Below are 72,089 nucleotides of genomic sequence, written 5' to 3' on the forward strand. Positions count from 1 at the left end.
GTAATTATAGACCAGTGAGCCTTACGTCTGTGGTGGGAAAGCTGTTGGAAAAGTTTCTTAGAGATAGGATCAATGGGCATTTAAAGAATCATGGTCTGATCAGGGAGAGTCAGCGTGGCTTTGCGAAGCGCAGATCATGTCTAACAAGCCTGTTAGAGTTCTTTGAGGAGGTGACCAGGCATATAGATGAGGGTAGTGCAGTGCATGTGATCTACATGGATTTTAGTAAGGAATTTCACAAGGTTCCACACGGTAGGCTTATTCAGAAAGTCAGAAGGCATGGGATCCAGGGAAGTTTGGCCAGATGGATTCAGAATTGGCTTGCCTGCAGAAAGCAGAGGGTCGTGGTGGAGGGAGTACATTCGGATTGGAGGGTTGTGACTAGTGGTGTCCCACAAGGATCGGTTCTGGGACCCCTACTTTTTGCGATTTTTATTAACGACCTGGATGTGGGGGTAGAAGGGTGGGTCGGCAAGTTTGCAGATGACACAAAGGTTGATGGTGTTGTGGATAGTGTAGAGGATTGTCAAAGATTGCAGAGAGACATTGACAGGATGCAGAAGTGGGCTGAGAAGTGGCAGATGGAGTTCAACCCGGAGAAGTGTGAGGTGGTACACTTTGGAAGGACAAACTCCAAGGCAGAGTACAAAGTAAACAGTAGGATACTTGGTAATGTGGCAGAAAGGGACTTGGGAGTCCTTGTGCAGGATTCCCTAAAGGTTAATTTGCAGATTGAATCTGTGATGAGGAAAGCAAATGCAATGTTAGCATTCATGTTGAGAGCACTAGAATATAAAAGCAAAGATGTAATGTTGAGACTTTATAAAGCACTGGTGAGGCCTCACTTGGAGTATCGTGTGCATTTTTGGGCCCCTTATCTTAAAACATATGTGCTGAAACTGGAGAGGGTTCGAAGGAATCATGAAAATGATTCCAGGATTGAATGGCTTGTCATATGAAGAGCATTTGATGGCTGTGGGTTTGTACTCACTAGAATTCAGAAGAATGAGGGGTCTAGATTACAATATTTATACCAAACACTACCAATACAATTACCGCAGAAGTTTTTTCAAGAGTTAAATAAATGTGTGAGGAAGTTCCTTTGGAAAGGCAAGATGTCAAGAATATCGTTGGAAAAATTGACATGGAAATTTGACCTAGGAGGGTTACAACTTCCAAACTTTAAGAATTATTATAAAGCAAATCAACTTAGATTTATTGCACCTTTTTTTGATGAAGATAAACTGGCATGGATTAGAATAGAATTAGATAAACTAGGAGAAAATATACCAGAAGATTTTATATATAAGTGGGAATCTAAATGGATACGGGAAAAGAAAGAATCTCCTATATTAAAACATTTGATTGATTTATGGGATAAGATAAATGTTGATGATGAGATAAAGAAATCTTTATTAGCAAATAGACCTTTAATTCAAAATAAACTTATTCCTTTTACAATGGATAACCAACTTTTATACAATTGGTTTCAAAAAGGGATTAGATATATAGGAGATTGTTTTGAAGGAGGTATATTAATGTCATCTGATCAATTAAAGAATAAATACAAAATATCAAACAACACTCTTTTTAGTTATTTCCAATTAAGGGCTTATTTAAGAGATAAATTGGGTCAAACAATGCTATTGCCGAAACCTAATGAAATAGAAACTTTAATTCAAAAAGTAAAAATTTTAAAAAATATTTCTTGTATGTATAGTTTGATTCAAAAACAGGCAAATAAACAAGGAATTCATAAGTCAAGACAAAAATGGGAAACTGATTTGAATATTAAAATTGAAGAAACAAGTTGGTCAAGACTATGTCTTGACAGTATGACAAATACAACAAATGTCCAGTTAAGATTAGTGCAATATAATTTTTTACATCAATTATATATTACACCACAAAAAATAAATAAATTAAACCGAAATTTATCCGATCAATGTTTCCGATGTAATCAAGAAATTGGTACTTTTTTACACTCTACTTGGTCTTATTTTTAAATTCAACCTTTTTGGACAAATTTAAGAGTTTTATTGGAACAAATTATTGGAACACAACTTCCACATTATCCAACATTATTTTTACTAGGCGGTATTGAAGGGATAAAACCGAAATCCAAACTGAATAAATATCAGAAAGAATTCATAAAAATTGCATTGGCAGTAGCCAAAAAGGCTATTGCAGTTACTTGGAAATTGGATTCATACTTAAGTATAGATCGTTGGAAGAATGAAATTTTCAGCTGCATTCCACTTGAAAAAATTACTTAAGAGATAAATATGAAATATTTCTGAAAATTTGGCGCCCTTATTTACAAAAGGTAGGGTCAAATATATAGGTGCTCCGAAGATAAAATTATTGGTTATTTGGGGAAATAAATAAATATATATACTAAAGTTATTACAAACTCCATGGAGCATGTGGGGATCTTCCGACATCCAGGCACTCTTTCTTTCTTTCTTTTTTCTTCTTCCTTTTTTTTCTCTTTCTACAGGAATATGTTGGGGGGAGGGGTTAAGGGGAGGGGGGAAGGGTTGATAATGTTTTTTTCCTTCTGTAACCATTCGAAAATTCAATAAAAAAAATTTATATACAAAAAAAGAACGAGGGGTGACCTCATTGAAACCTATCGAATAGTGAAAAGCCTTGATAGAGTGGATGTGAAGAGGATGTTTCCTATGGTGGGAGAGTCTAATACTGGAGGATATAGATGGGTGTCCTTTTAGATCAGAGATGAGGAGGTTCTTTAGCCAGAGAGTGGTGGATCTGTGGAATTCATTGCCACAGACAGCTGTGGAGGCCAAGTCTCTATGTATATTTAAGCCAGAGGTTGATAGATTCTTGATTGGTCAGGGCAGGAAGGGATCTGGGGGAGAAGACGGAGATTGGGGCTGAGAGAAAAAATGGATCAGCTATGATGAATTGGCAATGCAGACCTAATTCTGCTCCTATATCTTATTGTCTTGTGGTTTTATATGTTGTGCTTTTACTCAATTACTTATACAATGATTATTAGTTTGCTGCCTGGCATTTGTGAACCTGTTGCATAATAAATTCCGCTTTGATATACTGCGTGTAGAGAATCTGTAATGCAAGCTATTTTGATGTGGTGACTGACACAAACTGACATTGTACTGAATTGCACATCCTGACTCAATACCTAGCATGTTCTCTTGGTGAATTAATAACATGTCGAGTCAATAGCAAGCTTATCATTTCCAAGTAAACAACCACTCAGTACCATGAGGAAAGTTTATAATAATTGTATCACTGAAGCCTATTGATAATCACAATGCAACACTGAAGTAGCACACAGGATGACCTCTTTTACCTACCAGAATAGTCACACCCAGAAAAATAAAACACACAACTAATTGCAATCTGTATTATATAGAGAAAAATTAACATCCTGGGGTGGGTTTGAAGTCATAATTAGATGATTTCCCTATAGTTCATCTCCGAGATAGTAAATTGTTTTGATGGCTGCCTTGTGGGTACATCTTCCCTTTGTGCATAGAATTACAGATACAAGCTTTCAGAAAAGCAAACTTTGAAAGCGTACAAATCAAATGTCTGCCCAAAACAGCCAGTCAAAGGATATGGGAATAGAAGGGATTCAGAGTTACAGTGGCAAAGAGAGAATCGTAGGATGTTGCAACACAAAAGATGGAATGGAAGGGAGCAATCAAGCCAAACATAGAGCTTATCCTTTGAAAAGAGACAGCAGATTATCAGAATGAGACTAGCACTCTGCTAAACCAGCAGAGAGATGCTTCATTATATTACTGGTGCTTCAGATACGGAACTGAGTAATTCACTCTGGTTACTCAGCAATGTTTTCACTTGGATTGCGCATGCTAGAGTTGGGACTTTGTTTTGCTGTGCTCACGCTGATAGGTGGGGCCAAGGCCATGGCTTCTGTCATGGGGTGGGCCAAGGTAGAAGAGCATGGGAATACCATCACCTTCAAGATTACTATCCCAGCCCAGTCGTGCGTTGCCTATACTGAGCTTAATTTACTGCGACATAACCATGGTAGCATCAGGAGGTGCAGAGTACTGTACGCCTGGGCCCCAGGTCTGGAGAGATGTGTCGCTGATCAACTGCAAACAGTATGATAATCTAAGAAGAGCACAGTACCTTCCACTAGCAGAGATCTTCTTGCCCTGGAGTTGAAACTGTTGTATATCCCACACCTCCTGATTTTACAGTGCAGTACTATTAACAAACACATCCAGATCCCTCTCATGAGGAAAATTTTGATGCTTAATATTACCTGTTACCCAAAACGATCAGTAGCTAAGGTCAGTAGCAAAGTGCAGATCTTGTGCTTGTGAATAAGAGCTGGTAGTTAGAGGGGAGAATCGTGTTTACGGATGTCACTGTGCTCTATGAGAGTGCCTGTAAGGAGAAATGCAAGCTAGTACTGGCAAAGACACAATTGGGTTTCATCCATAGCAGTGGCAAAACAAGTAGGTAGAGTGGGAAAGAAGGCATATAGAGCTTGCTTGCCTTCAGTAGTCAGGATGTTGAATAGAAAAGTCAGGAAATTATGTTGCAGCTGTACAAAATTTTTGGTTAGACCACTTTTGGACCCTTCTGGACCCCGATTTACAGGTAAGATGGGAAGACTTTGGAGAAGGTGCAGAAGTGGATCACCAGGATGTTGCTTGGATTGGAGAATAAGGAGAGGTTGGATGAACGTGGATTATTTCTGTTGGCATAGCCAGCTGAGGAGAGACCTGAAAGAAGACTGTAAAGATGTGAGAGGCATAGATAGGGTAGCTAGTCAGAGTTTTTTTTTCCAAGGAGGTCTAATACCAAAGGCATAGCTTTAGGGTGAGAGGGGGATAGTTTTCAAAAAGCTGTGTTGTTACACTAGAAGCTATAGAATGTTAAGTGGTAGGAAGATAAAGTGAAATGATACATCATTAGACAGCAGTAGACAGCTTGCCTCCTACTGAAATCTTTTGCTTAATAATGTGACCACTGGGAGTAGTGAATTAACTGTAAATGTGCTTTCAGCCCATATGGAGTAATAAAAATGAAAAACAAATTTAAATACCTAAACGTTCCTTTGACTGAACCACTGCAGTTCTGTCTGTACCCTGCGGTATTGTAAACCCAGTGTCTGACAAGGCTACTCTAACATTGGCCCATCTCTCACCAATTAAAGCATCGAGGAAGATTGAAATCATCGAAGTGAGTGTAGAAGGTGACCAAGTGTTCAGCGCCATCTTCTAGCCTCTCGCCCACTGCTGCCGGAGGAAGGTGTCTGCATACGACGGTCTCTCCGTCTCCATCTTGCTCATTGCTTTTGAAGGGAAATCCTTGCATTTGAATGGTCTCTCTCTTTCCCTCGACACTGTGAGAGAATGGCGCCGAAGCTCTGGGTCTGCAGTTTGTGGATTGGACTGTAGCTTGCACTATGATGTGCTTTTCTGGTTTCTGTTCACTACATTTTCTGTTGCTGTTTTGGGCGACTTGGTACTGGGGTGGCCAGCAGATAACGAACACTGACCTGCACAGAATATGAACTCTTTCAACTTTGTGTTTTTTTATTCTGAGTTTTTTGTTGCCGTATGCTCAATCTGTTTTCATTTGAGAGCTTGTGAGTGGGGTGTTAATGTTTTTCTTTGAATGGGCCTATGGTTTTCTTTGTTTCGTGGCTGGCTGTAGGAAGACAAATCTCAGAATTGTATACTATATACATACTTCGACAAAAAATGTACTCTGAATCTTTGACCAAAAACTATTGCTTCCACTTGTATGGAAACAACCTTCAAAGCTGCAATCTGCTCATCTTTCTGTTGATACAAAGAACTCCTGCACACTTTCTTGCGCATTAATGTAATTTCCTGCGGACTTGGATTGATTCACAAATTTCACCCTGTTGCAAAGCCAAGTTAAACAGGCATCAACTTCTGCTGTGGATTATTCTTCCTTCACTAATCGATATCCAGCTCTAATCCTGCTTTAGGTTGCTAGGCTTGATTTCACAGCCAAACCGTTTCCCAAAGCAAACAAGAACTGTTGACTAGAATTGCAGCTAACATCCCCAGCAGATTCTTTATCGGGTTTATGTTTAAAAGGTGGCTCAATGAATCTTATCACACTAAAAACAAGACTGTTCAGAAAGGTTGCCAAGAGATATACAGATGAAGCGTGAAATGCCATTTTTTGATCAAATACTGAAATCTACTTGAGAGGCCACTGAGGTGACATTTTTGAAACGGAACATGGAATTTTTCCAAGAGTAAATCAAGATCAAGTCCATTGAAATACTTAGCATAAACTGCCTGCATCCCTCATTCGTCAACCACTGGGAGCATGCTGTTTGATGAAGGGCTGAAGCGAACATCCGAAGAGCATGCAGTTTTCACCTGAATGATAGGAACCAGCTTTGTAGTAACACTGATAGGAAGGCTGATGCTTCTCGAATGTGGCTTCACCATGATAGATATGTAATCCCCATCTCCGACCTTTGCATGTTCAGGTGGAAAGTGAACTGTAAGATCAAATCCAGGGGTAATTCCCCATTAGGGTGCAAAAATTGACGAAGTATTGAAAACTCATTGATCTGTCAAATAATGAGTAGCTTTTGGAAAGGTGGAAGAGGTGAGGACTGATTCCATCAGAAAGCATTCTGCTGTCCCTATTTCTCTATGTAATCTCAATTTCTACTCTGTACATGCCTCACTGGACTACAAGTTCTTGTTTCCCCATCTCAATCTGTTTTATAAAGTGAGATTTCAAAAGAAGCCATTTAAGGGCGATGTTTCCAGTCAGTGAAACCATGCATTAAAACTGTACATAAAATAAGATCGCATTTTCATTCACCTGACTGAGCTGATCTGCCAGTAAAGTGCATTTGGAAACAGAGTCACTGCTAAGCAAATCTCTTCAAGGCCAATTGCCTCCTGGTGGAAATGGAGCAGGTTCAGTAAACATCACCATTGTTGACTGATGGAGAAATGGAAAGATAAGACGATTGTCGTCTCTGCCTTAGTAACTGCACAAATAAAGAGCACAATAGGCACCCTGGTGTCTGTTGCAATATAAAACCATGGTGAGGGTAAGAAGCACTGTTACACTGAGAGTGGATTGCACAGTTTAAAGGTGCAGATTTAATTGTCCACGTCATTGTCTCTCTGAATACCTGAATATAGTCATATTAAAAAATAAATCTCTGTGACAAGAATTGACTTTCAAATAGACAGCTACATGCACCATTCTACTCCTTGTATTTTCATCTGTGTAATCTTGGCAGCATGCTAGCCGGCAATCACCTAAAACATAGACAAGAGATTCTAAACATCTCTTTCTGATACTTCAACACAATGTAAAATATATCCCCTGATATATTCAGCTCTGAATACACCCGTTGTGTCGCATTTCCCACTTCCAATGCAATTAGAGGGATCAACATAAATTCCTCTAATTAGTTTTGATTTCAAGTTCATGAAAAAGGACACGAGCTCCCGCATTTTTGTTGCAATGTATTATATCTTAATTTGAATAATACATATTAAGAAATGGATTAAAATAAGTTTAAGAAGTTCAAATCTACTGGCACAAAATAGGGTAATTGGGCTTTCTCAATTATCAGCTCAGATGGAGGTGGGTAAAGGATTAATTGTCACTGATCGTTCTAAATAAATAATGGTCCATCACCAAACAGGAGGAGTACCTCCACATCTTCACTGGTAGATACTGGAGTTCGTAGAATACAAACAGATCATAATCAGCAGATAAGGTCAGAGAATTATAGAATTCTATAACATGGAATCGAGTATCTTGGATCAACTTTTCCATGTTGACTAAAATGCCCATCTGATCTAGTCCCATTTGGCCATATCCCTTGAAACAATGTACTTGTCTAACTGTCTTTTTAAATGTTGTTATTGTACATGCTTCAACCACTTCCTCTGGCTGTAAATTCCATGTACGCATCAACTTTTTGTGGGAAGAAAGGAGTTTTCCTTTGGGTCCCTCTTAAACCTTTCACCTTTCATCTTAAACCTACACCCTGTAGTTTTTGATACCCTTTCCCTGGGAAAAAAGACTATATGCATTCACCCTATCTAAGCTCTTCATGATTTTATACAAATGCATAAAGTCACTTGTTAGTTTCCTACCCTGCCCAATCTCTTCACATAATTCTTAAGTCCTGGTAAGTCCTCATAATCTTCTTTGCACTCTTTCTAGTTTAATGACACCTTTCCTTTAGCAGTATAACCAAAACTGTACGCAATACTCCAGGTGCTTCCCTCTTATATCTCTACAATTCCAAAGCAGAATCAGCATATAGGACAGAGACTGAAAACCTGTCTGAGTGGGGCCATAACAACAACCTTTCACTCAATGGCAGCAAGACCAATGAGCTGATTATTGACTTCAGGAGGAGAAAACCAGAGGTCCATGAGCCATTCCTCATTGGGGGATCAGAGCTGGAGAGCGTCAGCAACTTTAAATTCCTTGGTATTAACATTTCAGAGAATCTGCTCTGGGTCCCGCACAGAAGCGCCATTACGAAGAAAGCACACCTCTACTCCCTCAGAAGTTTATGAAGATGCAGCATGACATCTAAAACTTCAACAGACTTCTATAGATGTGTTGTGGTGAGTATTCTGACTTTTGCTTCATAGCCTGGTATGGAAACACCAATGCTTTGGAATGGGAAATCCCACAACAAGTAGTGAATGTGGCCCAGCACATCACGGGTAAAGCCCTCCCCACCACTGAGCACATCTACATGGAGCACTGTCGCAGGAAAACAGGATCCACCCTCAGGGACTCTCACCACCTAGGACATGCCCTTTTCTCGCTGCTACCACCACAAAGAAGATACAGGAGCCTCAGGACACTCACCACCAGGTTCAGGAACAGTTATTACCCCTCAACCATCAGGCTCTTGAATCCGTGGAGATAACTTCACTTAACTTCACTCTTCCCATCACTGAACTGTTCCCATCATTAATGGACTCACTTTCAAGGACTCTTCAATCTCATGTTCTTGATATTTATTGCTTATTTATTATTATTATTATTATTATTATTATTATTATTATTATTATTCTTTGGTATTTGCACAGCTTGTTGTCTTTTGCACATTGGTTGTTTGACTGACCTGTTGGGTGCAGTCTTTCATTGATTCTGTTATGTTTTTTTGGATTTGCTGAGTATGCCCGCAAGAAAATGAATCTTAGGGCTGTACATTGTGACGTATTCTGTGTGTACTTTGATAATACAATCCAGTGCAAAAGTCTTAGACATATATATGTAGCTAGGGTGCCTAAAAACTTTTGCAGAATACCGTAGTAATTTTATGTATTGCACTGTACTGTTCTGCCAATAAAAACAAATTTCATGACATTTATGAGTGATGATAAGCCTGATTCTGATATGGGTCTCTATCGTGGACTGAGAGTGGGAAGGGGGCAAGGAGAGGGGAATCATGGTTGGGAAAAGGTGAAGGGGTGGGGGAGGGAGTGGGAAGCACCCAAGAGACATTCTGTAATGATCACTGACCAGTTGTTTGGAATCAAGTGACCTTGCCTGGTGTCTCAGGGCTGGGTGTGTCTGCACCCCGTACGGACCCCAGCCTGGCATTCCTTCTGAGCCACCTGTCCCACACCCCCCACCCCATGGTACTCCACCCTCATCATTCTCAACTTCCTTTGCTCCTGGCAGATTTACAAACTGCTCCACTTTGCAAAAGTCTTAGGCACCCGAGCTATATTTGTATGCGCCTTGGACTTTTGCAGAGTACTGTAAATTTACTTTGAACTCTGAAGTAGACCAGGGGGCTGAGCGTGCAGCTTTGTGGGATGCCAGTGATGAGAATAATTGTGGTAGACGTGTTGCTGTCTATCGTACTTGGTTGTGGTTTATTGGTCAGGAAGTCACGGATTCAGTTGCAAAGGGAGGTGTTGAGTCCCAGGATGAGGAGTTGGAGAGAAGTTTGCATGGAATTGGATGTTGTCGCTAAACAACAGTCTTCACAGGTGCTGTTCAGATATTCCAGAGATGAGTCTAGGACCAGGGAGATGCTGTCAGCCATGGACAGTAGGCGGATTGCAGTGGATTGAGGTTATCTGGGAGGCTGGAGGTTATGTGTACTATGACCAGCCTCTCAAAATGCATTCACAATGGTCAATGTCAGAATGACTGGATGGTATTCATTAAGGTATGATATCTTGTTTTCTTTAGGCACCCAGATGACACAAACCTTCTTAAAGCAGTTGGCAACCTCAGAACGTAACATGGAGAGTTCAAAATATCTGACAATGCTCCACCAGCTGATCTGTTTGGGATCGAAGGACACGGCCTGGGACATTATCCAGGCCAGTTGATTTTCTGTGGGTTCACTCTCAAGAGGACTGAACTTGCACCTGCAACGGTGACTACGGGTTCAGGTACATTGGAGGCTGCCGGAGTGGGTGCTGATCCTTTCCCATTCAAAACGTACATTGAATGCACCCTCTCTCGTTGGCAGTGCTGTCTGACACAACTCACTCACACACAGTCCGGCATTCTAATCTGGACTAGTATTGTATCATAACACCCCTGAGAGAGGTCGTAACTTGATTTCTTGTTAAGGTCTGGGTCACCTGATTTGAATGTCGCTGACCTGGAGTGTGGCTCTCTCAGTTCATCTACGGTTTCCAGTTTGGGAATACCCAGATGGTCCTCTTGGGTACAGAGTCCTCCATACACTTTTACCTGTGAACATGAAAGTGAAAGGTTCATGTTGCACTTTGTAAGTGCGAACATGATTCCAAGTGTGGAGGGGATGTAACAAAGGTGATGCCACATGAGATGTTAACCTAGGTAATGTAAATGATTTGGAGTATTGAAGAATCAGAAGAGTTATCCTGCTATTCTGCTCCTATTTATCACATTATCTGATCATTATCTCACCATTCTTGGTGGAAACTGGCAGGGTGACATATTTATATATTAGCACAGACCTTGGCTTTGAAGCATTGTTGAAAGACTTTTCAAGAAAACATATTCCTTCTTGCTTTGGGCAGAGATGGGCAGCTCAATTTTCAATAATAGAATCGTTGTATTGATTCATAGGATCCTGGTGAGAATCACGACAGGATATTTAGTTGATCAATGTACCTGTGGCACTGAGATCATTAAATATACTTCAAGATAGAGATCACAGCCCAACATTTATTTTGTTGCAATTATTTGTGCCCTCTGTATTTTGATTCCAAATATTTGAGTAAATGGAATATTCCACAGCCTGAGTACACAGGTTATTGTTTAACTAATACACCCAGGGCATTGCTTGCACATTCACTGACAAAAGAGGTGTTGTAATAAACATTGATTGAAGTAAAGATGATTGCATCCTCCAGTGACCAATTACTAAAGTGATGCAAAATCTAGAAAACTTTGCACGTGTATGTAGATAAGCTTCCCCAGACTAGAGTTTGAGAACAGGAGGGATCTCTTCCAGTGACAGAGGCCCAAATCTATTGAAGGTTTTCAGGCCTTTACTCCCGCAACTGGCGCTAATGGGTTCTTCTTACCAGGAGATGGGTAAAAGGGCAGGGGAATGCATTTACCCATCTTCCAATCAACCTCATGTCAATCCAGCAAGGCCTCAGTTGCCTGCTAGACTCCCTGGTGCTGAGTCCAAGTGGATCCTCTTTTATCAATGAATAGCATCTGCTACAAGAAATTCTGCCCGCACCAGCATAAGTATCTACAGTACCCGTACTGACAAACGGCAGGAAGCACTGCTGCACCCGCAGGCCAGGGCCAGGGCCAGGGCCAGGACCAGGGCCAGGGAGGGTGGATTTCATCTGTGCAACCGTCTGCTGCCTCTCCCAGGAGGAGCCTAGAGAGAATGAGAATTGCAGCTCACGGCCTGTTCTAGGTAGTGGCAAGAGATGGAGAAATGGCTGCCTGAGGCCAAGGGTTTTCTGACCCAAAAGGGCCAGGCAGGAGCAGTAGATGAACGACCCTCATTCTGGCTGTAAACTCACATTGCTTTGAGCCCAAGCCAACAGGTAGCTGATGTCTCCCAATGCGATGACAGCACATAGGGGAGAGCATAGTACCTGAGGCCTGGCTTCATGTTTTTAATCCTCTTTTCAATTTATATAATCTCCCTCATTCCTTGCCATTTTCCCTCCATGTCCCCTCATTCTCAATGTGTCCCCAGTGTTCTTACATTAGACGTTGTCTATATGTGACGTGTATCTTCCAGTTCCTTTGTGCACTAAAACGAATTCAAGGCATCTTCTTGATGTGTCCCCAGTGTTCTTCCATTAGACATTGTCCATATGTGACGTGTATCTTTCAGTTCCTTTGTGCACTAAAATGAATCCAAGGCATCTTCTTGGATTAGATTCATATTCCCATCTCTTTTGTCAATGTTGTGTTTGTCCCATTTGTATTGGGTGTGCAGCCAGTTCTTTGATGCCTTCCACGGACACAAGATCCAGGTGACAGGCTCCACACTTTTCTAACTGTCTCTGAGTTTCCAGTCAAAGTCTTCCCAGGCGGCCACACTGCAGCTGAGAAAGCTTCCCGCGTTTCAGCTATGTGTCATACGGAGACCGCCCCCGGGACGATGCGGCGGATGTGCGTGTAGGACTTCCTCACAGTGACGCTGCCGTGGTGGGAGACTCCGCGGGGCAAGACACACTCCTCCGTCAGCTTCTGCTTCTCTGTGTCCCAGCAGAGCACGGTGGCAATGACCTCGTTCTTCTCGTCGCGGCCGCCGGTGATGAAGAGCTTGTTGCTGCAGGCTGCAATCCCACAGCTGGCGCGCTCGTGGCCAAACTGCGTGACGAGAGCCCACGAGTCCTCTCTGGGGCTGTAGCAGTAAAGGGCCTTCATTGCACCACCTGAGGAAATAGAGAGAGAGAGAGAGAGATTAACGCACTGAGAGTCATACCTGGCAGAAACCGAGGGCGATGATTTGCTCTAGTGATATTCTAGCACCTGGTCATTTATGACAGCGGCATTAAAACCAAGTTTCTGTTCTGCACATACCATTTGTCTTGATCTCCACCTGTCTGTAAAGCTCCTCATTGCTGTGTCCACCTGCTCCCTCAGCCCCTCCTCCTCCAAATATGCTCCCCTGGTGGGGCCCCTTTTGTTCCAATCCATATAGAATGCTATCTACAGTCTGGCTCAGCCACCCCATACTCCCTACATGCAGCCACACTCACAATTGGTCAAAAATTAATTTACAACAACCAGATAATAACCAACAGTGCCAAAACTGATTGTATTTAAGTTGCTTCGAGCTTGCCCAACAGGTACTTCCATCAGCTACTTAGGTGAGGAATGAGGCTGATTATTTTCCTGTGGATTCATTCAGGGATGACACACCTGCCACCTACATCCACAAGAAGCTGCTTCTAAGAAAACAATATTTACATATGCACCTCTGGCTGGCAGTCATTGGAAAAATGCCGACTGGCACAGGCCAGATGCTCATCTGGGAAGAAACATTATGGAAAAAGAAAATAGTTGGACTGATGAAGGGTCTCAGTTCAAAACATTGACTATTATTCATCTGAGTTCCGATGAAGGGTCTCGGCCTGTTTATTCCCCTCTATAGATGCTGCCCGACCTGCTGAGTCTCTCCAGTATTTTGTTTGTATTGCTCAAGATTTCAGGCATCTGCAGAATCTGATGCATTTAAATTAAATAACCACAAATTGATATTACGTGACTTCTGCCTTAGGTTCTACTCTTCACACGCTAGGACAGATCCTTTAGGCTGGCACTTTATGACAGAGCAGTGACATTCATGAATCCAGCTCTCATGGTATCCTTCACTGGTGTGATTGAACTATTCAAGAAGTCCCTTCAAAGTGTACTGAGATAGAAACTAGACATGGATAATTAATCTCTTCACCCTATTTTGAGTTAAATTGGAAAACTAGCTTATTATTGTCACATTCACCAAAGTGCAGCGAGAAACTTAGCTTTGCATGCCACCCATAAAGATCATTTCGACACATCAGAACAAGGGAACTGAAATAAGAGATTGCAAAATATAGTACTATAGTTATAGAGCAAGTGCAGAATTCTTAGTGTCTTAGAATTTAGATTTCAAAGAGTGGAGCACTTGTAAGTAATGAAAAGTTCTGCAGAGAGCAGTCTGTAATGAAGGGATCTGCAGAGAGCAGTCTGTAATGAAGGGATCTGCAGGGAGCAGTCTGTAATGAAGGGATCTGCAGGAAGCAGTCTGTAATGAAGGGATCTGCAGAGAGCAGTCTGTAATGAAGGGATCTGCAGGATGCAGTCTGTAATGAAGGGATCTGCAGGGAGCAGTCTGTAATGAAGGGATCTGCAGGAAGCAGTCTGTAATGAAGGGATCTGCAGGATGCAGTCTGTAATGAAGGGATCTGCAGGGAGCAGTCTGTAATGAAGGGATCTGCAGGAAGCAGTCTGTAATGAAGGGATCTGCAGGGAGCAGTCCGTAATGAAGGGATCTGCAGGAAGCCGTCTGTAATGAAGGGATCTGCAGAGAGCAGTCTGTAATGAAGGGATCTGCAGGATGCAGTCTGTAATGAAGGGATCTGCAGGAAGCAGTCTGTAATGAAGGGATCTGCAGAGCAGTCTGTAATGAAGGGATCTGCAGAGAGCAGTCTGTAATGAAGGGATCTGCAGGGAGCAGTCCGTAATGAAGGGATCTGCAGGAAGCAGTCTGTAATGAAGGGATCTGCAGGGAGCAGTCTGTAATGAAGGGATCTGCAGGATGCAGTCTGTAATGAAGGGATCTGCAGAGAGCAGTCTGTAATGAAGGGATCTGCAGGAAGCAGTCTGTAATGAAGGGATCTGCAGAGCAGTCTGTAATGAAGGGATCTGCAGAGAGCAGTCTGTAATGAAGGGATCTGCAGAGCAGTTTGCAATGAATTGCCACACTCAGATGACACTTGCTTCATTTTTCTGGTTTTATCTGGCTGTGTGTCACTCATTCTAATAGTCCACATGTATCTTCTTGAATTATTTTATTAAGTTTGCGTCAATTGCAAATCTGGAATTGTTCCCTCTAAGCTTGGTGTGTAGCAAATGATGAGTGTGCCTTTCAACAAGCGCCTTCTTCTGGCCTGAAAAATACACTAATTCGCCACTACTCTCTGCTTCCTAACCAATCCAACTTTTCCTTTACACCCATACAAAGAAGGGCCAAATGGCCTCATTCTATCACATACAATGGTATGCAAACTAAGTTTCAGTGAAAGTTGAATCACATAAATGAAGTTAATTGTAACCTTATCCTCAGATCTAATTGAATATCAGAATCGGAATCAGGTCGTAAAATTTGTTATTTTGTGGAACTAGTTTTCCCATTCCCGCCATATTTCTTTTGCTTTACGTGTATCACACTCCGTTTCAACCACCTTTCTCTAATACCAACCTTGTCACTGCCTGCACCTTGGGCCTGCTCCTGTAGAATCCCAACAAGAACATTAACAACACAATGGTTGATAAGTTGCACTGTTTGAAAATCAGTTTTGGTGCAAAACACGTTTGGCTTATGTTTATATTTTTAAGGAAGAGTGTCAGTTGATAGGTGGAGTTTAAAAATGGCAAATGGCATCAATTTAACGTGGCATCCCGACTGGCATTTTGAACCGCTTCCTCTGTATATCCTGGTGAGTGTTTGGACGTTTAACAGCACCACTGCTACATCATACAGTTCTCACAAACTGTGTCCTTCCAAAGGTTTTGTAACTTCCATGCTATTCAATACCGTGTCCAACTTCATTCCAACATCGTATCTACTCTTGGCCTCTCTTAACTAGGTACAGTAATAGAAAACTTACTTTATAAATACAATAGAAAATGCTTGAAGCTTTCAAAATAAAACTATTTTGTTCTATATGGCAGCTATAACAGTGGAAATTAACAGCAGCATAGCATGCACAATTGGAACTTAGTGAATCTGACAGAATTCCTTTTTCTTCCACTGCCTCATCCAAACTCCCCACCTCACCATAATCACCAATCCTCCATTATCATCTCACCATGTATTTCATCCTTAAAATGTGCTTAAACCACAGCTGAGCAGACCTCTAAATACCATCAGCCTCGTTTGTCTCAAATGTAGCCACTGAATCATTTTCCTAATCCCATACTTCTTCCTCACCATGTACATCAATCCCACCTAAGTAATTTTATCACCTGTCCCATTGTCCATAACACACTTACTCCCACCTCCTGCCTAACATAACCCACCTACTCAATATTTCACCTAATTGTTTACTCCCACTCTATCTTTTCATCCTATCCTTCAATCTACTCTTTCTCTAGAATCATATTGCACTTTCTCATGACCTCTGTTTCAATGTCTTTCCTTATGTAATTTATTCCACAAACTAAATACTCCTTTCTGTGAAAAGTTCTTCCTGACCCAAATATTTCAAAAGCAACTCCTTCTATCACCCATGTTGCCTTCCTGGGTTATTTTTTTTTGTATTTCATCTGATGGAGGAGAAATTAATGAATCAGAATCAAAATCAGGTTTAATATCACTGGCATATGTTGTGAAATTTGTCTTGCGACAGATGCTATGAAACAGCTCTGAAAATGCTTTTTCACAAACATAGGATTAGCCAGAAGGTGGCGCTGTCGTTTGCTCGCAACAAAACCAGGGAAATTTAAAGCATCGGCAGATTTCCTAGTGTTTGCGCAGGGAAATTTAAATCTTTGTGCAGCAACTTCCAATCAGTCCATCAGGGATATATGTTATACAGTTGCCAATTTGCATCATTCAAAATAGCTAATGTTATTCTTCTTTAGTCTGGCATACTTCCAAAAGTCTAACCATTCAATCATAAATAAATAAATAAATTGCAACTGAAAACACAGCCCTGATACAGATTAATAGCCAAGGATTCTGGATCAAGGTGACTGAATGTTAGAGGATCATTTATTCCAATGGGCTTCAGTACTTTCATTGAAGTTTGGAGATCAAGTACACAATATAATTTCTTGTTCCATGAATCTCAAACACCATGGTTAATGTACAGGAGATGTTGGCCCAAACTGTATGGTGTGTGGCGACTCAGCACTGACTTGGAAAAGGCTTATCTGTGACTGTTCTCCCCATGTGAACTTGTAGGAGGAATTCTTAAAGTTAAAAAATGCCAAACAACTTAAATAATTTAAAACAAATCAATTTTAAACAGAGATAAAATAGTTAAAATCAATTACTTCCAAATTTTCTAGCCACTGTAATGACATTAAAAGAACTAACTTACTTTATTAAAGAAAGTTTTACAATCTTTAAAAGCTTATTAAAAGATTTTTCAACAATGAACCTACCTAAACTAAAACAGCTGAAATTCTTGCAGCAATACCCTCTCATTAAACTAAAGGGGCCGACTTGTGTCTGAGGTCATTCTGTAGAACCACCACCCAGGAGAGGCCCTCCTCTCATTGGGAAGGAGGTACAGAAGCCTGAAAGCACACACTTAGCAATTCAGGAACAGCTTTTCCCCTCTGTCATCTGATTTCTGAATGGACATTGAACTCATGAATTGAACCCATGAACACTACCTTACCTCTTATTTCATTTTTGTTGCACTACTTATCTTAAGTATTTTTATGTGTGTGTCTGTGTCTGTATCTGTGTGTGTGTGTGTAAATATATATATATATATATATATATATATATAGTGCAATTCCGTTTTTTCTCTTCTCTATTTATTTATTATGTATTTCATTGTAGCCGGCTGGTGGCGCAGTGACATCAGTGCCGGACTCCGGAGCAAAGGTTCCCGAGTTCAAATCTAATTGGGCCGCTCCCAGACACACTTTCCATCTGTGCTGGGTTGAATGTCGAACTCTCAACTCGGCCTCACACAAAAAAAACACTGCGCTGTGAGAAGGACGTGGGGGAACACTCACAGAATCTTTCCTCCGAGACAACCACTTGAAAAACTAAGCGGTCGCCAAGGCTCTGGCAGAGTATGGCACACAAAAAACAATTTCATTGTATTGCTGATATAAAATTAACAAATTTCCCAACATATGCCAGTGATATTAAATCTCAATCTGATTCTGATATCCTCCCACTATTACGATACATCAGAATAATATGCACAAAGTGCACTGCAGATGCTGTGGTCAAATCAAGACGTACAAAAAAGCTGGATGAACTCAGCAGGTCGGGCGGCATCCGTTGAAAGAAGCAGTCAACGACCTGCTGAGTTCATCCAGCTTTTTTGTACGTCTTGATCAGAATAATATGGACTCACTTCCTGATTTTTGTGTTGCAGTGTCTGGAAGTAAGGGCTAACACTCCATTTGCCATTTTGATTCTGAGGGAGTTCTCTAACTTTCCTTTGGTGGATTTATAATGGATTATCGTGCACTTCGCTGCGGGTTTCCATCTGCTAAAGTTTTGTCAGTTTTATCAACTCACTTAATCTGGATGCTTTTGTAGGTGATAGGCTCTTTCTCACACATAATTTATACTTTGATACAACAAAAACATTTCCTGGTAGAGTAGTGGAACACTAACTTTGGTGTTATTGCCTGATATATTATTAGTTGTATTGAATAACTAAAATGAAAGTGATTACAAAGCAGCTCCACACAACTTTACCACCAAGATGGTGGTAAATGCCTAATCTATTACTACATTTACCGTAAACCAGTACTTGCTAAATAGGTTAGCAAAGCGCAGATGTCAAGTTAAGACAGAGGGGTATCATGATCTAAGTGGAGTCAATGGTCTTTGCTGTCATAAGTATCTTTCTTTTGTGCACTCATCATATAGAGATCCACAGTAAGCAACCACCTTCACATACCCACAACATAAATATGGTCCTTAAATGTAACCGCATTGATGCATTTGGCTTCTATAGGCATAGGCGATTTCAGGCTCCACGTATTTGTTGCAGGGTCATAACACTGGGTTCTGTCTGTAGCCAGTTTCCCATTGGGTCCTCCTCCAATAATATATAGCTTCTTATTGTAGGTAGTGGCGGCAAATGAACTCACATTTATGAGGAGTGGAACTCCCTGTGGCAAAAGAAATAATATTAACTAAAGCAATAAAATTAAATGGTGATGGAAATTCACTTCTTGGGCAGTGGGCCCTTTGGTTGTTTGCTAAGCTTGCTTTTTAAACACAACAGCTGCCATTTGTAAGATTACAAACTTCCAACTATTAACAGTTGATTAACTTCTGGAGGTAAAGGCAAGTCAGTCTGCAGCTCTCAAAATGTAAATGGACTGCAGTAATCAGCTTGAAGTTAAAAACACAGCTTTATGAACAAGCCCTATATACGTATTTGCAGATGCTCTGTCTGCGAGAAGCAGATGCTAGCTCATAGCATCCTATCTTATTGCTTAGAGGCGCAGTATTATTCGATAGGTTATTTAAATTGGCGTGTTTCAAAACAGACAAATGGACTAAGTTGTTTAGTTCAAAAACACCTTGCGGACCAGATGGAAGCACATCAATTAGTATGTCAATAACTGATCTATTAATGTTGGAGTTTAGTATACTCAAGTAAGTTAGCTTTAAAGTATTTGCAGAGCTCTGTGTCTCCGAAATGCTTTTAGACTGTATGAAAAAGGGCATCTGAGGAAATGTCATATTTAGAAAAATAGAGGGCTATGGGTAAGCCTAGGTAGTTCTATGGTAAGGACATGTTTGGTACAACTTTGTGGGCCGAAGGGCCTGTATTGTGCTGTAGGTTTTCTACGCTTCTATGTGTGTGAAGTCACCCAGGTGACAGAAAAAAAGTCTAAGTGTAGAGAGCAGTTCAGGCTTGTTAGAAATGAGTTAAGGAACATCAACAAACATAAAAGAAACATAGGGTGAACTAGAATCTATTCCCCGGGCTACAGTTACTGCAACAGACAATTTGTTCATCTGTGTCTTTGATTAATCTTTTTTGTTTGTAGGAATTGTTCCTGTGTTTTGGAAATCCTTTATCTTTCGTGTGTTGTGTTTTAGAAATGGTTTATAATTTGGAAATGTTTAAAATAGAAATCCTCTGTGAGTTTTAAATGTGCTTTAAGAGTGTTGTTTGAGTTTAAATGTGTATCACTGAAAATAAATGAATTGTATTTTAAACTGCTTTGTTAGCTGGAAGTACCTTCTCTTTGATAGGGAGAGGGGCCCAATGCTCGCATAGTGGGTATTGGCAGCTAACCTCACCATGGAGAATAAACATGGCAAGTGGAGCAGCTTTTGAAGATTGGGTAGTCACAGTATAATCTCCCTTTAGTGACTGTACTCGTGGCTATTTATCTCGGATAGGGTTTAATATCTTCATTTGAGCTTAAAACTTCGCAATCAGCAAACCCAATACCATCACAAAAATAGTTATTTCATAGATTTTGAGTATAAATGGGTTAAAATAGAAAGAAGACTTTTTTACTAACTTCTCCCCAATTCTACTTCTGCGTTACCCAGGTCCAGGCGGAAAAGCTGCCTCCAATGCCTTGGCAGCGAAATGTGATGTTGAAGGAAATTGTCTCACAACAAATGAAAGTGAGAGTAGCAGCTTAACGTAGTTGATCTCAGCACCTCACCAGGGTTTAACCAAGCACCCAACAACCCAGGTCTCTTGGTCAGATATCTGCTGCCCCCACTGTAGGGACAACACGCATGCAAATGATCACCAACTAAAATCTGCCCCGTGCACAGTATGAGCAAGGTTAAAGATCTGGAAACAGCTTTACTCAGTTAGGTTGGTTGGTGCATCAGACTTAAAGAGGAGGAATGGATTGTAATTACTGCCTCAAAGAGAGTTGTTCTGAAAGGAACAGAGGGGCAGGATGGCACAATATTTGAACCTCTGAGTCACTGATTATGGATTTGAGAATCCTCGAGATGTGACATGGAAGGGCATTTCATGAGGGAATTTTCAAACATGGTGCTGCACAGAACACTTCTGTCGAGCCAAATAGCCTATCCTTGGTTATAAATTGGTGTATTATTGTCACATGAAGAACTGGCATACCATTCATACAAATCAATTCATTACAACAATGCAATGAGGTTTGCAGAATGAAGTGTTATAATGTCAGAGAAACTACAGTGCAAAGTCACATGGAAATAGACTGCGGGAAGTCAAGTCCACCTTACTGTATGGGGGAGCCGTTCAATAGTCATACGACAGTGGGATAGAAGTTGTCCTTGAGCCTGATGGTATCTTCTACCCAATGCAGGAGGGGAGAAGAGAGAACGCCCAGGGTGAGTGGGGTCTTCCATTCTGCTGGCTGCCTTATCAAGGCAACCAGAAGTGTAGACAGAGTCCAAGGAAGGGAGACCGGTTTTTGTGATGTGCTGAGCTGTGTCCACAACTCTCTGCAGTTTCTTGTGGGCAAAGGCAGAGCAGTTGCCATAGCAACCTGTGACACATCCAGATAGGCTGCTTTCCCTAGAGCATCAGTAAAAATTGGTGATGGTCAAAGGGGTACGCCAGATATCTTTAGGCTCTTGAGCAAGTAGAGGCCCTGGTGAGCTTTCTTGGCCCTGGGGTCAACATGGTTGGACCAAACCAGGCTTTTAGCTCATTTACATTTTAATTAAATATAAAGATCGATGGGGAAAAGTTGGGCTTGTTTAAGTTGAGTAGTTTGTTTCCCGACTCAAATTTAACTCCTTGAAAGTATAATCCAACCGGATGTTGCAGAGCAACATGGGAAAGGTGCTGTCATATCTGTTGTCTTTAAGGTAAAATGAGAAACTATCCAAACAGCTGGAGAATTTTCATCCAGGTGTTGGCCTACTTTTCTCCTTCTACTAACATCTGAAAAACAAGTACAGAATTTCTGGATATTTTTGTTTGTGGGATCTTGCTGTGCATTTACTGGAAGCTGCTGTTCCTCAATATAACAGGGTCATCATTAAAATAAACTTTCTTTTTAACTGTTAAGTGCTTTGGAATAACTTGGGTTCACAACAGACCTTATTTAGATACGAATAGTAACAGACTGGATCTATTTATTTTATTCAAATAAACGGATTGCTATTTTAACTTCAATAAATATTTTCTTGTGGGTTCTGTTAGCCTTCTCATCTCTGTCAAGTCTGCCTGCTTTTGCTCATGAACAATATCTAAGACAAGACTTCAGTGTAGTACCTTTGCAGATACCTTCCTCCCACTAACATATTAATCCATAACTCTGTCATCTTTCCCAATTGCCCAGGAGGACCTTGTTCTGTAAAATTTCTTGAATCAGTTTCCCTGCATTTCATTAGAAACTTCAGCTAAAATGTGCCATTTTGGGTGTGAAGTGCTTTGGTGTGTCTGGGAGGTTAAAAGGTTAAGGTTTGTATTCTTTCTCGATAGGTGTGACACGCAGACCTGGCAAAAACAGCATCAAAAAGAACTGTGCCACAGGATGTAATGTATGAAATTAGAGAGAGCACAGAGAAGAAATTGTCAAGGTACTGTAGTCTGGGGTTTGTATTACACTGCTTGATATTCCCCTCGAAAGATACCTCAGTCCAGCAGTTGTGAAATGGATCATATGCTTCCACACTGTTGAGTCGTGTGATGCCATCAAAGCCTCCAACCGCGTACACCTTGCCATTCAGAACGGCCATCTTATGTCGCCACCGTCCAGTGTTTAAATATTCAACTTGAATCCATTTATTTAAGGAGGCATTGTACTTCCAAACCTCGTGTTGAGTTTCTTTACCACCTGGAGAGCCCAAGGAAAATATTATTATTAATCTCCCTCACATAGACACTGACCATCCCATGCAGACTTAATATGCAGTCCTGATCAACGGTCCCGAAACATTGACTGGTTATTCCACTCCATAGACACTGCCTGACTTACTGAACATTTCTGTGTGTTGCTCAAGATTTACAGCATCTGCAGGATTGCTTGCATTAATATGGATGAAGTGTATACTAGCAGCAGATTGTAAAACTGACAGTGTGGTGGTGAAAAAATGTTTCACATCATTGGACACTGAGAACCTCCTGTGCCTCCACCCCTGGGTGTGGCCAAGTGTGCTCTGACTTCTCTAGGTGAACTAGATAAGATGCCATTGGAGAAGATTAGAGTTTGGGGGGGGGGGGGGTTGAGCACAAGCTTAGGATATCCAGAACTATTAATGATTCTGATGGTAACTGACATAAAAGTGTTTCCAGTGGTGGAAAACTGACAGGAGAACCAAAGATGAGATGATTTTTCTTAATGGAGCAGGTTGCTATGATCATCTGTGCATCTTCCAATAGAATGTTGCGAGTATATTAAATAGCAATACTGAAAGGATCTCTGTCCAGTCTCACTGAGATGACATTCAGTGCATGGTTACCACGCTCATACAGCCCAAAACTGCGTCGCATGAAGGAACACACAGCCACATCCATTATTTCCTATCATATTGTTCTGATGAAGGGTCTTGGACCCGAATTATTAACCCTCTTTCTCTTCCACTGAAGCTGCCTGTCCTGCTGAGTGTCTGCAGCTATTTCTATTTTCATTCTGTTGTCTCCCTTCCCAAGGCTCTTGTGAGAAGAGTTTCCATAATGATCTCAGTGCTTTTGAAATCCCCGACGGTCAATTTGGAATTATTGAAGATTAGTCACCAGTCAGAATTACAGCAGCCAACTTGTACATAGCAAGCTCCCTCAACAGCAAAGTGGTTAGTCTAATCTGTAAGTATTGGATAAAACAGCATGAACATCTCCCATGTTCTTCTTGGGATCATTGATCATTTAGAAAGCAGACAGTGTTTCCGTTTGAGATTTCATTTCATTTAAAAGGCAGAATGTCTAATAATGTAATACTCACTTCCTCTAAGATACAACAAAATGCTAACAAAGTTCTTTTTTTTCTCTCAAGTCTCTGCAGTGTGGGCTCCAACCTTGAGAAACGACTCTGAGACACCCTGTTCTGCAACCGTGTGTGCAGACATCTACTGAAAGAATCAAGCTCAGATGAACAAACCCAGGCTTGGGTGGAGGGACAGGCAGAACTCCAGTGCACGAGCAGTAGAGTGATTCAGATACTATGCTAAAGTTCCTAGTACTTTGAATCAGTTACTGGAGCTGGTGTCACCTTCTTGACTCTGAGACAGGAGATCTCACACTGACTTCCAACTACTGAAGCAAAACTGGATAAACAAATAAAGCAATAAGCCAGGGCACTGACTAACTGATAGCATTTTCAAATAACGCAGTGCCAGCAGGCACAATAGCCTTCCGTGCTACGGAAATCTGATATTGTGAATGGTGGCATGAATATTGCCTCGGGCTTCGAAGGTGGAGAGAGATGCAAAGCAGTAACAAGCTTCAGCACAGTAGGCACATAGAAAAGTTAAACTGTTAACTGAAAATGTGGGACCTTTGTAGGAAGAGAAAGAGAGATTACATTTCAGGTCAACGTTAACCCTTTTTTATCTTGCCACAGATGCAGCCTAACCTGCTGCACATACCGGGCATTTTCTGTTTCTATTTTCGATTTCCAACATCTGCATTTTAAATTTTTTTTGCAAGGAAAGGTTAGTTCTTCTGGAGGAAGTCTACAACAGGGGAACAGTTAGCACACAGGACCATGGCAAAACAGAAGCTTCCTCTCTTAATGAAAAGGACAGTTGAAGTGTTTGAGAGTGGAATGGAGCAATTTTCTTTGTCAGGCATGGTGCTGATATCAAAGCTGCACAAATGTGATTGAGCTGGGTAGAGTGCTCACTCCAAAACCTCTGAAAATCATTGGCCACTGACGAAAGGGCAGGAAAGCAGGGAGGCTGTGGAAATTTGTAAGAATTACAAGCCCTGTGGAGGAAGCAGTGTTTTGCAGTATAAATGCAACACTAATTGACCAATACCAAAATTAACACATACTAAATATCCTCTTTGTATCTTCATTTCTTCCTAGGATACAGTTAACAATTTTTTCAACACTGAACTCTTTGAAAATCAGCCTGGCAGTGAGCCAATCTGCATGGAACTTCCTTGGGGTTTATTTTTAAAATTCAACAATTGTTAATGGGGCTGCCGGAACCAGCAATGGCACATGCGTGACCTTTTGTACTGAGTTTTTCACTTCTTTAGGGTGAAGGATTCTGGTGCTTTGTAAATTTCCATATTTCCCAATGACAGCCATTCAGCCCATCTCCCCTTGCAATGTCCCACCATTTCCCGTCAGCTATGGTTAAAAAAATGCAGACAGTTCGATAAGGGCAAGTAAAGGAAGGGTAAGTTCCCTAGTCCCTTGCCACAGCTTGCCTGGAAAAACTATTGATGCTAAAATAAAGTCTCCTGCAGCAAACATATATATATATATATATATATATATATATATATATATATACAAACAAAAAATATAGCAGCAAACATTCTCAGGACAGAACAGCACGGGCTTGACGTGAGAATAAAGCCCCGATACTCTGAACACCTACAGGTCAGGTGTGACCTGGCAATGGTATGGTGAAAAGCTCCCCAATTAAATGTGGCATAGAGCAGATACCAAGTAAAGGTTTCTCTACACTCCCTAGAAAGCAACACAAATCAGGCCCAGCATGTAGGGGCCAGCTGGATGAAAGAGGAGTCCCCAGGGCTCAGGCCAATTACAAATTGCTGTTCGGGGACTGAGCAATTGTAATCGAGTTGGGACCCACTTAGTCAGAATCACTCACTGCTTGAGAGCTTGCCATTCCCTTTGAAGTGCCTTCCATTCAATTTCACAACCACAAAGTGGGCTGCTCCAGCATACTCGCCAGCTCCTCACCCTTGTCTGCAGTCCAGGTGTATCCTGGTGGTCTGCTGTTATCCTCTGACAATGAGAGGATAAGAGCTCCAGGCAGAGGGTTCTCCCCTTTACACTGGGGAGCTGGGTCACTGCTATTGGTTCATAGAATCCCAGTTACCTGCCATTCCCGTGGCCTGCAGAAGTCCGTTTGAATGTGAGTATGTGAGGACTCAGCCCTGCTTGACTACTTGAAGGGACTGTTCCATAAGTTCTGGCTGCAATTCGTCCCCCTGCTCCTGATTGTCAGGCAAACAGGACAAGCCAATCAGAAGAGTCCCTCACCAGTTTGTCTCTGAACTGACCAAGATTCAGGGGTCCAAGCAATAGACCAGCCAGAGGTCCATCTGAGCTGATAGCCTGCCCCCCCCCTTCAGAATGACGGTTTGTTCATGCCATGCTATCGGGGTCCAGCGACTACTGGCTTGGCATATGCCTTCCAGGACTAATGGGGTTAAAGTTCACCCTGAAGTGTGAGGGCAGCATTCAAATTTAACTTTTGTGTTAACCTTGTAACTAATTATTTTAAAACAAGGTATAAAATGGTGCCTTGGTTAAAACAAAACCAAATGCTGAGATACGTACAACTAACGCTGCCTTGCTCCATTACTGATGCACTGTGATTCACGGGAATTCTGGTTAACTGAAGTAAAAGGTTGACTAGCGACACCAGAGACTACAGATGTTGAAATCTGGAGGAAAAACAAACTCCTGGAGGAACTCAATAGGTCAAACTGCATCTGCAGAGGGAAATGGACAGCTGGTGTTTCGGGTTGAGACCATTCATTTGGGTTGCTAAAAAATTTGATTACTCCCTGCATTTCAACGATATTTGGAAAGAAAACAAATGGAAGTCAATGTCCAATGCTGCTAGTGGATTAAGTACCTCTAGACGCAGGGCTCACCTGAGATGTAGACCTCATTACGGAAAGTGATACATGCAAATTCCACCCATTTCTTGTTCTCGCTCTCCATCTCCTGCTCTGTGATTGGCAGCTTGGCCACTTCCAGGCGACTTCGCCGGAGTGGGTCCAAGCAGGTTACTTCTGCCACAAACTTTTCATCCTTCGTACAGCCACCTATTATCATGAAGACCTCCGACTGGAACTCCTGCATCCTAGGCTTTGTCCTCTCTGAAATAATCTGTACAAAACAAAGGAGTGCGATAGGGAGGAAACAGCAAGTTATTCCAGCTTTCAATGCTCCTGAATTAGATCACAGTAAATGAAAAAAAAATGTATAACTTTGTTAGACCGGTTCCCAGGCTGATTTCAGAATGTAATCTGAGAGTGTCATAGACAATGAAAATGGGCCCTATAACCTAACTCGTCAAGGCCAACCAAGGCAAATATTTGTATATATCAATTCCATTTGCCTGTGTTTGCCTCATTTCTCCTGAAATCAGGTGTTCCCAACCTTTGTTATGCCATGGACCAATAACATTAAGGCATCCATGGACTCCAGGTTGGGAACCCCTGCTCTAAACCTTTCTGTCAATACATCTTTTAAATATTGTAATTGTACCTGTCTGTACCACATCCTTTCGCAGTTTGTTCCAACTACCCACCTTCCCTGTGTGGAAAAACCTGCCCCATTAAATCTTCAGCAACACACACGAAATGTTGGAGGAACTCAGCAGGTCAGGCAGTGTCCATGGAAATGAATGAACAGTTGACGTTTCAGACTGAGACACTTCTTCAGGACTGAGGAGGAATGGGGAAGATGCCAGAATAAAAAGGTGGGGTGAGGGGAGGAGGCTAGCTGGAGGGCAATAGGTGAAGCCAGGTGGGTGGGAAAGGTAAAGGGCCGGAGAGGAAATGATCTGATAGGAGAGGAGAGTGGACCATAGGAGAAAGGGAAGGAGGAGGGGACCCGGGGGAGGTGATTGACAGGTGAGAAGAGATAAGAGGCCAGAGTGAGGAATTGAGGAAAGGGGAGGGGGAGCGAATTTTTTACTGGAAAGATAAATTGATATTCATGCCATCAGGTTGGAGGCTATCCAGACAGAACATAAAATGTTGTTTCTCCACCCTGAGGGTGGCCTCATAGACTAACATGTCAGAATGGAAATGGGAATCAGAATTTAAAAATTTGGCCACCGGGATGTTCCATTTTTGGTGGATGAAACAGAGGTGCTCAACAAAGCGGACCCCAATTTACAACAGGTCTCACCAATGTCGAGGAGGCAACCAAATCTTTTCCCTCTCACCTTAATCCAGTGCCCCTAGATTTTAATTCACCTGTGCTGGGAAAATACTGTGACTATACCCCCTATCAGTGCTCATGCTTTGACTCAGAAACTCTTGCCTTGGTAATAAATGCTGGAAAGCTGGGAATAGGGAACAAAGAAATAGCCAATGAACTGAATAATTATTCCGCATCAGTCTTCACTACGGAAGTCACAAGCAACATGCCAGAAATTTGACAGCATCAGGGGGCAGAAGTGAGTGTAGTCTGTCCCTTTTCGGACCAGCTTTGCATCTTATTAATGTCCCATTATAATTATTACAACCTTCTACACTATCTAAAACACCACCAACCTTCAGGACATCTGCATGACCTTTTCACTTCTTCATCCAAGTCACAAAGAGCAGGGGTCCCTGAACAAATCCCCATGGAACAGCAGAATACATCCATCCTTCTGCCTTTTGTGGCCAAGCCAATTCTGAATCCAAGCAACTGAGTTTTCCTGGATCCCAGACCTTCTGAATGAGCTTACCATGGGGAACATTATCAAATGCCTTGCTATAACCCATACATAATCCACACGCATTACTCTACCTTAATCAAGTTGTTTGTCACTTCCTGAGACAGGTTTGTGGGGCATGACCTGGGGTGCTTGGGAATTACTCTATCTTGCTTGGGAAGCTGTAAAGTTTAAAGGCAAATAAGTCACACAGGCCAGACGTACTACACCTCAGGGTTCTGAAAGTGGTAGCTGGAGAGTTTGAGGAGGCAATAGTAATAATCTTTCAAGAATCACTGGATTCTGGAATGGTTCCGGAGGACTGGAAAATTGCAAATATCACTCCACTCTTTGAGAAGGGAGGGGGTAAAATACAGGAAATAATAGGCCAGTTAGCCTGACTTCAGTGGTTGGCAAGACGCTAGAGTCGGTCAGTACAGATGAGCTTTCGAGGTACTTTAAGCCACATGATAAAAGAGGCCAAAGTCAGCATGGCTGACTTGAGGGGAAATCTTGCCTGACAAATATACTGGAATTCTTTGAGTAAGTAACAGACAGGATAGACAGAGAGACAATGGATATTGTTTACTTGGATTTTCAGAAGGGCTTTGACAAGGTGCCACAGAAGCTGTTTAACAAGATAAGTGTCCTTGGTATTACAGGAAAGATAGTGGCATGGATAGGAGATTGGCTGACTGGGAATAAAGGGAGCTTTTTCTGGTTGGTTGCTGGTGTCTAGTGGTGTTCAGCAGGGGTTGGTGTTGGGTCCATTACCTTTCACATTATCTGTCAATGATTTGGATGACAGAACTGAAAGCTTTGTGGTCAAGTTGCAGATGTCACAACGACAGGTGGAAAGGCAGATAGTATTGAGGAAGCATGGAGACTACAGAAGAACTTGAACAGATTAGGAGAATGGGCAGGTGGGAGACAGTGTAGGGAAGTGTACGGTCAGGCACTGCGGTGGAAGGAATAAAGGCATAGACTATTTTCTAACTGGGGAGAAAATTCAGAAATCAGAGTTGCTAAGTAACTTTGGAGTCCCAGTGCAGGATTCCCTGAAGGTTAATTTGCAGATTGTTAGTATGGAAGGTAAGTGCGATGTTAGCATTCTTTTCAAGAGGACTAGAATATAAAAGCAAAGATGTAATGCTGAAGCTTTATAAGGCACTGGTCAGACCATATCCAGAAGTGGTTTCTGAGTGATTCCAAGAATGAACGGTTAAGATATGAGGAGTGTTTGATAGCTCTGGGCCTGTACTCTCTGGAATTTAGAAGAGTGAGGGAAAATTTTGAAACCTACTAAATATTCAAAGGCCTAGATAGAGTGGACGTTGAGGGGATGTTTCCAGTAGTAGGGGGATTCGCCAGTGAAGCAGGGCTACTGTATGGGAGAAGGGCGATACGGGTTAGTGCTTAGTGGAAATCCACAGAGCATTAAACAATTTATTTATAATCTGACCATCATCAAGATTCATTTAGACATATGAATATTACTGCTACCATGCCATTAATCTGTTTTGTCACCTAGCAGAAAATTCCGAGCTCAAAGGCTCACGTCCCTCGTGGACAGTAATGCTGCCTCACCTGCTCCGGGCAGCAGCCAACCGGATGAGTAGGAAGCAAGATTAGAAAATGACTTGAGGTTTGCTATGGTTGCAATAGGACAAATTAGTTGAAGAGTATCTTCCCTGGAAAATGTTAAATGGTAAATTGGCAGAAGAATGGAGATATTCCACAACAGATTAAACTAGTTAAAGGCTGTTTTCTTTGGAAAAAATAGATGGAAGGGTAATTCAGTAGATCTGCCATGACAGATAATGAAGAAGCTATTTCATATGTCTCAGTACAAGTACAGTATATCCTGTTGAGGAAAAAAGACTAAATGAGAAAAAAGTGACATCAACTCGAAGGAAAAGGTATACAGGATTATAAAGATTAATAGTGAACCTAAGATTTAGGGAATGTTTAGAAACCAGCAAAGGATGACAATAAATTTAAAATGTAAGTAGATATTTTTGGTAATAAGAATACACCCGGCAACAGACAATAGAAGTTTCTACAAGAATGTAAAAAAGAGAGTAGATTAAAGGACAAGGTTGGACATAGAGAAAGGCAGAGAATCCAAATATTGGCTCATTTTCAGTTTGACAATTGGCAATGACTGGGGATCTGTGCTGGAGCTTCAAGCCTTTGGAATCTATATTCACTTGGGACTGAGTGCAGCATATTCAAATTTTCTTCTGACGGTGCAAAGTTTGGATTTTATCACAAGGATAAAGAATAGGAAAGTGTAGTTGCTATCTGACAGAGCATTGCTGTCACATTACCTGAAATTCTACTTATTATTGCATCAGTGTATTAAATACTATGTCTTACATGTAAAAACAAGGTAGGATACCAACTGCCAATACTATTGCCTCAGGCAATGGAAACAATTTACCTTAAATTTACATTTACATCATCCAAAACTCCCATTTCAGTCTTGATCGCTGAAGTATACTGATTTGCAGTCCAACAACATCTCAATTTTAAAATTTGTCATATTCCTCCATATCTTCACCCACTATAGCCATTCCATAACTGGGCACAAAACCTAGGCTGACAATGAAGTGAAGTGATGACCAATTGCAGGAGATGTTTCTCCTGTGTGACAATAAGTCGGGCACTTGGCTGCTTTCTCAGGTGGATATAAATTATTTCTAAGAGCAATAAAAAAAAACCCTCAGGCTGCAATTAATACTCATCCTCGCCCTACATCATTCTATGCAAATTTCATCAAGGTTAAACTGTGGGATTTTCCACAATGACAACATTGCTGCATATTAACTGCAAAAGATTTAGAAAGTCATGAAGTCTACTTTTGAGTTCAAGAGCTGTGAGATAACGTTGCAGCTCTGTGAAACCCTGGTTAGACTACACTTGGGGAAATTGTGTTCAGTTCTGGTCACCTCATTAAAGGAAGGAGGTGGCAACTTTAGAGGGGGTGCAGAGGATGCTGCCTGGATTTGAGAGCATGTCTTATGAGGATAGACTAAGCAAGGCAAGATAGACTAAGCAAGATGGAGCGACAGAGGATGAGAGGTGACTTGATAGAGGGGTACAAGATGATAAGGGGCATAGATCGAGAGGACAGCCAGAGACTTTATACCAGGGTGGAAATAGCTAATAGAAGGAGGCATAATTTTAAGGGGATTGGAGGAAATAAAGGGGGGGTTGATGGGATGGATGTCAGAGATAAGTGAGTGGTGGGTGCATGGAACACCCTGCTGGCAGATGCATTAGGGGCATTTAAGAAACTCTTAGATAGGCACATGGATGAGAGAAATATGGAGTGAAATGTAGGAGGAAAAAGCTAGATTGATTTTAGAGTAGCTTAAAGGGTCGGCTGGATATCACAGGCCTAAGTGCCTGTGTTGTAGTGAACGCAGAACTCAGAAGCATTGGCTTCCATGGGTTCAACATATGTTATATGATCGAAAGACCCCGTTGGACTTAAAGTACTGCAGGTCTACCCCATCAGTGAGCTGCTTGTTGGAGGAGAACCTGTGGGAGCTGGACGGTGCGGATTATAATGGAGCCTGCGTCAGAGAGGCATTGGCGCATGAAGGAGGTGTGCAGTCTAACAGCAAGTGGTCATCTTCGTTGCTTTTCTGGTGATTGAAAGGTCCTGTTGGACATTGGCTGTGTGGATTGTTGTATGTACAATCCATTGGTTTATTACCAAACGGCGGGGGATACCTGTGGCCTTGCTGATAGCAAAGATTAGGCCTGAAGATGTGACGTTGCCTGTTTGTAGCCACCCAGACACCCAGCAACATTCATGGATTCAGGGACTTGGACTATATATTTTTTCTGTGACTGTATTTCATTGCTATCTTATAGGCGCTTGCTATCGTATATATGCCTGCTGTCTTACTGTATATGTGCTATATGCACCCTGTGCTGTGTGTGACTGCTGGTAACTGACTAAGGTTTTGCATCTTACCACCAGAGTCATGTTGCTTCGTTTGGCTGCATTCATGGGTATTCAATGCCAAATAAACTTAAGCTTGAACTTGTTCTATGTTCTATGTACTACATAAGTAGAAATATTTTATTTTCCAGATCTATACCCACCAATATAAACCAGAACAATGTGAAAACCAGGTTAAAATGACTGAATATGTGCTGTTGATTCCAACCTCATTGCCCGATAGGTGGTACATCCTGGCTTCTTGCAACAGGCTGAAAACGTCAGGATTTTTCCAAACAAGTTCATCGCCTTCTACCCACTCCACAAAGTACCAAGGGTCCAGGAGGGGTAGGCGAACGTGTCTCAGCACCTGGCTCAGCTGGTGCTGCCTCTCCGCCTCTCGGTAACGCACCCAGCGCATTGCTGTCTCGAAAACCTGCTCCTCCTCTGTGACACAGAGCTCGTCGCTGCCCAGAATCTCCGACAGGATCTCTGCGGGTAGCTCCAGGAATTCCTCGTGAGTCAGTACTTGTGGGAAGTTCTGTACAATGTAGTTCTGCACGCACTTCTTCAGCCCGTCCAGGGAGTGAGTATCGGCCAGCCTTAGGATGCTCACACAGTTGTCTGGGTGCAGGGCCTCACTGAGGAAATTGGCACAGGCGTCCACCATCCTCAGGAACTGGAGATGAAACGAGAAACGGTCAGCAGGCATGCAAGAATGCACCTCCCTCTGCCCCCTAATGACTTTGTTCCTACTCCAACCCTTTCCACTTTTTCTGCTGAATCTCACTGGGCTTAGCACTCTAAGTACTGATAATTCTTGCATTTTGTCATTCTTCATGTGTGAGCCTGAATAAAACACGTACGAAAGGGGTGGCCTCTTAAGCGTGCTCTGCTAGATAATAAACTCAGGGAGGCTTTGTTTCCACCCCCACTCCCCCTTTGTTTTTCCTTATCCTTCTGTCCCTTTAGAACTTCTTTTTATCTATCCCTGCCCTCACAATCGGCCCATTACCCACACTTAGCTTCCTCATCCTTTCCTTTACCCCATGGTCCACTGTCCCCACCTATCAGATTTCTCCTTCTTCAGCCCTTTACCTCTTTCACCAATCACCTCCCAGCTTCTCATATCAGTGCCACTTCCCACTCCATCCCCTACTTACCTACCATTACCCCTCACCTATCACGTGCCAGCTCGTGCTTCTCCACCTCCCACTACCATTTTATTCCGGCTTCCAAACTCTTTCTTTCCAGTATTAATGAAGGATTTCAATGTAAAACATCAACTGCTCATTTTCCTCCATATCTACTGCCTGCCCTGCAGAGTTCCTCTACCAGATTTTGTGAGTTGACCTTATTTTCACCTCTAACATCTTGCCTTTTCCAATAACATTTCATTTCCTCTAAAGTTCAAAAAAATCTCTCAGCCTTGAGTATAACTAATAAGTTAGTCTCCTTAACCCTCTTGAGTAGAAAACTCCAAGAATTTATGACTCTCAGAGAAGAATTTCTCCTCACCTCTGATCCTTTTTTTATCTGAAATGATACTCCCCAGTGGCAGATACCCCCAAGAGGGGAAAGTTGTCAATATATGGTGTCAAACCCTCTGAGAAGCTTATATGATATTATCATATTTTAGTCATCTAAGCTCAAGTGAAAATAAATCAAACTGCTCAGTCATCCTACGTGAGACAACCCGTTTATCCCGGAAGCAAATGAATGAATCTTTCTCAAAATGTGTTCAATGAGATAATATCCCACCCTAAAGGAGGAAAGCAAAATTGTGTGCAAAACCAATGCCATGTCCATGTACTTACCTGCAATTGCACTCGATTCATCTTACAACTCGGGGAGCAGCGGAGCAAAGTCAAGATGGCGCTAAATGGCGACTCCTTTGTTTGCATCTTCAGAAACAGCTCTATTTCTATCATTTATATCTCCCCTTTTTCCTTTTCCCTTATTAGGGAGAGAGAGCCTGTGGTGTGTTGAATACTGGGTGAACGAGTAGTCTTTGGAGTACTGCAGGTCTGTGTCTTTATTGATGCTTCGCTGCACGCTTGAGTGCTTGGTGGGGGACACTGATTTTTTTTGCTGGTGGGGGGGGATCGTTGCTTTTCTGCTGAATGTGCATGGGAGAGTGAGCTGGGGGTGGCTTTGGGTTTCTAACGTTTAACTGACATTCATTCTTTGAGGGACTCCTCTGTTTTCGTAGACGTTGTGAAGAAAAAGAATTTCAAGATGTATAATGTATACATTTCTCTGACATTGAATGTACTTATTGAAACAAAGGCAAATATTCCATCTGCTACAGTGGTCCTCAAAGAGTGGACTTCAGCAAGTACGTTTAAATATAATACACTCTAGGAGGTAAGATAATAAAAATCTATTAAAAAAAACTAATTGCATAAAATATATCATCATAGAGTCATCCAGCATGGAAACACTCTTCAGCTCAACTCCTGTGAACCAGGATGCCTATCCATGCTTGGCCCATCTTCCTGCATTTGATACATAATCCTCCATTCCCTCACTACCCATGTAGCTATCAAAATGCTTTATAAATCTGTGACCAGCTTCCATGTATCCACTAGTCACTGTGTGGAAACCTCCCTCTCAGGTCCCTTTAAAGCATTTGTTCTCTCACTTTAAACCTATGTCTTTCAGTTTCAGACTCCCTAACCCTTGGAAAAAGTTGTGACCATCTTTGCCCTCCTTGTAACTAAAGCCATCAATCCAAGAAACATCCTGAGGAATCTCTTCTGCCCTCTTTCAAATATGTACAGTACTGCCATACCCTTTCTCAAATGTGACGACCAGAACTGTACATAGAATTCCAAGTGTGCCCAAACCAGCCACTAAATGATAAGCCAACAATGATACTCAATACCCTTGTCGACAAAGGCAAGTGAGCTAAATGTCTTCTTCACCATCCTACTCACTTGTGTTGACATTTTCAGGGGGCTATGAACTTGCACCCTAAGATCCATCAATGCTTTTAAGGTCCCTCTTTATGTCTGGCCAGTATTCAAGCTATTTGCGCTGTTTAATTTTTTTAAATTTTGATTTGTAACTTGGAGTCATTTTTTATGTCTTGCACTGTGCTTCTACCACAGAACAACAAATTGCATGACAACACACATAAAATGCTGTAGGAACTCAGCAGGCCAGCAAGCACCTATGGAAAAGAGTACAGTCGATGTTTCAGGCCATGACCTGCTGAAAAGTTTCGGCCCGAAATATCTGCTGTAGTCTTTTCCATAGATACTGTCTGGCCTGCTGAGTTCCTCCAGGAATGTGTGTGTGTGTGTGTTGCTTGGATTTCCAGTAACTGCAGATTTTCTGTCATTTGAAATTTCACGGCAGTGATAACAAACCCGATTCTGACTCCGACGGCCAAAGCATCGTCTCCCCCTTGTCTGGATTGAATTTCATCTGCAACCACCCCGTTCAACTTGCCTCCTGATCGATGTAGGTAGGCGACTATCTATCATTCCACCAATCTTTGTGTTGCCAGCAAACTTTCTTGTCAGGCCCTGGACATTGGAATTTAACCGCAGATGGGATCTAATCCAGATGCCACCTGACCCACTGAGTTCATGCAGCAATTCGGGTGTCTCTTCAGATTCCAGCATCTGCAGTCTCTTGCATCTTCACAGGCATTCTCACACATTCTCATTCAATTCTCATCCAAGTCATTAATATAGATAAACAACAGATCCCAGCATTGATCCTTGTGATACACCACTGCATTCAGGTTTCTGGTCATGAAAAGCAACTTTCCACCATTACACTTTTTCTCCTATCACCTAACTAGTTCTGAATCCAGTTATGCCACCATGAATCCTATGTGTCCTTGCTTCCTTTTAACTTCTGAACTAGTTATTTAATACATTAGGGACAGGGGATGTGTCATGACTGCAGACTGGAGCTCCTAGACCGCATTCGTTGTTTAATGTGGGGGCTGAAAGTTACAAAAATAATAAAAGGATAAAAAAGACAAACCATACAGCATTCAAAACCAATTTAAAAAGGAACAATCAAAGGGCAGAACAGCGTTAGGTGTTGTAGAGCCACTCACTGCCTCACAGACCTGGAGAACAAGGTTCAGATCTGACCTTGGGTTCAGTCTTTCTGCAGTTTGGATGTGCTCACTTCGACCACATGGTTTTCCTCCAGGTGCTTCAGTTTACCCCCACATCCCAAAAATGTGTGGGGTGGTAAGTTTATTGGCCACTGTGCTTCGGTGAATGGTCGATTCTGAAGAAACGTGGGTGTGGTAAACTATGTATACCTGTCTGGACACGCCCCTCTGCTGACTGCTCCTGTGGCTCCTCCCACAGACCCCTGTATAAAGGCGATTGGGGCACTGCTCCTCCCTCAGTCTTCGAGATCTCGTGCTCCTCTTGCTGTTAATAAAAGCCTATCGTTCACTTCCAGTCTCCGAGAGTTATTGATGGTGCATCAGTGGGGGAGTTAATGTGGATAATTGGAATGAAGGATATCAATATAGAATTTGTGTAGAATGGTGGATGGAGGTTGGGTTAGGCTCAATGGGCTGAAGGGCCTGTTTTCATCTGCCTCTTTCAAATGACTCAAAGTAGAGGCAAGGGAAAGTGCAAGACAGCAGAGTTAGCTGAGGTGAATCAGCAAATCAGGTGAAGGGACTTTTACAATCTGCTCCCAAGATTCAATGATAGACACTTAAGGAGATCTTTCGGAATATACAGAACAATAAAAAAGAAAGATTCCCTACAGAGGATCTGCCATTTGAGGTTGACTGAATAAAACCCATTAGCAGGGTTCAAGAAAATGACAATATTGAGCAAAGGCAGTTTAGATAGGATAAAACATGAATATCTCAAATAGTGAAAATAAATGAGAAGTTAAGGAATGAAATGAGATGAAAATGGCAGAACTCTATTAAACAGAGATGCAAGAAGAAAATAGGATTGGTGTGGATGGGGAATCAGGCTCTATAGCCTACTGCACCAGTGTGGATACAGTCAACCCAAGAGCCTGTTTCCATGCTGACATAGCATGAGTTTCTATGCAAAAAGAAAAAAACAAGGTGTGTATCAGTTTTATAGAGAGTCTGGGAATTATGTTGGACCACAAGAAGATGGCAGGTGAATGAAATTGCTATTTGACTCCATCCTTCACTCCAGAGATACAAGTAACAGCTCAGAAATAGTAAAAACACAAAATGCTGGCAGAACTCAGCAGGCCAAACTGCATCTATGGGAGGAGGCTGTGATGACACTACGTCGTCACTACCTCCTCCCATAGATGCTGTCTGGCCTGCTGAGTTCTGCCGGCATTTTGTGTTTTTATTTATTTCCAGCATCTGCAGATTCACTCGCGTTACCCAGAAATAGTAAACTTGAGTGTTGGAAGAGAGGGTAAAAGTCAAAAACACTACAGTCACCAGGACAGTGATCTATTGTTGGAGCTGCGGTCACAAGTCTTTGACCCTGATGGACCTCAGCCTTGCTGCTGAGATATATATTGACATTAATTTTGCAACATTTCCTAGATTCAGGGAACATTTCTGGACTGGAACTTAGCAAGTGTAACTCCTTAGTTCAAAGCAGAAGGTGGCAGCAATGAACCACAGGCAGTGCATGAAAGACAATGAGGAAATTACCCAGATAAGAGCATGTACGAAAGGTGCAGAAGAAAATCTAGGAGCAGTGATCGTAACTTATAATGATTAAGAATGAAAAAGAATGACTTACAGTTTGGAGAAAAAGCTAAGTACCAGGAAACAGAAATGAAGCTAAGTCAGATAAAGTTGTTAAGAATATTGACAAAGAGTCATAACAGCATTTGAATAAAATGCAGGAATGAAAATAAGTATCTGTTAGGTTTAGGATAACTATTTTCCACTAAAAAGAGACAAGATAACCAAGAATGCGATCTACTGACAAGTGTAAGACTGAACCTAAAGAATAATAAAATGCAAAGTATGAAAGAATAGAGGAAAGAATAACACATTGAAATACAAATAGCTTAAAATGCAATTATCATTGAAAGCATGGAGAAAACTCAAAATAATAAAAGATAGTGCAGCTCAGGGACATGGGAGGGAGAGGGAGCTTCAACAAACATTATGAAAAAAAACTAGAAGTTGGACATGGAGAAACTGATTTCACTGAGTCCAAGAGGACATATAAAATAATAGCAAGTAACAGAGCGATGAAAATATGCAAACGAGAGAATCTGCAGACACTGGAAATCCGAACAGCACACACAAATTGCTGGAGGAGCTCAGCAGGCCAGGCAGCATCTATGGAAAAGAGCACAGTCGACGTTTCAGACCAAGACCCTTCATCAGGACTGGAAAAACAGCTTTCTGTCTTCTCCTATCATATTCCTCCTTTTCCAGCCCTGTACGACTTTCACCAATCAACTTCCCAGCTCTTTACTTCAACACTTCCCCCACCCCCACCGGCCCCTGGTTTCACCTATCACCTTGTGGTTCTTACTCCCTTCCCTCCACTTTCTTACTCTGGCTCCTCGGCTGATGAAGATTGTCAGCCCGAAACTTCGACTGTTTACTCTTTTCCATAGATGCTGCCTGGCCTGTTGAGTCCCTCTGGCATTTTGGATGAAACTATGCACCTAGGTGTCTTATGATGTAGCTGAAGTTGATTAATTAAGGAGCTGAGAAAGCAGAGGACATGTTAAGTTGAGCCATGGACAGAAGAATGTTAGAGCTAGAGGGAATTTCTTTTGCATCTGATAGAGATGGGCCAAATGGCTCGATTCTGCACATAAGATCATTGCATACTTCAAATCTAGAAGATTACCGCAGAAGCAGGAAGATGTATTGATGTGAAAACCACACCATCCTCCTGTTTACAGACTCATAAGGGCATGTGCACCTTCAAACATTCAGAGATACCAGCTGCAAAGCTCAAACAACTGACAAGTAACAAACAAGCTGATTTCCCAAGAGAGTAAGGGGCCCTGACACTTGCTCCTTCAGTGGAGCGGTGTCTAGCTTTAGAGAAGTAAGGCACATGAAGGTTGTAGAACAGTTTCAGATCACTCGGGTGATGTCACGTACACAGAGTGGAAGTTAAGATGTTTATCATTCCATTACATCTGATGTTTTTTATGGTTCCTCATTCGGTAAAAGCAATGTACAATTTGTGGTTTGATGCAAATTATTTAATCAGGTCAATAGTCTTGTTTACTGGCTGCAATCGTGTACAAATAAAAATATTTTCCTACAATTCTGGAGCCAATGACTGTAATGGGGGATGGTTTGCAAATACATAGGTTCATCTACATATCCACAGCACACCCCCTCCAGTCATTTTTGAAGATCAGCAGCGTTAGCCCTCTAATAATAGCCTATGCTCTTTGACTTCTGTTGGGTATTGACCTCTCCTCATAGTAACAGCTGATGGTTATCAGTCACTGCCATCAGCACAGAAAATCAAATAGCCTGACTTACAGTCTGCATAGTTAGAACTGCAACACATCCTGCTATTTCAGAGTGCAAACAAGAGAAAATCTGCAGATGCTGGAAATCCGAGCAACACACACAAAGTGCTGGAGGAACTCGGCAGGCTGGGAGGCATCTATGGAAAAAGGTACAGTCGACGTTTTGGGCCAAAGCCCTTTGGCAGGACACTGTACTTTTTTCCAGAGATGCTCCCCGACCTGCTGAGTTCCTCCAGCATTTTGTGTGTGTTGCTGCTATTTTAGAGGATCCTTTTGGCCAATGAAGATCTTTATTTAGATGCTATTTTTTATGTAGATAAGCAAGTTGTGTGGGTTTCCTCTCCTTATTTATTTATTTATTGAGATACAGTACGGAATAGGCCCTTCTGGCCCTTTGAGCCATGCCACCCAGCAATCCCCCAGTTTAATCGTAGCCTACTCACAGCATAACTTGCAATGACCAATAACCTACCAACCAGTACGTCTTTGGACTGTGGAGGGAAACTGGAGCTCCTGGAGGAAACCCACGCGGTCACGTGGAGAACATGCAGACTCCTTACAGAGAACAACTGTTGAGCCCGGGTTGCTGGTACTGTAAAAGTTTTGTGCTAACCACTACACTACCGTGAGCTTTCTTCTCACATCCTGAAAATGTGCAGATAGGCAAGTTACTTGGCCACTTCAAATTACTCCTAGTGTTTGGATGAGTGGAAAAGTTGATTGTAATGTGAGCAATGAACTGTAAATTGGTGCTTGATGTCCCACAGGGACTTCTGGGCTGAAAGGCCAGTTCCCCGGCCATGTGACTATGAATCGAAGAAGGCTCAGGATAAGGTTCACTTTTAGATCAGCATAAAACGCAGACAGTATGTCCCTGTGTGAGGCAGCACGAGAGACAAAAATTGACCTTTCCACAAAAGGTGTTATCATTTCTCACCTGAAATAGACTGGCAGCCTCCAAGATTCTCTGCACATTATATTTGGTGATGTAGACTTTGCTGGTGTAGGTATAATCCAATAATGTCTCCATGGTGCTGGCATCAACCCCTTTAATCACTATCTTTTCTTCATGTTTTTCTTTGAGATCATTGCAAAACATTGCCCTGGAAGAGAAGGGAAATCTCACATAAGATGCACTATCTTTTTTTCTCCCTACCAGTTTTATATTTTCTATTGTTGAGACTGGATACCCAAAGCCAATGAATGGTGCTGTCGATTTGGTTATAAATTGTTCTATGGTCATTATTTAATTTCACCCCATAATATTGTAGGTCGTATAGCATAGAAACAGCCTCCCACACTAATCCATACTTAACTCTTTGAACACATTTTTGATTTTTTTTCAACTTATATTCTAAATCTTTGTTCCTTATTAACATTTCAGATATGGCATGCTTTTTATATATATCCTGTCCAATATGATATGTCACTTGTCTTTGCTCAAATATATACATTTTCTTTAAGTCTAATAGCAGATATTTGCAGAGCACAGAAGGTGATTGTTAAGATTAGTGTATCTCTGCCAGATCTATGAAAACAGCTATTGAAATTGATTCTCTTCCCCACATTTTTCCAAGTATATTTTCAATGCTGTTCTTGAAGGCAGGCTGTTGATTTTAAAAAATACAGCTTCATCTGTGCCATTTCCTTCTCTGTGTTCTCCTATTACTGATTGCCCTGCCAAAGGTAACAGTTACTCCCTATTTATTCAATCAAAATCTAATGATTTTGAACCCATCTGTAGATTTCCCTTTTAATTGAGCCCTAAAGAGGGCTTCCAACCTCGCAATCTCATCACACTTTCCTGTTATTTTGGTAAATCTTTAAATGCACTCTTTCCAAGGCTGTGAGGATATATGAAGGAAGTGAAACCATAACTTATTTCATTCTCTTCCTCCTTTCATCCACAGGACTCAGAAGCCAACAAGATGCTGATGTTAAGTGGCTATAAGAACAGGGTGAACTATAAGCTGCGAACTAATCATTCTTACAAAGAACGACCATGGTAGAGCTTAGATAGTCAAATTTCTGCAGCAAAAAATTAAGGATCGGGAACTTTAATGAGACGCAAACAATTTACATTATCTTACTGAGGACCATCATATTTTTGAGATGTAGACTTCATGATTCAACAATTACTCTGCTTTTAATAATGCATAATTTATTGGCATATTTCCCAATAAATATGATGAAGGATCTGTGTCAATTGAACTCTCTTGAGATCTAAAGACTGCCAAGTTCAAACCTAACATATTCCACCTTTTGCCATCTGAACATGCGTTTGATGTTAGTGTGATAGCAGAAATCTTGGTTGGAGACAGAAGAGACTACAAATGCTGGAACCTGGAGTAAAACCCAAACAGCCGGTGGAACTCATAAGGCAGCAACTGTAGAGGAAAATGGACAGTCAATGTTTTGGGCCAAAACCTTACATCTGGACTCAGGTGAGGTCAACAGCCTATAATCACCAAGAAAAATGTAGTTAAGATTGTGAGAGGGGTGATTCACTGAGACGCAACTTGTTTCTGATGATAAGCCTTTTTATCACTAAATCAACGGCTTAAAGACCCAGTTGCGACTTTGAATGGGAGCCGGTCTCTACCTTTAGCAGGGGGCTCATTCCATGTCCAACAGAGCTGAAAGTACTTTGTCTCTTGGCTCCACCAAACTGATCTGGAGACTGTCCTACCGACCCGCACTCTTGATGGGGCCTTGATGACATTGCAATTCTCACTTTCTCACCAACTTGGCCGATTAAAGCATCAAGGAAGATTGAAAATGCCAAAGCAAGTATACAAGGTGAGGGAGTGCTCAGCACCATCTACCTGCCTCCTGCTCGCTGCTGCCAGAAGAAGGCCCCTGTGTGTGATGCTCTCTCCCTCTCGCTTGATTCTCCCGAGGGAAGCCCCCTGCATTCAAGTGATCTCTCTCTCTCTCCTCAATGCTGTCAGAGGACGGTGCCAGAGTAAGGCTTAATCGTTATGGTTTGTATTTGGTCAGTGGTTCACGTTATGGTGTGTTTGCTAGTTCAGGGTCACTCCTTGTTCTGTTGCTATTTTTGGGCAACTTTGAACTGGGGCGGCCTGCAGATAATGAACACTGAGCTGAGCTCTTCAATTTGGTGTTTTACATTCTGTGTTTTCACCTGCTCTTTCTTGTTGCCATTTGCATAATTTGAGTCTTGTTCTTGTTGACGTTTGTGCGAGGAGTGGGGGTTGATGTTTGTGTTGACATTTGCACGGGGGGGGGTTGATGATTGTGCGAGGGAAGGGTTTGTTGTTCCTGTTGCCATTTGCACAAGGTGGGGTTGACTTACACTCCATGGCCATTTTATTAGGTTCATCTGCTCGTTAATGCAAATATCTACTCAGCCAATCACGTGGCAACAACTCAATGCATAAAAGCATGCAGGCATGGTCAAGAGGTTCCATTGTTGTTTTGACCAAACATCAGATTGGGGGAAAAATGTGATCTAAGTGACTTTGAACATGGAATGATTGTTAGTGCCAGACAGAGTGGTTTCAGTACGTCAGAAACTGCTGATCTCCTGGGATTTTCACAGACAGCAGTCTCTAGAGTTTACAGAGAATGTAACAAAAAAACAGAAAACATTCTGTAAGCGGCAATTCTGTGTGTGAAAACACCTTGTTAATGAGAGAGGTCAGAGGCGAATAGCCAGACTGGTTCAAGCTGACAGGAAGGCAGCAGTAACTCAAATAACCACACGTACAACAGTGGTATGCAGAAAAGCAATTTAGACCATGAACATAGACTCGGTGCCCACTTTATTAGGTACAGGAGGTAGCTAATAAAATAGCCACTGAGAGTTATAATGGAACAGGTGAAGGGCTTATAACAATCTCGCGAAGCCCTTCCATACTGGTCAATACCACCGATTACATTTCTCTAACGCACTATCCCCCCAAAATCAACTCAGTAAGGGAGCATCCACCATCCTCTGAGATGAAAAGTTCCAAAAATTCCAGAACCACTGTGTAAATATGGCAAACCCCCTGCCTTAAAACCAAGACGACAAATTGTGGACTCTCTGCGGCAAACTGACAATTCCGTGAGGCCTGAATGAATTTTACCTGGAGAGTATGGACACATTCTATTCATTCTCACTTCCTAGGGCAACCCACTTAACCCTGGAATCAATCAATAAAACATGACCTTTAAATCACACGTACTGTATTCTTCCAGGTAAGGTGGCAAATATTACACACTGCCCAAGTCTCATCTCACCAAAGCCCTATAACTGGAACAAGACTTATTTTGATAAACTCCTAGCCCTTTTGCATAAAAATTAACATATAATTCACTTCTTAATTGCTTGCTGCAATTATATATCAATTTTCCTTCATTCCTGAATAAGAGCACCCATCTCCTAATTCCCTGAGTTCACACTTTCCCCACACTATACTCTATCTGCCACATTCTAGTCCCAAAGCCTGTTGAGTAAAAACAAGAGGCCATATTTCCTGACATCCTTTTCAGGTGTACAGTGTTATGTTTTGTAACTCTAGAAACTAATCGAAAGAGAAACACAGAGTGGGCGATAAATGTGTTTACTTCATTCTTTAATTTGGTGAGGTATACACATATGGCGCGGTGATGTGATGACATATGCCACACACATACTTTTACAAAACAAACATAATCTATTATGTAAACAAGGAAGAATGCTTAATCAAAAAATATCTTTACAATATTACTCAGGTATTAACAAAATATTAAATACACAATGCTCCTCCCTGCTTAGCTATAAAATCCAACTCAATATAAAATGTATAAATATAACTCAAATCAAATAATCAAATGGGTAATGTATTGCTGTCTAGTCACACACACACACACACACACACACACACACACACACACACACACACACACACACACACACACACACACACACACACACACACACACACACACACACACACACACACACACACACACACACACACACCCCTATATAGCATAACTACTATATAGATATCCAGAGCTTAGTAAATTTTAAATTGACCATTCAGGCCAAAAGATTTAATCGCTGTAGACGATTTCTTACTCTTGTCAGAAAACGCCATTCCTGGAAAGGGGCGGTCACTCTGCTTAGCCGGTGAGATTTGTGGCTGTGAAATAGTCTCCAGTTCTGAGGCCTTCACAATGGTGGTTGTAGGAGTTGACTCTGGGATTACAGGGAGTTATTCTGACAGCTCTAAACACCTTTCTTCTCTAACCATCGACTCCACTCTCCTCTACTGATTGATGCATCATCTCCAGATGATATCAGATGCAATCTCCACTCAGTAGGAGAGGCTTCCAGCTCTGCTGCTAATCTTGCCAAGTACCCACTTTTGATCACCTCTGTAGACCCTCATCAGGACTGCTTGTCCAGGAATGAAACATTGAACCTCTTTGTTTGACAAGCCCTCAATTTGCCTCAGCTGTTTGTCCTGCATAATCCTTCTGAGATTTGGAATGAGGAGATCCAAGCATGAGTGCAAGACACAGGCAAGGGGTAGTATAGCTGGTGAGTTATTGGTTGTGGGTGGTACTGCATTCTGTTATTCACGGTGGAAATTGGCAAATTTCTGATTCTGATGACACTGCTCACAGTGCATTCTTTAGACTCTGGAAAAACCTCTTCACCAAGCCATTGGTAGCTGGGTGGTATGGTGCAGATGTAATATGTTTTATTTCATTCATTTTCAGGAATGACGGAAAGTGTTCAGCAACAAGCTGCGGTCCATTGTCACTGACTGAGTAACACCAGTCCTTTAGAAGCGGTTTCTCAACATATCAGCAGTGTGCAAGGCTGCAGTGGAGATTATTGGGAACACTTCTGGCCACTTTGTAGCTGCATCTACTACCAACAAGAAATCTGTGCTCATTTGTGATCAGCCATGATCTTAATGAATGATGGAGCAGGCTTGATGGGCCAGATGACCTACTCCTGCTCCTAATTCTTATGTTGGTATGAATAGCCTGGCAACATCCACAGGAATCCTCTGCAAGGGAAATGGAGAGGTACTGCTCTTGGCATCTTCTGAACATGTTGGCATTGCAAACAGTGCATGGCAAGCTGCTTGATCCGTTGATCTATCCCGGAACACCAAACAAGGCTTTTGGGGCCAGTGCTTTCATTTCTACCACACCCAGATGACTGATATATAGCTCCTCTAACACTTAAATTCTCAGTTTGGAAGGTACAGCAACTCTCAATCCCCAAATCCGGCAACCCTTTTCTATGGCAAGTTCAACGATGTGCTGGCAAAAATGAAGGATCTAGGTTTCTGCTACACATTCCAGCCTTTTTGGGTGGCCATGTGGACCTGTGACAGTGCAGGGTCTTTTTCAGGTTTCTCTTTGGATCACCTCTGCTGTAATATGGAGACTCTTGATTTGCTTTAGGAATGTCCTCTCTTGTAAATTTTTCAGGTATTCCCTTTTCCGAAGTTAAATGGGACAACCTATCAGCATTTCCAGGATTAGTTGCCCTCTTAAATTTGATCTTGTAATTGGATCCTCCAAGAAACAGAGCCCAGCTTTGCACTTGTTCTGCTGCTCCGTAATGAAACCCAATTTCCCGTGGGATCAATAAAGTATGTCTGTCTGTCTGTTTGTTTGTGGAATGCTCATTTGTGGATTGAAAATGGACACTGGTGGCTGATAATCAGTAAACTGTCTCCCATGCAGGTACCAATTGAAGCGTTCTGCATGCAAAACCAGACTCAAGTCTTCTCTGTGTCTAATTTCACTGGACAGTGATTTTTTTTTAAAGTGTTGCTTCGTCAGAATTTTTATTTTGTTTATGATAGACCACTGGAAACTGAACACAAATATAATTTCTGACTATTCGTATCACATAAGAACTTGGAGGAACAAGAAATTAACTTTTATTAAATATAATGTGTTTAATGGTGTTGACTCTTTGCAAAAGCTTTATTAAGCTAAAAATGTTTTGTTGATTATTTTTGTTTGTGCTCAGTGTCTGAGGCTTCTCACTTGTGTCCAACGATTATCTGCCAGTATTGATGGATTCCAGTTGCCCTGATACCGTTTCTCCATGACCACAATGTCCTGATGAATTATTTTACCACGCTCGTCACTGACAGTGCCAAGATTTCCAGTGAAGAAGTCTAAATGGGAATGCGGAAAATGAATGTTTTTGTATGCTTGAAACATGTCAACCAGCTGCATGTAGTTTGGTGCACTCTGTAATTACCAAGAAAATTTTCAACCTCTTTCCATGCGATTTTCTCCACTTGCACTAGAAGTTCTTCAAATTGCCTTCCATTTTTGAGCTGTTTGATTTGTAGACTAACAAAAAATGCCTTCCTTAATCTCGGCATCAGATATTCGGACTTGAATTATGAATTGAAATTCTAAATATAGGTGATTTTAAAAATAGTGTGTGATAGGGAAATTTCATAGTGATTTTCATGATCAGCAGCCCAAAATGCATAAGATACATCCAAGAGTATTCAAAATGCAAAGTTTTTGTTATCCAGTGTTTTTCTCTGCAACAGTGAGGGAACGTGATGTAAAGGCTATGTAGCATTCACTTCCATCCTCATAACATGTGACATAACTATACCATAAAATGAGGTGTCACAAGTAAGCTTCATAATGTGTGATTACAGTGCCTGATGTCACCATTTCTTTACCTTTTGGAAAGCCACCTCACACTGCTTTGTCCATCGCCATTTCTTCCTGGTCTATAGTAATGAATTCAAGAGCTGGAGCACAGTAGCCAGGTTTGGCAGGAATCTGTTATAGTCATTGACAAATCTTAAAAAGGATCGTAACTGTGACATGTCCTTTGGGTATCCACCACTGCTTGAATTTTCTCAGCCCACTTGTATAATCCTTGTGCATCAACTGTGTGACCACAGTAAGTGATGCTTGGTTTAAAGATTTCACACACGTTGCATTGAACTCTGAGCCCATGACCTTCCAAGCTTTTTGACACTGACTTCAGATTTTGTAGATGTTCCTTGTCATCCTCACCAGTAACAATGGCGTCACTGAGGGCTTGGGCAGCCCTCCAGCGCCTCATCCACAGCTTTTTGCCAGAATGCAGATGCAGATGCCACCCCAAAAATAAAGCGATAAAGCTCTTTGTGAGTGCTTATAGGGAGAAACACTTTGGACACTTCTTCAGTCTCCATAGGCTTCAGCTTAGTCCACTTTTGTATGTGTCCTACTTTGTTCCATTTTCTGCAAGTTTTTCCTTTAAACCTGCTTTGGTGTGGTGTGTGTGAGCTCCTGCCACAACAGTAACACAGTTTGTTTGACCAGGCAGGTTTCTGCTCAGATGTTGCAATTTTCTTCATACTCACTTTCATTCCCAACTGCAACTCGATTGCATCACTGGCTGCTGTTACCATTACATGTGATTCATGCTTCAGTTAGGAGTTGGTTTTGATTGCTTTCCATTCCACAAATTTCTACAAATTAAATTATCTATCAGTGCATCATTAAACCCACCAGTGAACTGACAATGCTCAGACAATCTATTCAATTTAGCCACATATGCTGAAATGGACTCCCCCTCATTTTGATTCTGCTTGTGAAATGTAAAGCATTCTTCAATCAACAATTGTCTAGGTTCTAAATGCTTCTGCATACTTTTCCATTATCAGCAAAGCTCATTCAAGCTGGTTTGGTTGGAACAGTTAAACTTCTAAGCAAACTTTCTGCTCTTCCACCTGTTGGACTCAGTAAAACTGGCACTTTTTGTACATTGTCTATTTCATTTGCTTCAAAATACTGCTCAATTCAGTCAGTATACACCTCCCAGTTATGTGCTGTGCAATCATATGCATCTATCTTTCCAATGTAGCCAGGCATATTTGTTTTTTTTATTATTCTTATTATAATCCAAAACTCACTCTTTTTGAACCTGTGAATTTCTTCCATTTTCTGCATTTTTTTTTAACTCGGCCATCTTTCCCCTTTTCCGAAGGGGCGTGAGCTGTACTTTATTATTTTAACACAGCCGTCTCTCTTCTCTTGTAAAAAAAAACCACACTGCGCTTCAACAAGTAGGTAGTCGTCTCGGGTTCATTTTTAAACTTACTCATCACCACTGTTATGTTTTGTAACTCTAGAAACTAATCAAAAGAAAAACATGGAGCTGGGAATAAACGTGTCTACATCATTCTTTACCTTAGTGAGGCACTCACATATGACGTGGTGATGCGATGACATATGCCATTCACATACTTTTACATGAATTATGTAAACAAGGAATGCTTAATAAAACAATATATTTACAATGTTACTGAATTATTAAATATGCAACAAAGAGAATCTTGGATCCCAAATATCAACCTTGGATCACATAAACTCCTGGCATGGGTGGTTACTATGAGAACTTGCAAACTTATGGACCAAAGGTATCAGAAGCTGAAGGTAAACACAATCTCATTGATGTTCAGACTGCTGTCTGTTTATTAACTCTGCTGGGCAATATTCCACATTCACTGGTGGTGTAAGAAACTCTTATTGAACCTCCTAATAAAATGCTCCCATGTTTTTTAATAGAACATCATAGAAGTATTTAATGGAGCTGATAATGCAACCACTCAATTGCTTGATGCATGAGACCACAGAACAACCACATTTACTGGTACTGAAAAGCAAAAACCTGCAGTGACTGGAAATCTGAGGTAAATTAGGTAAATGCTGGAAATAGTCACCAGGTGACTGAGTTAACGTTTCAACTTAAAGACCCTTCATCTGAAGAGATGCGTTGCAAGATTATTTAACCCAAAATACTAACTCTGTCACTCTTTCCACAGATGTTGCCTGACCTGCTGAGTATTTCCAGCATTTTCTCTTTATGTTTGAATTTACAGGAAACTGGATATCAGTCTTCTGAATTGCTACTTTGCACAACTGCCAAAACTTTGTAAAAAGAATAGCTGTGGTTAAAAAAATCTCCCTCCACATTAGCAGAACTTGACCTGCAGGGCATGCCGTACAGCCCTGCATTTTGCAACTTCTTATGTTCTTAATCTCGAACTGATCTCATTCCATAGCTTATTTTCATTGTCTTATCGTCTCAATCAACCAAATTAAATCATTCCCATGCCAACCTGGATTAACCCTGTTTCTCTTTATACAGATGGTGCCTGATGTGCTATTTCTAGCTTCTTCTATTTTTTATTTTAGATTTCTAGTATTTTGTATCTTTTATGGTAATGATCGAGAAGATGGCTACCTGAAGCAGCAGCCTCATTACATTTAAAGAAAACTTGAAGAATGATAAAGTGTAGGGCTATGAACCAAGTACTGGAAGGTGGGATTAGGTTAGGTAGCTGTTCTTTACTGGCATTTCAATGGGCTGAAATGCCCTCAATGGCTTTCTTGTGTTGTAAACCTTCTATGATACTTTTCATCTAAAAATCTTTTCTTTCTTCTTAGGCAGTCCATCAAATGCAGGATGAATTGCCTCAAATAGGGATGCAAGTTCTAAACGGACTCAGGCATGGGTGAAACTGTTGTTATTCCATGGGCTGGATATACTGTTTGCAATGTTGTGCACTTCCTTTTCTGTCCATGTTCCCATTGCATGGGTTAGGATGCTCTGTGCCTTCTCATAGTGCTTCTGGTACACGGGAGAAGTTATGGATCTGCCATAAGTCAATGAGAACATCATAATTTTAGCAAAGGATTTAAGGGTATCCCTGCTGATATTCCCTATCCTTCCTGTATTCTAGAATACAAGAACACTGTGTTCCATTCTGTCCGCCTCATTATAGGAAGGATGTGGAAGCTTTAGAGAAGAAATTTTTCAAGATGCTGCCTGGATTAGAGAGCAAGTCTGTTGAGGAAAGTCTGAGCAAGTTAGGGCCATTCTCTTCGGAGTGAAGGAGGATGAGAGGTGACTGATAGAGGTGTTTAAGATGAAGACACAAGCGGTGGACAGCCAGCCTCTTTATTCCAGGGCTAACAAGAGAGGGCATAATTTTAAGGCGATTTAAGGAATATATAGTGGGTATGTCAGAGGTAGTGTTTTCATGCAGGGACTGCTGGGGGATGCAATGCGCTACTAGGGGCAGTGGTAGAAGCAGATAAATTAGAGACATTGCAAACACAAGAAAATCTCCAGATGCTGGAAATCCAAAGCAACACACAAACTGCTGGAGGAACAGCATTGGAAAAGAGTAAACAGTTAACATTTCAGGCCGAGACCCTTCTTCAAGGTATTTTATGAGACTCTTATACAGGTACATGGATGATAGAAAAGGGGGCTATGTGGGAGGGAAGGGTTAGATTGATCTTGGAGTAGGCTAAGAGTTTGGCACAACATTGTGGGCCGAAGGGCTCATGTGTTTTAATTTTGCATGTTAGCCTCTTATTACATTAGCCCTCACTAATCTTTTGTTTTCTTTTTGTCTACTTATAGATTTTGCTGTCTGCGTTTGAGTTCCTTGTAGTTTTAGTTTCATCTTCTTATTCCTTTAATCAATCTTTTTGTTTGCTGAATTCTGAAGTTCTCCCAATTCTCAGGCTTGCTACTTTTCTGGCAACATTATATAACTCCTCCAGGTCAGGCAGCATCTACATATGAGAGGAAATGAACAGTTAACATTTCATGTTGGGGCTCTTATCTGATAAAGGGTTTCAACTCACAACATTGACTGTCGGTTTCCTTTGACAGATGCTGCTTGGCTTGTTGATTTCCTCCAGCATCTTGTTTGTTGCATGTGGTGCTCTTGCCTAACTCCCCTTTGGATCTAATACTGTTCTTAACTTATTTTTTCCAGCCAGAACTGAGGAACTTTTCCATTTGTGTTTATCTGCTTGAAATGCAGTTCCTGGTTTCATTCTAAAAACGTGAACCATTACTTGCCCTGTGACCTGCAATCATAAATTACTTTCTCAAACAAGGCACCACTCCTTCTCCAAGCTCTCTTCAGAGGATCATGGATGGTACTGCATAGAAACGAGTCCTTTCAGCTAATCTCGTCCATGCTGACTGTGCTGCCAAGTGACTTTAATCCTGTTTGCTTGCATTAAGCACATATCCTTCCGTGTTTTTCCTACAAGTACCTGTCCAAATGTTACTTAAATGTTATTTTAGCTACTTCTATGATCTCCTCTGGCAGTTTGTCCCAGATAATCATCAACCTCTGTATGGAAAAACTTACCCCTCAGATCTCCTTGAAAATTCTCTTTTCTCACCTTAAGCATAGCTCTCTAATTCTGTCTGTTCTGGGAAAGAAATCTTTGATGGTCTGTCTTATCCATTCCACTCACAGGTTTATAAACCTCTATAAGGTCACTGTTAGGGAACATTTTGAGGTTAGCACATATAACAGGTAATGTCAGCAACTGATTTCAGCCGCCAGTATTCAAATATGAATGTAGACTGCAGATTAAATTTAAAATAAAGTTCGGAATAATGGGTTCCTAAGAACTGTGAACCACAGTTAATTGGAAGACCAGACAATACTAATTAGAAGTCATCATTTGGATGTCTGTAGTGTGGGTGTGAAGAGGGAGGTGTGAGGGTTGTGTGCAGTTCAAAGGAAGCATTGTAAATATGAAACTGTCCTGAACTGTCCTTTGATCTTTAGCGAAGAATTAAGTCATGTCGTATTGAGTCAGGTAGGCCTTTTTCCTCCAAAGGAGTCTCAAAATGATGCCTGCTGTGTCTCATTCTGTTGAATAAACAGACTGGTTCAGATCTACTGGTGCTTATTTCTGGTGACCTTGTTCATGCGACAACAGTCTCCCACAATCCCACAATGTTACATTGAGAATAAACCCCGTGCATCCAATGACCACAGCTTCCAGCAACATCCTGGTGTCTCTCCTCTGCATTCTCTCCCTATTGCCCTCACATCCTTCCAGTAGTCGTGATAATCACAAATGTCCAATACTTAAGGTCTTCTCCAATCTGGTCCCCTGCTGTAAGCTTGAAGTTGCCAGAGTTAGATATGGTTTAGCATTCACAATTTTGCCCTATAAGTCTGAAAATTGTAGGTTCAAGTTGCACTTCATAGGCTGAGGCTGATTCTTTGTCACAACTGTCAGAGTTGGTAACTTTCTGATGGGATATTACATCTTTCAGGGAAAATAAGAGAAAGTAAGACTGCTTAAAGAGCAAAGTTTTTCTTGGACTATTGGTCAAATTTGCAATTTTCACCTCAACCAGATTCACTGAAACTGACTGTCAGACGACAATCAAAATCCTGTTTGTAGAACCTTATCATAATGATTCCTACATTACATAGTGTTTACATTGCTTTACTCCATTGGCAGAGCAGTGTGTTAGCTTGGAACATTTTGGGGTCATTTCTCATGTACCCAGAAGTGAACCACTCTACCCACAGTGGGCCCAAGCACTATCACTCTCTACACAGCAACCCTCTACAAAATGACCGAGAGAGAAGTCAAAATTCTCAAAGTAATCTACAGAGAAACACTCTCATATAATGATCAATACTGAGCCAGCATCCCCACCGTTACACTGGGCATTGCTTTCTTCACAATGCGAGCTGCATTCAGATACCAGTGCCACTTGTTTCTCAGTCAAAGGAAAATGGTTGAACCCCCAATTCCATCCTGTGCACATAATCTAACCTTAAACTTCGGCACAGGAATCACAATAAACATCTGGAGAGGGATACATGTCAGTGAAGAGGCTCTAAACACTGCAGACAGTGAAACTGCAACAGAGCAGCCTAGTAAAGTATCAAGCTGGTTGCCATGACAAAACTCTGGCTGACAATAACACACTATCTGGAAGCATCAATCAGAGGTAACCAGCCCTCCGTCAGCTTACCTGTCAACATTAGAGCGAGGGGATTGCCAGATGGAATGCTTGTCACCTTGTAGAAGAAGAAGAATACCATAATAATTGTAGCAGTTCCCTAAGGGGTATCGGGGAAGGGGTGGGGTGAGTGGTAGAGAATTATTTGCCTGTATTGCTCTGGCCATGTTGTGCCTCATTAAAGAATGAATGGGTTTAGAACCAAGAGATCCACAAGTAATCTGATCTCCTGGCTTGGCAGTTTTGAAAAATGTGTCAAACAAAAGTAAGTTTTATGATTTCACCAGGACATTGATTACATGAACATGGGTGCTTTATTTGAAATGCTTGCTGAAGAAACCCAGCTACCCACTGAATCAGCTAAGAGTAATCTCTTCCTTTGAAGACAACAAGGGGAAATAACATTGCAACATGATAATGCTTCAAGCTGCACAGCAATGTCAAATGGACTTGTATTTTGAAGCCAACACATTTTCATGTTGTTGATATATACCTTCAGCTCATCCAGAGCTGATGGAAAACTGTTGAGCCTTCTGCACCTGGGGATCAAGGCAAAGTGTGCTAGATCTTCATTGGTGACTTCATCCACACCATACTGACAACGACCTTCATCCTCTTATAGAGAGGCCAGCTCATGCCTATCTAGAGTTTGGATTGGCTGTCAGTGTCTCTGTAAGGAATACCTTGTGAGCTACAAAGACATTGAAACTATCAAGTGTGAGACAGTTGTAACACCTGGAAGTTTCAGTTGAGGAGGGCTAGTGGAGGCAGATGATTTAGTTGGCTAAAAAGAGGACGCTAAGAGAAAAGGCCAACAAATTTTGCACCTTCTCAATTTGCTTTCACCTACAGCAACTGTCAGTCTAGTGAGATATCTGAGCTACATCAAACAATGTTTAACACAGAGATGATCACCAAGCCACAGACTATCCTTCTATATGACCAAAACACTTCTCTACACTATATTAGGCAAGTTGGTGTAGTTCAGAGTTTGAGGAGAGTGGTCCCAGGTTCAAATCTGTGCTGGGTTGAGTGTCAAGCAAGCAACTCGGCCTCATAAAAAAACAGACAAACGCTAAGAGAAACAGTAACTGCCACCTGCCGAGCCACAAAATAACAAAATAAAAACACTCTACTGGGAGGAAATGCTGCATGATCAGACATGGTAATTTTCAGGAGAAGTTTTTATCTTCTTTCACTTTTATAATTCAAAGGTATTCTCCTGAGGTCTTGGCCAATATTCATCCTTAACCAGTAACAGAAAAGCCATTTTCACTTTGCGCGATAGTCTAAAAAATGGTGAAATTAGTCAGCAGTCCTCCTGGAAATGAAGTAATATGTATATCACCCATGTTAAAATTTATCCATCTGAAACTGAGTTAGTGGATATGACCTGCCAGCTGTTTCTGTGAACTTGCTGCATGCAAATTAGCTACCGTGATTTCTTACTTAATTATTTTGAGAATATTGTAAACAACCTATTGGTTTGGTTGTACCAATGACATTTTTGGTAATATGAAAGCTGTCATGTAGTTTTTATCCTTTATTTAAAATATTGAACCTGATGATAAGGTGTACGCTGATTCATAGTCAAGCTGGAAGGTGAGATGCGATTGTACAGCTCCTAATCCAGATATCATAAGCCAAATTGCATGAGAAGATTTTCTAATATTTCACTCTTTCTTAGCATTTAGAATATTTAAATGGGTTTTTATTTACTTGAGCTGTTACTAAATTTTGCAGCTCATTGTTAAATTTGTGCATGTGAAGTAACCTGGGATGTTTTTTACTGTATTACAGGGGTGTTAGATTAATACAAGTAGTTGATCATTTGACTTAACCTGCTTCCTGAGAAACCCTTTTTTTGGATTATTTGAAAACTAACAAATGTTACTGCTCAAGGAAAATGGCAACAACAATTTTGTTCATATCCTTATTTTCAACCTGGCCTACTTGCAAGAGCGACAGGATCTTTACTCTGTTTCCTTATAAGCCTCTCTTCTTGTATTTCCCCAATCTGCTGTCATAATAGTTTCAGATCCACGTTCATTGCGTGTAAGGGGAAACCACAGTGAGATAGCAGAATAAATCAGATGACACAAGCCTTATTAAACAAGGCTGGCAATTTAACCATGAAAAAAGTGAACCATGAAGCATGGAAAATTGTTATTCAATTCTTACTTGTCTCATTTTTTAAGACTACAAAATCTAAACCCCAGTAAACATCTCCCATGGAACATGTTAATTCAAACAAACAAGTACTTCTGTTTGTGTAAGTGTAGAATCATTCCAAGATACTTCACAAGCACAAATTTAACAATGAGTCACTTAATAGAATGTTAGGCCAGGTAAGCAAAAGTTTGATTAAAGCTGGAGGTTTTAACTAGCTTCTTAAGAGAGGACAGCATGGTAAAGAGTTTTACAGAGTAAATTCTGAAGCAGTAATCCTCTGCGGCTGAAGGCTTGTTTGTGACAGCAATGCAGAGGAAGTATCGAACATGCCTGCTACAAGAAGAGAGAAAATTTGGTCTATCTTTTGCGTACCTGAAGTAACTGCTCGCTGCCGCCAAGACCACCCTGTGACAGGAGAACTCACTATTGTCCACACATAGTACAACATCAGTCAGCGATCTCTCCAGCCTCAGATTCTCCAAGCCACTGTGTAGGAGAGCAGAGAGCCCACTATCGTCAAATGTCATCTTCCCGTCCGACGAGCTCCCAGTCATTCGTTCCACACTCTGGTCTTGTTTCACATCTTGGTGGCTGTCTGTCTGATCTGTACTATTTTCTACAATGTCTGCCATTTTGCATACAACTACCGTCTGTTAACTTTCTCCACTGAGTGTAGCTGCGACTTCAGATTTGGTTGAATGTTGGCCTTTAACGGATTTCCTGTTCATGACTCGCTTCTTATCAGTGACCAACACACACGGAACAGGAAGGGCCGTACTTTCTCATCTTTTTTTTCTCCATGTCATTAACGTGCTTTTGTTTTTGCAGAGTTTAGATAGTTTCTTTGGTGTGAATTGAATTTTAATGTAATTAACGTTTGTGAATCTGATTCGATAAGGAGGTAGTATTTTTTTTCGGGTGCGTATTAGATACTGCAGTCTAAGCAAGGCCTAGAAGACCTCAAAAAACAAGTTTCAGTAAAGATCTGAATCACAAAACCATGTGGTAGATAGTTTCAAAGCAAAACTTTCCCAGAGCAAGTGTCTGCTGATGAAGAAGACGACGACAAATAGTTTTTCTTTGAAGCTTGTGATTTTTTCCATCTCCTGCAAAGAAAATTCCATAGCTGAGATTCATTCTCTTGACACCTGGACTGCCTGTATCTCGTGTGGTGCAAATACATCACAAAGCTCGGGCATTAGTGCAAAGATGACTTGGTGCAAGGTATGAATTTGATGGAGCTAATGGTTAATTATATCAAGATTACTCAGCATCACTCAGTCTGCTAACTGAATTTCATACATAAAAAAGAATACAGGAGTGGTATTAATTATTCTTGCAAAAAAAAGGCTTCAAAGCTATGTTGGAGCTTTAGATGGAAAGACAAAGATTATCAATAACCCAAACATGATCTAGTCACGAGAATAACAAGATGCAAACCTATCAAAAACCCATACCTATCAGGTTGTTGAAATCATCAACCCCTTGTGTCCTTTCAACACATTTCAGATGGTAAAGAAAAGCTTGGATGTCTATTTAAGCTATCTCGATAGCGTTCCATCCAAGATCTAGTCAGGATGGGAAAGGATGAAGTTAATTTCATACACTGGGCTCCCAACAAATGCTTGCTGGACATGTACAATAGTGGCTGGATATTGAGAAAAACTCCTTACATCCTGCTCTATCACTTTTATAAAATTCACACTTGGGATATGAATATAGTTGGCAAGGAGTCCCCACCTTTACAAAGGTAGAGCGTTCCTAGGAAACCCTTCTTAAGCCAAAATGGTGTAAAGCAAAGAACCATTAATTTATATGGGATAAATTTTCGTAAAAGCGAAAATCTTCTTTGTAATGCAAAACCAGGTTACTAATGTAGGGCTTTTGTAAAAACGAAGTGGCATAAAGCGAACATTCGTAAAGCAGGGGACACCTGTATTGTCTTTCCTCATGTGTTCCAGAGCATGTGACAGCAAACTATTTTCATTAATCATTTTAGCTCATTGGGTAAGATTATTACATAATATTAGATGAATAATGAAAGAAGGGTCCTGGATTTTGCCTCACTGGCAATAAAGGAATGAAAACATAGTACTAACAATTACTGAGGTAAGGAGCATCTTGGTTTTAATTGCAAGAGGACATGAGGACAAGAGTAACATCTGCCTTCTATTATATAGATACACATGAGAGCTCACTTGGAATATTGAGCCCAAGAATGGTCCCAACATATTTATGAGGAGAAATAAAGCAGACAGGTCTGTACTCTCCAGCGTTTAGAAGACTGAGGTGATCTCACTGCAATGTATCAAAGGCACTTGACAGAATAGATACAGATTTGATCTTTTTCTTGGCAGGATGTCTAGATCCAGGAGGCATGGTATCAAAATAAGTGGCTGCTTTCAGGCAAGAGTGGTAAAGAAACCTTTTTTCACCCAGAGAGTAGTATAACTTTGAAAGTCCCTCTTCCTGAGAGGGAAGTGGAGTCTTAGACATTGAGTATATCAGTATTTAGCAGGGACTGATTGATTTTGGGGCATTAAGTTAATCAAGAAATATTGGGTTGGTGCAGGAAAGCGATACCGAGGTACATCAACTTTGACCTTGCAAAATGACTGAGCAAGCCTTCAGCTTGTCATGCCCAGATGATATATGACCAAGAGAGGGTGGTGTCTTCTTCTGCATGTCTCCACATGTTAAGAGTTATGATTTGGAAAATGTTGGAAAAATTGCTACCTTTCAGGGTGTGCATTGCAAACCTTGAAACCACAATATACCAGTGATGAATGGAGTTAATACACAAGGCAGTGGTTGGGATAATGGTCAAGTGAGTTGTCTCATGCTGGACTACAGAAGCTAGAATCTGGAGTTACAAACAATCTGCTAGAAGAAATCAGTGGATTTAACAGCATTGGGAAGGAGAAGGGAATTATTGGCATTTCAGATAAAAACCATACAAAAGGTGCCAATACTAGTCCTGATGGAGGCGCATATTAGAACCCAACATGTCAACAGTTCCTCTCCCCACACTGGCGCTGATCTACCTGCCGGGTTTGTTTAGCAGATTGTTTGTTATACAGGAAGGTGTTGAGGATTTTGATTGTGTTTGGAACCACAGCAAATGGTGAGTATTCCATCACACTTCTTGTGCCTTGTTGATGGAGGAAAGGTTTTGGAGGTTCAGGAGGTGAACTAGAGGTCTCAAGTTACAGGCTTCCAAGCTGGTTTTGGTGCTACAGCCATGTGTTGATCTAATTCATTTTGTGGTGAATGGATATTGACTGGTTGAAAACCAAATGACTATAATATTGTTGAATTTCTATGGTAAAGGTTAGACCAAGGGTTCCCAACCTGTTGTCCATGGACTCCTTGCTTAATGGTATTGATCCGTGGCATAAAAAAGGTTGGGGACCCTAGATTAGACTTTTTATATAGTCATAGTGAACATCTGAATGTTTTACAGACTTCGTTATGTTAAGGTGAGACCTGTTTCATTTTCTGAGGTTCTGAACGAAATGTCAGTAACATCCCACTTCAGACCTTATCATGGTTATACCTGAAGGAAATAGAACTGTTTGGACCTAGGACACTGTTCTGCGGAGCTCCCACAGTAATATTCTGGGGCTGAGATGACCTTCCACCAAGAGCAGTGCAGTAACACAGATAGCAGAGCTACTGCCACACAGCTCCAGCAACCTAGGTTCAATCCCGATCTGTGGTGCTGTCTCTCTGGAGTTTCCTCCCACATCCCAAAGACCTATATGTGGTTCAGCAGATTAACTGGGCACTGTAAATTGCCTCTAGTGCATAGAAAAGTAATAAATTTTAGGGGGAGTTAACGGCAATGTGAGGAAAGCAAAACTGGGGTTAGTACAGGATTACTGTAACTAGATGTGTGATGGTTTATATGGACTCAGTGGGTCAATGGTGTGATGGATATTTGCTTCCTGGGCCAGTGGGCCTCTTGGTGTTTTGTAAGCACACTTCCTAAATGCAGCAGCAGCCACTTGTAAGATCAAAACAGTTGGAAGTAAATTTCTAGGACACATTGTTTAGCTTCTGGTTGTAAAACAGAGTCTTCAGTTCTTAAAATTTAAATGGCAAGCAGTAATCAGTTTGAAGTTAAAACAAAATGCTGTCTAGAGAGCAGCTTCTCAATCTCTGTATATAGCAGACACTCAGTCTGTAAAGTAGGATTTTAGTCACTGCACCTGGTTTACTGGGGATCATAGGTGAGGTATAACATAATAGGTTATTTCATTTGGCTTGTTTCAAAATAGAAATCATCATTGGCTAAGTTGTTCAGTTCAAAGAAGCTCACAGACCAAATGGAAACAACCAGTTCACATATCAAATAACTGATCTGTTGATGTTGGAAGTTTTATGTACTCAGAGAAGTTAGCTTGACAACATTGATGGTGGGTAGCTGAGAAATAGGTGTCCAAAAAGCTTTTAGACCGTTTGTGTAAAAAGGGTTTCTGAGGAAATATCACAAGCATGTGAAGTCACCCAATTGGCAGGAAAAGGGTATAAATGCAGAGAGCAGTTCAGACTTATTAGGGATTGTTAAAGAATATCAAAGAGAGCTTGACTGGAATCCATTCCTCTGGCTTCGATTTCTGTGACAAGTAAGTCATTGTTGGTATGTCTTTTTAGTTTATAAGAATTGTACCTGTGTTTTGGAAATCCTTTATATTTTAGAAATAATTTAATTATGATTTAGAATTATTTTATAAGATAGAAATTTTCTCTGCATTTTGAATGTGTTTCACGAATGTTGTTTGGATTTAAATGTGAATCACTGAAAATAGTAGACCTGTTTAAGCTGCTTTGTGAGCTGGAAGTGTCTTCTCCTTGGTGGGGTGGGGTGACCTAGATGACTCAGATTGTTGGGCATTGGTAACCAAAACTCACTGTGGAGATTAAACAGGGGAGTGAACTAGTTGTGAAGGTTGTGTAGTCATGGTATAATCACCTTGTCCTATAGATGTTTCTTAAGGATCTTCATTGACGTCAATTTTACGATGACTTCTTTATCTCACACTTGGAAAAATGTGAGAAACAGTCACTTCCCCTTTGTGTTTGGAATCCAGCTAGTTGGTCCATACGCGAGTCAAGAGGAGAATGAAACTTTGAACCCAGGAGCCCTGTCAAAATCCAAACTGAGCATTGATGTTGATTTTGTGTAAGGGCAATGCCTATCATCACTGATGCTGGAGAATAGACTGATGGTGTGGTTTCTCCATGGGTCGACCTTCCTATTTTTTGTTGACAGCAGAAACTTGGACAATTTTACTCATTGTTGGGTAGAAATTGTGTACAAGTTCCCAAATGTGGTACATATATATTGAATAAACACTGTATGCGAAAAAACTTCATAGACTGGTGTACGTTTGAGACTCATAACTGAAAACATGTCTAATGAACTTTGACAATTAATTTGCTTGGGTTTTGGTTTCATTTCATTTGTTATGGTGTTGCCATGACACCACATGCTTATTATGATGAATGTGGTAATGCACTAAAGAAATGGGAAACACTTCTGAAGATTTTAATGCTCTGTGTGCTTTATTATGCCCATGTGATTGTACCTTAAGTGGGCTGGAATATAAAATTAAGAAATTACGCTTGATCTTTGGTCAAATCTCAGCCTGGAGGATTGAGTTCAGATTTCTGCACTTCAGAAAGGCTGTACTGAAGAGAAAAACTTCCGCTTTCATGGCCTCAGGTGTCTCAAAATATTTTAAAGTTGGATGCATTTTGAAGTATGGTTACCTTTGTTACAATTCACACATAAGACAGTTCACCTCCTGCCCAATATCACCGTGTGAAAATGCCGGGCTGAATGGTAGGTAACCACTGGACAGGAGAGTGGAAATAGCTCATTGCAATAGTTTGAAGGGATCTATTACATCTATGAGAAAACAAGTCGCTATTTAATGTCTCACCCATCCATTAGCTTAGGACTCCCTCCCTGACCTTTTAAACAAGATTTTATCTCTCTGAGTAGGAGTCAAACTCTCAACTGATTAGAAATTGGAGTTCTTCCAATTAAGTCTCAACCGGACATCCTAACTGTTGAATATTCTGCACATGCTCACCTGTATGAAACCAGAACTTAATCGGATAAAGGTATGAAACCAGGTTCCATTGTTAAGTAGCCAGTAATCTGGAGCTACCGTCTCCCAAAATCTGTGGATGATGAGTGAACTGGAATATTCAAGACTGATATTTACAAATGTGTGTAGCAAAGAATATGGGACAAAGGTAGACAAATAGAGGAAAAGTGTGAGAGAACCTTGATTAGAGAATGGTGGATAAAGCCTGAGAGTTTGTGACCTCCGGATCAATTTTAATTTTATTTTATTTTTTCTGTCAAGTTAATATTGATGCTGCATTCTAAAGACTTAATTAATTATGCCGTATATATCCATACTGCTGGTTGAATTTGCCCAGTCTGCATCAGAATTATTTGAAGTTGTATATATTCTGACTATGCATCATTTCGGTAGTTATTCTGTGTCAGAGGAAGTTTACTTTCATCATCAATTTCATTGTACTGCAAGTAGGCGAGGTCTTACTGTTTTTTTTATAAACATCTGTCCCATTGGGACAGCCTCCTATACGTCATAGACATCCTGTCACACTTTGAGATTTCCAGGTTGTCTCCTTCCCATTAGCCATGCCCTTTTCAACTAAATATTTAAAACACAAACTTTGCCTTCTTCTTTTCCATTATGTTCACAAGTAAACTCTTGTAGAGTCTCGGAAAATCAGCAGGCAAATCTGGTCCGTCATGGGTGTGTGTGGGCTGGGACTGTGGAGCTACTGGCCTTCCAGGTGTATAAGTACAATCTTCATTGTCAGAATAGGGTTTAATATCACCAGCATAAGTCATGAAATTTGTTGTTTTTGTGGCAGCAGTTCAATGCAATGCATAATAATAGAAAAAAACATGAAATACAGTAAGTAATTAGTTAAAGTGTTAAATTAAATAAGTAGTGAAAAAAATAAGAAGTAGTGAGGTAGTGTTTATGGGTTAAATGTTCATTTAGGAATCAGATGGCAGAGGGGAAGAAGCTGTTCCTGAATCATTGAGTGTGTGCCTTCAGGCTTCTGTACCTCCTTCCTGATGGTAACAATGAGAAGAAGGCATGTCCTGGGTGATGGGGGTCCTTAATGATTGATACTGCCTCTTTGAGGCAACGCTCCTTGAAGTGTCCTGGATACAAATGTTATGTTCAGATCTTGGTTTTGTTTTGTTTCACAGTACACAAGAAGATGGTGCCTCCTTATGTATTCCAATTTTTACCCGTAACTCACTATCGGTTGTTGTTCTGACTTCCAGCTCTTCAGCCCTCCGTAAACCCACTCACTCTTGGAGGAGCCAAATTTATTGGCTCTATAATTACGAATATCATGAACGTGGGATGACCTTGACACCAATGAGGTATCTTTGAAACCCTGTTTAAATGGCAGTCACTGTTTAAATCACAGGACAGCTCCCACAGGCAGTAACTAAATACATTGCAAGGTTGTCCATTGGAGCTTTGTGTTGAGGGAGGTCTGAACAATAGGACAATCCACCTGCAATTTTTGAAAAGTATCACTGTGTTTTTTACACCTCCTGAGGCAGAAGCATTAATACCTCATCACAAACACCAGACACTGTGGCATGTGTTCATGTTGCTGATGCACAGTCCTCTGAGGTGAGCAGTATAGCAACGGAGTCACTGTTATTGGGCATTGTCCGATAAATGACAGCACAGACAATGACGGGTAGCTCAGCTGAGTGGCAGTTCTATGGGTGTAAATACTTTTTTAATGAGAGAGTGCAGCATAGTAGCGTAGTGGTTAGCACAACATTTTACAGTACCAGCAACTCGGGCTCAATTCCCACCGCTGCCTGGAAGGAGTTTGTACGTTCTCCCCATGCCCGTGTGGGTTTCCTCCGGGTGCTCTGGTTTCCTCTCACAGTCCAAAGAGGTATTGGTTGGTAAGTTACTTGGGCATTGTACAGATCAGAGGGTTGCTGGGTGGCACAGCTGGAAGGGCAGAAAAGGCCTATTCTGCACTGTATTTCAATCAAATAAGATCAAATAATGAGGGGTATCTCAGCTGATTAAGACCCTGTTCTTAGCTACACCCACAAGGTTCTGAAGAAGTAATTACAAGAATTTTAAAAAGTGTTCTTAAATCTAGCTTCTAAAATAGTTTAAAAAATAAACAATTCCCAGAGTAGGAGAAATATTGGGAGTGGTGACTGAGGGCAATTTAGAAGTTGAATTAGAGTATAATCTAATTGCTGAGAAAGAGATATATTGTGGGGGGGTTTAGAAAGGAAGTTCTACAGTGATGGCAAATTATTGACGTTGGGGCAAATGAATCGGTGGAAAATAAATCAGGCTAGGTGGTTTTAGAGGATGAGGGCTGGGTACAAGGTGTAGGTTTAGGAGGAACTATTTGTAAGTGAGGTTGAACATTGATTGAGTAAGCAACCAGCAGTGAGAACACCTAGCTTCAGTTAGACCGCATCAGACGATTTTGGTGGGTGTAGTATTATGAAGGGGTGAAAAGATAACGAATGGCCAGGGATATGTGATCATAAGGATAAATAGAAAGAGGTACAAGTGATTGCTGAAGTGCAAGTAGACAACAAGATTATGTATAGGACCTCAGTTTAAATAACAATATGGAATTTCAGTGATACTGGGGACAATAAAGCAGGATAGTTTTAACCTCATAAGTACTGAGATGGAGAAAGTTCTGGCTGAACCATAATATAATATCTAATTGGACAGAAACATAGGTCATCTTTTATTTCCAAATGGAGCAGCGGAGGCCATGTAGAGAGACCATCTGAAACCTCTGCTAATACTGTTGAAAGTGCAAATAAAGCTTCCATTATTCACCAATTAAAGTGATGAGGAAGATTGAAACATCGAGGTGAACGTGGAAAGTGAGCAAGTGTTTAGCACCAGCTACCTGCCTTTTGAGTCCTCTGCTGCCGGAGGAGCCTGTGTGGCTCGGAGGGTAGGCCTGTGCACTCGAGTTGTGTCTCTCTTTCCATGATGCCGGAGGAGCCTGTGTGGCTCGGAGGGTAGGCCTGTGCACTCGAGTTGTGTCTCTCTTTCCATGATGCCGGAGGAGCCTGTGTGGCTCGGAGGGTAGGCCTGTGCACTCGAGTTGTGTCTCTCTTTCCATGATGCCGGAGGAGCCTGTGTGGCTCGGAGGGTAGGCCTGTGCACTCGAGTTGTGTCTCTCTTTCCATGATGCCGGAGGAGCCTGTGTGGCTCGGAGGGTAGGCCTGTGCACTCGAGTTGTGTCTCTCTTTCCATGATGTCGGAGGAGCCTGTGTGGCTCGGAGGGTAGGCCTGTGCACTCGAGTTGTGTCTCTCTTTCAATGATGTCGGAGGAGCCTGTGTGGCTCGGAGGGTAGGCCTGTGCACTCGAGTTGTGTCTCTCTTTCAATGCTGCCGGAGGAGCCTGTGTGGCTCGGAGGGTAGGCCTGTGCACTCGAGTTGTGTCTCTCTTTCAATGCTGCCGGAGGAGCCTGTGTGGCTCGGAGGGTAGGCCTGTGCACTCGAGTTGTGTCTCTCTTTCAATGCTGCCGGAGGAGCCTGTGTGGCTCGGAGGGTAGGCCTGTGCACTCGAGTTGTGTCTCTCTTTCAATGATGTCGGAGGAGCCTGTGTGGCTCGGAGGGTAGGCCTGTGCACTCGAGTTGTGTCTCTCTTTCAATGATGTCGGAGGAGCCTGTGTGGCTCGGAGGGTAGGCCTGTGCACTCGAGTTGTGTCTCTCTTTCAATGATGTCGGAGGAGCCTGTGTGGCTCGGAGGGTAGGCCTGTGCACTCGAGTTGTGTCTCTCTTTCAATGATGTCGGAGGAGCCTGTGTGGCTCGGAGGGTAGGCCTGTGCACTCGAGTTGTGTCTCTCTTTCAATGATGTCGGAGGAGCCTGTGTGGCTCGGAGGGTAGGCCTGTGCACTCGAGTTGTGTCTCTCTTTCAATGATGTCGGAGGAGCCTGTGTGGCTCGGAGGGTAGGCCTGTGCACTCGAGTTGTGTCTCTCTTTCAATGATGTCGGAGGAGCCTGTGTGGCTCGGAGGGTAGGCCTGTGCACTCGAGTTGTGTCTCTCTTTCAATGATGTCGGAGGAGCCTGTGTGGCTCGGAGGGTAGGCCTGTGCACTCGAGTTGTGTCTCTCTTTCAATGATGTCGGAGGAGCCTGTGTGGCTCGGAGGGTAGGCCTGTGCACTCGAGTTGTGTCTCTCTTTCAATGATGTCGGAGGAGCCTGTGTGGCTCGGAGGGTAGGCCTGTGCACTCGAGTTGTGTCTCTCTTTCAATGATGTCGGAGGAGCCTGTGTGGCTCGGAGGGTAGGCCTGTGCACTCGAGTTGTGTCTCTCTTTCAATGATGTCGGAGGAGCCTGTGTGGCTCGGAGGGTAGGCCTGTGCACTCGAGTTGTGTCTCTCTTTCAATGATGTCGGAGGAGCCTGTGTGGCTCGGAGGGTAGGCCTGTGCACTCGAGTTGTGTCTCTCTTTCCATGATGTCGGAGGAGCCTGTGTGGCTCGGAGGGTAGGCCTGTGCACTCGAGTTGTGTCTCTCTTTCAATGATGTCGGAGGAGCCTGTGTGGCTCGGAGGGTAGGCCTGTGCACTCGAGTTGTGTCTCTCTTTCAATGATGTCGGAGGAGCCTGTGTGGCTCAGAGGGTAGGCCTGTGCACTCGAGTTGTGTCTCTCTTTCAATGATGTCGGAGGAGCCTGTGTGGCTCGGAGGGTAGGCCTGTGCACTCGAGTTGTGTCTCTCTTTCCATGATGTCGGAGGAGCCTGTGTGGCTCGGAGGGTAGGCCTGTGCACTCGAGTTGTGTCTCTCTTTCAATGATGTCGGAGGAGCCTGTGTGGCTCGGAGGGTAGGCCTGTGCACTCGAGTTGTGTCTCTCTTTCAATGATGTCGGAGGAGCCTGTGTGGCTCAGAGGGTAGGCCTGTGCACTCGAGTTGTGTCTCTCTTTCCATGATGCCGGAGGAGCCTGTGTGGCTCGGAGGGTAGGCCTGTGCACTCGAGTTGTGTCTCTCTTTCAATGATGTCGGAGGAGCCTGTGTGGCTCGGAGGGTAGGCCTGTGCACTCGAGTTGTGTCTCTCTTTCAATGATGTCGGAGGAGCCTGTGTGGCTCAGAGGGTAGGCCTGTGCACTCGAGTTGTGTCTCTCTTTCAATGATGTCGGAGGAGCCTGTGTGGCTCGGAGGGTAGGCCTGTGCACTCGAGTTGTGTCTCTCTTTCGATGATGTCGGAGGAGCCTGTGTGGCTCGGAGGGTAGGCCTGTGCACTCGAGTTGTGTCTCTCTTTCGATGATGTCGGAGGAGCCTGTGTGGCTCGGAGGGTAGGCCTGTGCACTCGAGTTGTGTCTCTCTTTCAATGATGTCGGAGGAGCCTGTGTGGCTCGGAGGGTAGGCCTGTGCACTCGAGTTGTGTCTCTCTTTCAATGATGTCGGAGGAGCCTGTGTGGCTCAGAGGGTAGGCCTGTGCACTCGAGTTGTGTCTCTCTTTCGATGATGTCGGAGGATGTTACCATGGTTCTGTGTTTATGGATTTGGACTATGGACTCTTTCATTCTTATGGTTTTATATCTGTGTTTTCACCTGTTCTTCTCTTTTTTGTACAAGGGGAGGGGTGTTTGGGGGTTGATATCCTTGCTGTATTTCGTTAGTTTTCTTGTGTGGGGAGGGGAGTTTGGGGACCGATGTTCTTATTGTGTTTTGAGTGGAGGGAGGGGAGATTGGGAGTCAATGTCTTTGTTGCGTTTTTTGCTATTTTTTGTGTGGGGAGAGGGGAGTTTGGGGGCTGATATTCTAGTTGCGGTTTTGTGCGAGGGGGTAGAGGGACTTGGAGGATTGATGATCATGTTGATCTTTTTGATTCATGGGGTAGTGGGTTTGCTGATTTCCATGATTTCTCTGTGTTTCATGGCTATCTGGAGAAGAGGGATCTCAGAGTTGCAGACAAACACCTAGCAACGGAGCAGGTCACTAGCTGACCTCTTCAGCATGAGAACAATTCAAAATAAGGATCATTCAATAGAAAGGTAGAATAAGGAACAATTTTTCTAAAAATAGGTCATGAATCTGTGCAACTCACAGCAACAATCTGAGTCATCTGTGCTCAGCCCAGATGACAGACCAGATATACAACAATGAATTTGACTGCTTGGACGTGTACTATGGACCTGTTAGTACATAGATCATGTTTCCTTTTTTGATTTTGTTCCTCTGGCCTTTAGAAAGTACATTATTTTCCCCTAACATCAATCTGAGTAGTTTTAACATTAGAGTAGTTATCCCCCCCTGAGGTGAAGGAGGTTTCTGCATAAGGGTTCTAAAGCAACATGGAAACTTACACTCTTCCTCCATTGCTTCTAATATCTGCTACCTTCACAGCAAAATGTTTGTTCAACAATCCTTTAAACACACACAGCTGTCTACTAAACAGTACACATTTCCTGGTTCAAAAGACCACAACCCAAGTATCGAAAGGCGATACACTGCAGAAATAGGCCACGTGAACTAATGAGTTCATTCTGATATTCAAGCATTTATTTACATTAATTCCATATTATTTTCCCCATATTTAGTCAGCTCTCCCAGCCGCTATCAGTCCCTTACACAGGATAATTCATCATGCCCAAATAACCTATCAACCTGCACGTGTCTGAGATGCGAGGGAATCAGGAGTACCCAGAGGAAGTCCATGCTGTCACAGAAAGAACTTGCACAGAAATAGCCCTGGAGGTCAGGATTTACCCAAGTACTGGAACGGGAAGGTGTTCTCAATATCAATGAGTCTTGGAACTCATTGGAAGCAGGGGCTTCGACCCAAAGAAGGACCCATTTACACTAATTCCAAACTAATTCCTTTCAATTCTCCCCACATTCTCATCAACTGCCCCCCAATCCACATTCTACGGAAAATTTATTGTGGCTTAATAATCAAAGTCAGGTCAAATTAGAGTTTATTATCATGTGTACCGTACACGTACACACAGTGTACAGACAGGTACAGTGTAAGCCTTACAGCAGCATCACTGGCACATAGCATCATTTAAAGAGCATTCACAAGAAAAACATAAGTCAATATTAAAGTTTTACAAGAAAACACAATTAGAACAAAATAACTAGTTCACAATAGTACATAATGGTCAGAGTGTTGCTAAACTGTAGTGACGAGATGTCCGCTGGTTGTTTCAGGAACCAAACGGTTGAAACGTAGTAGCTGATCGTGAACCTGGTGGTGTGGGACTTCAGGCTTCTGCAGCTCCTGCCCAGTTAAAGCTGTGAAGAGATTCATGGCTGGAATGGAGGGGGTGCTTGATGATACATGTTGCCTTCTTCAGGTGGGATTTGGATGGAATCCCCCATGATCACAAGAAAACGTAGAAGCTCCATGCACAAAACTGGAGGTCAGACTCTAAGCTGGGCCAGTGGAACTGAGGGAGCAGCTCTCGTAGCTGCACCATTATCTGTATCAAGTTCCCTTATGCAGAGAACCGCTGAAATTAGTGTGGCAGGTTTAGCTTATTGATCGCCAGTTCAAGGTGGCACAGCTGAAGCACAGTCACTACTTACTGGTGGCAAACAAAATAACAGAATGCTTTATTAATTACACTTTTCCTGTAGAAGTTATGGTAAACGATCACCATAGACAATGGAGAGGCAAGAGAAGGCGAGGCTGAGTTGGAGATCAAGGCATATTCAAAGCAAAGTCAGAGCGGAGGAGAGACAGAATTGAGGCCCGTCCACCTGAACTGAGAGTGAGGTTTGATCGATCCAAGCACCTGGCCGATTTGGAAAGGTCAGTTATGGGCCGAAAGGTGGCAGTGGAGTCCAGGCCCACAGCATATCGATGCTACAGGGCCCAGGTCTTTGCGCGTGGAAAGAGCCAATGTTTGGATGATTTAAACGCCTGGCCAGATGGATTAAAAAGGCCAGGTGTCGGGACAAGTGGCTGCTTCTGCTCGCTGCTGCGTTATGTTTACTTGGCCCTGCACTGAACTGAGCTTGAGGCTGCGGCCTGCTCCGACTGCTCTGGGTTTTGTGTCTTTGGACTCACTTTTGTTCTGAATGCTATTCGCTTACTTTTATTGCTTGCACCATTTTTTTTTCTCTCTCTCTGCACATTGGGTGTTTGTCAGTCTTTTTTAATGGGTTCTTTGGGTTTCTTTGCTTCGTGGCTGCCCGTAAGGAGACAAATCCCAAGGCTGTATAAAGTATACATACTTTGATAATAAGTGTACATTGAACTTTTGAACTTTGAACAGACCGTGATGGTAAAGTGAAGGAACCCTTGGTTACAAGCTTGGGTTCAACTTTGATGACAGCAGAAGCAGCAGGTAACTTGAACAAGCCATTGTGTTTTATGGTTTGGGTACAGAATGATGTCTACCTAAAGGGGATTAACCAGATTATACTAGGTTTTTCCAACAGAATAAGGATCTCTAGGGAGTACCTTACATGATGTAATCTCGTAGTACAGAGCAAATATACAACAGAAACCTGGGGGTGTGATGATGACACTTTAAATAACTCATCAAACTACAAGTGTAACGAGGGGCAGTGACATTAAAATAGAAGGGGGACATACCCACTTAAATCCCACCTGAGCTGGCAGAGTCCCCTCTACGTTGAATGTGTCACATTAATTATGCTAAACTTGGAGCACTTCAGTCCCCAAATGGAAAGATTGTGGGTGGATCTTGCTCTACAGTCATGAGCACAAAATCCCAGCTTGCTCTCTGAAGAACAGCTGTCGGAGCTCAGTGCTCAGTCAGATCTTTCCGATGAAAAGTTAAACTGAGCTCTGGCAAATGGATGTGAAATATCCCACGGGATTATTGCAAAGCAGAGCAATGGGGTTCTCTCCTACAGCTCTCGTCAATATTTAGACATTAAATATTTCGTGAAGTTGTTTATCATATCTTTGTTTATGAAGAATAACTCAGAGGAAACTGTCTGCTGTGTATCCTTCTGACCTCAAGGTACACAGTACATCATTGTCTGAGAAGTACTTTGGGACATTCTGAAAGAAATGTGAATGGAGTTGCATTTCATATATATAAAATTACAAATACTTATGGGAGTTAAAGATCCAAATCTAATGAAGAAACTACGGTTAAATTATAAATCTCAGGGTCTTGAAATTGAACTATAGGTGAATGGGTCAGTTTGCTGTAGAATATTTTCATCCAAACTGAGCACCACATAGGCTTCTGCAGTCAAACACAGATCACTGTGAAACTGTCTATACACCCAGTGACCACTTTCTTAGATACACCTGCACACCTGCTCGTTAATGCAAATATCGAATCAGTCAAACACGTGGCTGCAACTCAATCATAAAAGCAGGCAGACGTGGTCAAGAGGTTCAGTGCAAACATCAGAATGGGGAAGAAATGTGATCAAAGTGACTTGGAGTGTGGAAGGATTTTTGGTGCCAGACAGGGTGGCTTGAGTAGCTCAGAAGCTACTGATCTCCTGGGCTTTTCATGCACAACAGCCTCTAGTCTAAAGCAGCCACCTTTACTGTCCAGATGCTCCAGAGATGAGTGTAGGGCCAGGGAGGTGGTGTCTATCGGAGACCCGTTTTTGCAGTAGGTGAACTGTAGTGGGTCAAGCTTATCTGTGGGGCTGAGCTAATGTATGCCATGACTAGCTTCTCAAAGCACTTCATGATGACACTGCAGCCACTGCTGCTGTACCTGTTGGGGCTTTTGCATTTGTATCTTTTCTTAGGTACAGTCATGAGAGCAAAGCTGAGCACAATACAACAGTGTTTTCTCACTAAAGCCCTGTATAATTGCAATAATACATCCCTGCTATTGTGCTGACAACAGTAACACCTTGGGAACTGCTGACATAATGGTCTTTCTGTAGAAGCAGTGTTTGGGTTATGGTCAGAGATAATGGGTGCTTTGGAATGCCCAATGACAGGAGGGTGTTTTTGTGCTGTGTGCCTAAAACCAGGGTGATCTGGGTCTTTAGTTTGCCGGCAGATGAAGAGAGAAGGCACCGGAGCGGAGCCAAGATCCGGCAAAGGCCAGGGAGATCGAAGGAGGATCGGCAAAGGGAAAACCATGAGCTCCAACTTGTGCACATTCGACTGTTTCATAAAATGGGCCCTTTTCTTTTTTTGCTTTTTCTTCACTAACCCTGTAGTCGAATTAAGAATTATGAAGCTAAATCATTATGCGGTGTACTGTCTGTTATTTCAGGATCCTATTTGTAACCGGGTAGCAAACCACACAGCATCCACACAA

At 41.9% G+C, this 72,089-nt stretch overlaps 1 protein-coding gene across 2 annotated transcripts; it reads right to left on the reverse strand.

Moving 5' to 3' along the window:
- Positions 1 to 11,170: 11,170 nt before the first annotated feature.
- On the reverse strand, positions 11,171 to 56,480 carry klhl6 (kelch-like family member 6). 2 transcript variants are annotated; one of them, XM_073040750.1, is made up of 7 exons: positions 56,158 to 56,480; positions 40,759 to 40,924; positions 32,740 to 33,048; positions 26,634 to 26,871; positions 22,466 to 22,668; positions 18,810 to 19,023; positions 11,171 to 12,878 (listed from the first exon to the last, which is right to left on the reverse strand). In XM_073040750.1, exons 1-7 carry the CDS (start codon positions 56,415 to 56,417, stop codon positions 12,577 to 12,579), a joined length of 1,692 nt encoding a protein of 563 aa, XP_072896851.1. In that variant the 5' UTR covers positions 56,418 to 56,480; the 3' UTR covers positions 11,171 to 12,576. The 2 variants fall into 2 exon arrangements, with proteins under 2 accessions (XP_072896851.1, XP_072896850.1); XM_073040749.1 differs by having other exon boundaries at positions 32,599 to 33,048.
- Positions 56,481 to 72,089: the final 15,609 nt, after the last annotated feature.

Source organism: Hemitrygon akajei, chromosome 3 (genome assembly GCF_048418815.1).
Source record: "Hemitrygon akajei chromosome 3, sHemAka1.3, whole genome shotgun sequence".
In the NCBI taxonomy this organism is placed as follows: domain Eukaryota; kingdom Metazoa; phylum Chordata; class Chondrichthyes; order Myliobatiformes; family Dasyatidae; genus Hemitrygon; species Hemitrygon akajei.

Bases quoted from the DNA above. Each gene is read 5' to 3' on its own strand.
- klhl6 (XM_073040749.1), bottom strand. From the start codon at position 56,417: ATGGCAGACATTGTAGAAAATAGTACAGATCAGACAGACAGCCACCAA. The intron at 19,024-22,465 runs GTATCTTTCGAG...CTTTTGCCACAG, and splicing joins TTCACAACTGCTGGACTGAG to GGAGTTCCACTCCTCATAAA. The intron at 12,879-18,809 runs GTATGTGAAGGT...CTATTTCCTCAG, and splicing joins GGACCATATTTATGTTGTGG to GTGGTGCAATGAAGGCCCTT.